Below are 60,085 nucleotides of genomic sequence, written 5' to 3'. Positions count from 1 at the left end.
GGTCTGGAGCACAAGGCTGGTGAGGAGCAGCTGAGGGAGCTGGGGTTGTTTAGCCTGGAGAAAAGGAGGCTGAAGGGAGACCGTATTGCTCTCTACAACTACCTGAAAGGAGGTTGTAGCGAGGTGGGCATCGGTCTCTTCTGCCAAGTAACAAGTGATAGGACAAGAGGAAATGGCCTCAGGTTGCACCAGGGGAGGTTTAGGTTGGATATTAGGAAAAAATTCTTCACTGAAAGGGTAATCAAGCACTGGCACAGGCTGCCCAGGGAAGTGGTGGAGTCCCCATCCCTGGAGGTATTTAAAAGATGTGTAGATGTGGTGCTTAGGGACATGGTTTAGTGGTGGACTTGGCAGTGATAGGTTAACTGTTGGACTTGATGATCTTAAAGGTCTTTTCCAACATAAATGATTCTATGATTCTATTCTGTGATTCAAAACCTGTATGCAAGGTGGTCATGCTTACCTGTCTCTGGTTGGATGAACTCCTTGGGAACAGAGGTCTGGGCTGTCCTTACTGCAGCGTCAAGAAGTGTAATACAGCCTGAAGAATTTCTTCTTTTCACAGGGACCCTGAGTTTGTTTTCTATGATCAGCTGAAACAGGTGATGAATGCATACAGGTATGGAATTCCCTTGGGCATGCTGGGTTATTGTCTCACACTGTGGCAGTACCTGCTATAGCAATTTCATGTGTTCATTCTTTATTGCAGGGTCAAGCCAGCGATCTTTGACCTGCTTCTGGCTGTCTGTATCGCAGCCTACCTTGGTGTTGCCTATGTTGCAGTGCAGGTAAGAGAAGAGAAGCAGGAGACAGATGTAGTATTTTCCTCATAAATCATGTTAGCTACAGTAACTGGTGCTCACACAGTCCCAGCGCCAAAGTTGGAACAATAATGCAACCTCACTCTAAAAGTAGTAATCCAAAATGGCTGTCTGTGTTGATGTGTATGTTTTTGAGTATCTCAGTTGGCTGCGCTGAAGGCAATCTCTTGCCATTCTAGTGCAAAACTGTTTTATAGAGCTCCTTCTCTTGGTCAAGGACATGCACAACTCACTTGTTAAGCTGTTTTGGCTATGTAACAGCTTCAGACTGAAACTTCTCAAGGTAACTAAAATCTGCTGTAATGTTAAAGGTTTGCAGCGTGTAGTAAATTAGGAGTGTTAGGAGGTCCTTCCAGTATCTGAACTTGGGATGCAGCTTAGAAATGCATCTTCAGAGTTTTGTTTTGTGTTTTCTTTTTCAATGAAACCATAAATACATCCTGTGTCCATACTCCTGGAAATGTGATATTCCATGCCTTGGCCAGCCAGCTTAAATTTATTGGTTTGTTTAAGTGTTAACAAAGTCACTGTGAGCTAGGCTTCTGATCCTGGCTGGGTTCTCTGAAGAACATGAATGAAAGGGAAGCATTTTAGTTCAATCTAAATTTTGATCTCTTCATGTTATTTATGTTTATTATTTGTTTGGGGAAACAACAAGCATTTAAAAATCTGATGTAACAACCTAAGCAGGAGGGAAAACATATACTTTGATTTCTGTCAGCTATCTTCATTACATTTGTTATTACAAATTATTTGAAGCCTGGATCTTGTTATATCTGTCAAAGTAGCTGTTATCGAATCAAAATGCAATTAATCAAAGCAGAATCAATAGAGGAATTAAGTGAATTTCTAAGTCACTGGCTAAATGGTGAAAGAGAAGATCCAGTTAAAGGATTGTGAACTCCTGGGAATCCCTGTGTTTGCCTGGTTCATTTTTACATTCCTGAAACTGCTAGCAGCAGTGTTTCTGTAGTGACTGGGATCATGCATGTATTGAAATCTGAAGCTTTCTCTTCCCCTTCAGAAGGAACAGAATTACATCAAACAATGTAAAATCTTTAACAAGTGTTTGCATCTTCACAATGGGGGTGATACAGGCCTGCACAAACACTTCTGTAAGCTGTCACTTTCTGTACAACTTGAAGTAACTGGTTTAATTGTAATAATTCCTCCTAATTCACCAAATCCCACTATGTCCTCAGGATGAGAGTGCTAGTGGATGATCCAAACAAGGTATTGCATTTGCAGATTAGTATTGTTTTAAGCCTTCTAGTAAGTTTTCTCTCTGTGTAGAACACAGTCATTTTATTAAAATTTATAAGGACTCATGGTTACTTATTTTCCTTCTGTTTCCAGCATTTTGGTCTCCTTTACAAGATGATACAGAGATTATCCCTTAAAACGAAGCAGCAGTGAAGTAACAAGTCATCACCCATACAGCAGCACTGAGCCATCGGTGAGCCCATCAGGAACCTTCTGCCTTCCATTGAATCCTGCTGTTTCTCTTCCTCTGGCTCCTCTTTGCTACTCTGTAGAGGGGAGGAAGGCAGAAAGCAAATGAAATGTTAACTCTTGTGCACCTTTAAAGTGCTTTTCTTCACCTTCTTCCCCTGACTTGCACCATGTCTGTTTTCCTTTGCTTTTTGGTGAGGGAGAGGCTCAGAGACTTCAGTAGTTCCTGCAGGTTGTTTAAACACTGAACAGCTGGTTCTGAGCAGCTTCTGTGAGTGTAAAACCAAGTCCAGCACCTTCATGGACACATGTGCCATACAGCCAACTTAGAAACTGAAACTGCAGAGTGGAGTGACATGTTATCTCTGCCCAGCAAACAAGGACTCCGAGCAGTTATTTAAAAGAAAAAAAGTGCACATGCAAATTAAAGAGCATACTATTAGCATGTTTTCTTATGGCACCTCTTCCTTAAGTTCACTGCCTGGCTTTAGGAAGGTGTGCTGAGCAAGCAGTGTCTGCAGCAAGCATCTTCTTGCATTTTGTTTAGACTGTGCAATAACTCATTCCCTTTTAGGAGGTGCACTGTAAACAATCTTGACTGTTACTGACAGAATGAGGAAAGATTGTTAAAACGGGTTCCTTGCATTAGGGTTCTTACCAGGACAGGTTCTCTCCTGTCTCTATTGGAGGATGCATTTTGCCGTGTACTTGATTTTTCTTAAAGTTTATGGTCCTTGAACAGTTCACAGCTGCCACCACTCTGTGCTAAACTCTTGCTTGGTTTATAAGCGGTGTTCTACAGTCCCAACTGCTGCAGGATTGTGTTCTGTGCTGTTCCATGTATTTAAATGAGCTGGTTATATTAATAGCAAGAGCAGCCCAGCTGCTGCTGACCTCTGGTCTGTAATCCCTTCAGTCTTCATTCCTCAGTTTTCACTTCTGGATGGGTTCTGGATTTTGGGGTGTTTTCCCATGTTCACCTGCATCTCAGGGTCTCATTTCACATTTTTCAGCTCCATTATTTCTGGAAACACTGTTCCTGGCCTGCATGTATGAGCGAGTTCCCAAAGTGCTTGTTGCTGTCCTTTGATGTGCTGCCCCCACTATGAAGGGAGGCAGGTCACTTAGCCATTAAAAAGCAAAACAAAACAAAAAATGAAGTTTTATGAATGTCATTTTAAACATGGCTGTTTCTAGAACTGTACCTAAGAGAGTGTATCTTGGAACACACACTCTCTGTTACTTTTATCCTTGAGCAAGCCTTATTTTTAGTTTGCTGATGCCTCTGGATGGAGAGAGCTGTGTAGTTGCCCAAAATAGTTGCCAGTGCTGTGCAAAGATCAGGAGGGCCAGGTAACCAGTTGCTCAAATGTTGTCATCATCTTAAGTTTAAGTCTTTCCTGAATTCCACCATCCAAGGTTAGCAGGATACTTGTCACCACTTTCTGGTGAGAGCTGAATGCCCTTTCTGGGCAGTGTTGCACTTTGTTTACCCTCAAGTTCTTCTGGAAAATATATCAAGATACTGACTACAAGTCCTAGGCTAGTTGTAGTTTCGGAAGATGTCCTGATTGAATACTACTGTCCTGCCACTCAACAATGTTTGAGTCCTCTCTGTAATTTGTTCTATGCACATGAGGTCTCTTCACAGGCCACAGTGACTACTTTTTTTTGTTTGTTTGTTTTTTAAAAAAAAAAAAAACAAAAAACAAACTACTTGTATTTGAAATAGCATCTTTACAGAGGCTGAAAAGCTCTTGTGGGTTTGAATAAAGGTGTACCCTTCTTTTGTATGCAAGGAAAATTCAAGCTGTGCATCCTTGTCTGCACCACAGCTGCTGTGCACGCACTTGTTAGAAAGGGGATGGTTGTGGCCAGTCACTGTCCTTGTCCTTTGGATGGAGACCAAAGCACTGATTTCCATCCATCTTTGTGTGTTTCACTGTAGTCTCCTTCTTGGAGCACCCTTACCCCATGATGTGTGCTTTCTGCTACTTTAAATGTGTAGCAGCTTGTTCTTTAAAGGGTCTTTTCTTTTCCAGGAGAGCATACTGATGTCAGTGGCTCACTGTAATAGCAGCAGGTGGCATGGTACCAAGCACTCCTGAAATATCAGCCCTACAGGGAAACTTGCCTTTTTCTGATCTTTTGAGTACTTATTTAAAATACATCTCTGCATGCATGAAGTGTTTGTGACACTCCTCTGCCAAATGAATTTATAATTACTTCAGAAATTGCTGGAGTGGCTGGAAGACGAGCCTTGATTGTTTTCCACTGGTTTTTATGCTCTGCCCTTAGAGACTACATATGTTGTGCTATGGTGCATGCTCTGGACTGTGTAGGTTCAGAACATGCATGGTATAGTAGCTATCTGAAGAACTTCTCTGTAGGTTCTGAATATCTGAAAGTAGTTTCAGAGGCCTCCAGCTGCATCATACATTTCTAGCGTGTTACACTTGGAGAGAGTGTGTTCCCTCCAATCCAGCAGATTACTTAACCAGGCTTAATGAAACTCCATTACTTCACGGAGAAAAACAGAAAAACAAAATTATTAGCAATCCTGCTGCAGCTTGACTTGATGCATCTAAAATTTGCAAGTAGTGGGTAAGAGAGAACAGAACAGGCCTGGAGCATTCTTCCTTGCAGCAGAGACTGTCAACCTTCAGTCTTCCAGATGAGACGCTCAAAAGTTCAGAGTCAAAAACTTCCACCAAGTCAACCCACTGTGGTTTCAGCTATGTCCCTGTCAAGGTTGTAGCATTAAAGCAAACACTTTAGCTCCTTGTGGTTTCAACAATAAACTGCTAAGACTCCTGATTCAGTGCTAGAAGCCAGTGGCAGCTATCTAAAGGAAAGGTGGATAGAGGTAAATGAGGAGAGTTCATAAACCTGAAGGGCAGTTGGGATAATACATTGCTCTCTCCAACATGAGGGTAATTTGTCCTATAATCTGATTGGATGCATTTTGTGTACCTCTAGCTGGCTGCCATAGAAAGTAGTTTTTACTACAGATAAGGGTTTATGCTTTTGATCAAAGCGCATGTGCACTGAAACATAATATACTCAAATCTGAGGTAGTCAAATTCCAACTTTCTCATAGCTGGAACAGAGTCCCCATCCTGGGAGTGAACTTAGTTCCCACATTGCTGTTTCCTTGGGGAAGGAAAGTTGACAGAAAAGTTTGTAAATATACCCTGCTGTTCTGCTAGGTTTTGAAAGAACAAGAAAAATGGTGTTGATCCATACTGCAGCATATCTGATGAATTCTGTCACCAACATGACACGCAAAGGCAGAAATCCGACAGGTGTTCTGGTAAAATAAAAGTTCTCCACAACATTGCAGAAGAGTTCTCTGTAGCTGATTCTTGTTGCCCCTATGTTTACCTATCCTTTTTATCAGGAGTTTGCCTGGCCTGGAAGGAAGAAGTATGGAAAGCATATGTCCACATATACACAAATGGCTAGCAGTTGATGCTTCTAGCCATAAACCAATTTTCTTTGCTGTCTGATTTTACCTGTTGTCCTGGTGCTGTCAAAGTCTGCAGCTCACAAAAATCTGGTTTTCCAATAGGATTTAAGCACTGAAGCTGTTCATTCCTTCTGTCCACTCCACCCACACAGGCACTAATGGGCATTGTATGTGAGTAATTTGGACTATTGTAGTTGATCTCCCAAATAAGAGAGGTTGGTTCGTTGTTATGAAATAAGTACTACTGTGCAATATGAACTCCACCCTTGTACTCAGTGCTAAGAGGAAAGACCGTGAAGCCAAAATGGAAGTAGGTACCCCACTATCTGTGGCTGGAGGAGTCACTACAATCTATTTAGATGTTTAAAACCACAGATACCCAAAATTGTTGGGGGAGGCAGGTGTTGATTTGTTTGAAGTCATGTGCTCTGATGTTGTGCATAGCACAAGCCAAAATACTGAGCTTCTCCTGCACCTTGTGGCCAAGCTGAACCCATATTTAAGAGCCATTCAGTCTTGACTTACCAACCTGAAATGATGGGAGTGCTACTATATGTCTCAGTAAATTGGGCCTCTGGGTACTCAAGTGTGGGCTCCTGCTTGCTCACTTTGATCTGTTTAGTTTCCATTTGTAGTTATTGGGTAGCAACTTCAAGGTTATAATCTGGAATATTTGCAGCTCAGGAAAAAGAGTTGATTTATCTAGCAATGTTAACTCAATTATCTCTTGTGCATCCTAAAGAACAAATGTATATTGAGGTGAATATTTAAAAGCTAATAGAAAATTCAATGCAGTTGATTTACATATTTTTTCTGACTATAAATGTAATAATATTTAAGTATTTTAACTTTTTTCGTTTCCTTATTTGTTTGTCCCTTTTCCCTTGGAAAAATAAACCAAGTGAGTAGGTTTGATGAACAGATTCGTTGGAGAACTATTTGCTGCTGGAAGCTCAAAAAACTGGAATCTCCTTGCATTATTTGAAGGAATAGACGCCCTGCAAAAAGGGAGAAAAATGCATGTGTTTAAGAGCTTACATCATCCCTTCTGTATAGTTAAAAGTAAAATAGTGTGACAGAAAACATTTACAGACCCTGAGCAAGATTCCAGCACCTTGATGTGAGCCAGTTCCCATTTCTTCAAAGGGTTCATGCTGATTTGAAGCAATTAAAGTTTCTATGCACGACAGCTTCAATACTGTGGAAAACTGTCTTCCTGAGAAGCCAACACAGTGTATGCTAGTGCCTGTGTGATTACTAAATGACTTTTTGAACACTTATAAGCTATTTATTCAAGTTATAAACATTGCAAGAGATCTGTTCCCTGAGCATGAGTCAGTCCAAGTCCTACAAGCCAGTGGTCATAGTTGTAGAGTGGGAAACTGACCTCAACACAACAGAAGAGGAAAGGCGGAGGTTGTATTTTCATTCTGCCTCCTCACAATGGCCGGGTTCTTGGTAAGACCGACCTTTCAAGCATCAGCTGCCCCACCTTCCCGCATGTGTTGTAAGGATGTACAAAGTCAAGTCTCAGTGCGTGCCTTGCCCAGCTGAGATCTTTGGCTCCCACGCAGGCTGGCTGGAGGAGGCCAGGCCGCCTGCTGCAGGGGCCCTGGAGCCACTGGGTGAATCTGCCGAGTCCCGGGAATGTCTTTCTCTGCTGTGTCCCCGGTGTTCCCTGACGGCGGTTCGGGGCAGGGCGGGGGGGCCCAGCCCGCTGCCGGGCTGGTTCCGAGGCAGCTGGAGCAAGTGCTGGTGCCCGCCAGCAGTAGAGGCACGGCCGGGCCGGGCCGGGCCGGGCCGGGCCGGCGCCTGCTCGCTGTGGCTCAGCCCGGCGGCAGCTGCCTGCCCTCCGGGGCCGCGCGGGCCTCCAGGCTCCCTGCCCGGTTCAGCGCGGGGGCACAGAGAGAACAGCGCTCCGGTAACCCCAAAGCGAGCCGGGGCCGCCAGCCCTGCCGCGCCCTGCGGGGCTCGGCGCGGTCCGCGCGGCCCTGGCGGACGATGCGGGGCAGGCGGGCAGCGCCGCAGCGATTGGCCGGATGGCGGGGGCGCTGGCACCGGGGGAAGCGCAGGGGGCCGCGGGATTGGGGGAGCGCGGTGGGGGGCGGGGCTTGGCTCTTCGAGAGGGCCGCGGGCCGGCTGCCTGCCGCAGGCGCCGTGCTCTGTCAGGTGGGGGCAGCGCCGGTGAGGGCCGGCCCCGGCCCCGGCCCCGGCCCCGGCCCCGGCCCCGGCCCCGGCCCCGGCCCCGGCCCCGGCCCCGGCCCCGGCCCCGGCGGCTCCTGAGCTGACCGGCAATGACGCGCGACTCTTCCCGTAGGATGCCGAAGCCCAAGGAGTTGTCGGGGACGAGCAGCTCGGAGAGCGGCCCGGATGAGGAGGAGGGGAAGGTACTGCCGCCCCGGGGAGAAGGCAGAGCTGCCAGCAGAGTTTCCCGGTCGGGCCTCGGTCCCGAGGGCAGGTGACACGCCTTTCCCGCCCGCACCGGGGGGCAGGCAGGGTAGGGGCCCGGCGGCGCCCCCCCTTCTCCCCCCTACCGGCAGCAGAGGCACCTGGCAGTTGCAGGGCGCCCAATAGCATGTGTGCCTCGTTCGTGGACCGTGAAACTGGTGTGCTGTGGAGGCTCAGGTACAGCCCAGGAGAAGGGCTGTGGCTCCTCAGACTGGGCTGTTCAAACGGGTGATCTCTCTTTCTAGAAAAGAAAGAAAGAAATGTCTTCTAAGTCAGAGAAAAGGCTGAAAACAGAGGCCAAGCCTTCAAATGTGACAGAAAAACCTCCAGGACGAGGCAGTGAAGAGGAGGGCATGTTCCAGGTATGGAGGGCAGAGATCTGCTCTAGGAACACATCTTCCTCCTTCTCTTTATAAAGGTCTCCCATCTACCTCCTCTACTTGTAGCAGAGCATTTTTGCAGCTGAGCTGAATGCCTGGGGTGCCTGCTGTTCCTTCACTAGTCCTCTGGCACGTTGAGTGACCTGACAGGCCCTATGGCCTGAGGAGCAGCTTGTTGCAGGGCTGGGTTTAACACAGGCTCTGTGTCACCACAGATTGGGAAGATGCGTTATGTCAGAGTGTCCTGCTTCAAGGGGAAGGTCCTCGTGGACATCAGGGAGTTCTACGCTGACAAGGAGGGCGGCATGAAACCAGGGAGGAAAGGTACAACCGCGTTTGCTAGGAGGCAGCTGGGGGCCACACCAGCCTCTCTGCCTTGGCTGCCAGCTCTCCAGCTCCAGTTTAGCCTGTCTCCCTCAGTGGTAGGGAGACCTGTGCATGCCACACTGAGGGACTGGGGAGCTGAGCGAACCACATGGAAGGGTTTAGCACTTTCTCAGCCTGGGTGGCAACAAGTGAAGAAAAGCATGAAGAAAGAGCGTGAGCCTCCAGTGAGATCTGGAGCTTGGCAGGAACACTCTGAGAAGCAGTGCAGGAAGCTGCTGTGCAGGACTCTGGTTCCACCTCTGATCACCAGTCCTTTCTCTGGCTGTTGACAGGCGCAGAGCTGCAAGGTGGAGGCGGGGAGGCTCAAAACACTGGTTCTGATGTTGCTTCCTTGTGTCCTACTGCTAGCTGACAAACTTGTGTTTTGGTACTGGTGATGCCTAGGGCAAAAAGGTGGCATTTTGTGCGTTTGCCTCTAATCTGTAATGGTGGAGATGTGCTTGGCAGGGAGAGCCTCGAAAGAAATCCATCCTTGCCTATGTAGGTGGGGACAGGAAGGTTAAGACCCTTCTGGATCCCTACCAAGACACTCCAATGCTGCTGTGTTAGGTGTTCCTTATTCTTTTGGCAAGGTGTCTGATGATATAATATAGTGGCACAACTTGGGTGGCCCATCACAGCAGCACTACCTGAGTAGGTGATGCAATCAGAGGCAGCTGGAGAAGGGAAGACACTTTTTTTTTCCCCCCAGAGCTCTTCAACTGATGAGTCAACACTCAACTTAGGCCTTTTGCTTTGGGACTTTGACAGTGACTTGCCAGCTTGCCTCATAGTTCACAGGCCCTGGACTCTCTTCACCTATCCTGTGTGTTGTGCCTAGCAAAGATTCAGTTAATGTGGGGTTTCTTGAGGAACCTTTTGGTCCTTGCTATAGATTTTTGTGTCAGGGCAGACAAATTTATTCCAGCTTGGTTTGCTTCATAACCACTAAGCATGGTTTTCCTTCCAGAAATTAATTTCCCTCAGAGAAAATTTATACAAATAGAAATTACTCACTTAGAGGGAACTGTGTATCCTGTAATGAAAATGGGAAGCAAAGCCTTCAAGCTTTTTTGCCCCATTGGGGGCAGAGAGGGAAAGGAGCATTGTGGACTCCTTCCAGGCTGGAAGAAGCACACCCATGATGTAAGACAGAAGATCTGCCAGTTAAAACAGAGATCATGAAGAAATGGTTTTTCATTTAAATACTGCCTCTGCTGTTTTTCTCAAGAGTTCTTGGCCCCGATCTTTATCTAGAGAATTTAATAAAGCTTGGGCCCTAGTTCTTTAATGTGATTCTTAACAAAGCCAAAAGGAACAAGCTGACAACATCTGGCTGGAACCCACACAGCAATTCTACTACCGTGTTTGTTTTGTAAGGGAGAGGGACAGGACATCAAGACCTTATCGCTGCTGGATCTAAAACGCAGCCAGTTCTTCTCTAGTGTTTAAGCCACACTAGTGATTTCTTGTTAGCAGCAGTTTTTTTTAAATAGAGCTAGAGTTGGCATTATTTCCTTTGGGCAGTTGAAAGGATGGTGTCTTAACTGCTGTGTGGAGTAAGGTTCTCCTAAAATTTCTTCCCAGATCATGTGGGTGGAAATTTGTATTAGGGAATAGGCTATAAGGGGCTGTGGGACTCTTGAAAGGCAATTTGAGTTTATATTCTCATATGGTGCTTCCGTGATAGCACTAAGAACTTCTTGATATGGATGCTGAAGTGCTGGCACAACTGCCATGCTTAGAAGGCTGCTTCTGTTTCTGGTCTGTGCCTCTGCCTCAGATTCCAACTTTCCCTTCTGTAGCTAGTCCTAAGGAGCCAATCTGGTGTGCTACTTGATGCTTACCCCTTGTCTCCTCTGAAACCTCTCCTTCTGCTGTTTCTAGGGATTGCCCTGTCTGCAGAACAGTGGAACCAGCTGAAGGAGATCATTCCTGAGATCGATGCTGCAGTCAAGAAATTATAAGACTAAGAATCTTGGACACCTTCAATCTGTTTCCTTTCCCTTAAGTGCACTGACAACTATAAAGCCAAGGATTCTCATCTGGAGGCTTCCCCTCACCTTGCTGGGGTTTCCTCACTGAGGTGGTGGTCATGCTGAAAAGACCAGAGACTCTTCTATTTTCAAGAAGTAGCTTGCAGTGAGCACCTGGAACTAGAGCCGGTGCTGTGAAGAGCACCTCTGGTCTCAAGCAGACTTGAGGTCTATGCTGGTGACAGACATGACCCCAGCCTGGCTTTCCAGGGGTGGATGGCTTCAGTCTACCTTGTGGAGTGCTTTAACTGTTCTTCATCTGTTACTGTCTTCTACTTGGTTGACTGTTGAGTAAGATGGTTTGTATACCTCACGTTGGCATGCTCTGTGTTTCCTCCACATGTCATTCTGGCTATTTTAAGTGCTTTCTGTGTTGGTGAGGGTTGTTTGGTGTTTCCTGGGGGTTTTTTTTGGTGTTTTTTGAGTGAAGAAAGGGATTATACTTCAGCAACTGGTTTGTCTACAGAGGGTGAATATGCACAATAAATGTGTTTGCATTATAAAAAGGAGAAGCATAGTGTTTCACAGGCTGGCACCTCAACTCTTTGTTTCAGGCACCCTTCTTGGTAGGTTGCTGTTGGATTTCCCTTTCAGAAGGAGAGTGCTCCGTAGTGTTTATTCTCATGATCTGTTCCCAATAATCCTGCTATACAGAAGCAGTCAGACAGCGGTCTACTCCAGGTTATGGGAAGGGCAAGCTAGAATATGAATCATTCAAAGGAACTGGTAATTAGGAGGCCTATTAAGTAGAGGGGAAATTAAAGGTCTAAGGAGGAAAAAGAATATTTCTTTCCCTGTGGCAGCGGGGAAAATGACAAGCTATGGAAAGAGTGGAGAGAGGATATTTTATACTTGAGCTCTAAATGGATCCCACTCTGGGATCAGCTGCAGCAAGCACAGCCTTCCTCAGCAAGACTTTTCCAGACTTTTCAACAGCTTGTGTCTTCTGTCTATTTTTGGTTTTTCTCTTGCCCTGGTTTCCATAGTATCTGAATGCTTCATGCTCTTAAATATATCTGACACTTGCAACACCGTGGTGAAGTAGGAGGTACTAAGGCCCTTGTTCTATAGAGGTGCTGGGGCTGTAATAGCTCAGGGTTGTGTGGAAGATGTGGGGTGGAGCAGTGAATTGAAACTAGGCTTTCCTAAATGCTGAATTTGTAACAACTGCTGGATTAACCTTTCACTAGGGTAGCAGGAGAAAAAAAAAAAAATTCTTCATAAAACTGTCTCTTAAAGAAATTTTGAAGGGCTCAGTGCTGTAGCTGCTTGGACCAGGGGTGGAGATGGGTAGACTTGATGAATGAGGCATTCTCCTCTTATCCTGTGTTCAGCTATTCTCTATTCGTCACATTTTTTTCTCTCAAGAGAGAGAGAGAGCACGAGGATACTAGACTGTCCTGAAGGCAGGTTGCTCATGCTGTAAGCTTATTCCCTGTGGAATATTTATAACGTAATGTCTTAATACAGTGTCCAGAGACTAAAGGTAATGGGAAGATAAACTTACAAAAAAGAAAGAGATGAAAGAGAAGCAGATGGTGTACGTATGAACCCAAGATGCTAGGGATGCTGAGTCCTTTTATTTTGTCCCAGCCCTGGGGTACCCAGACTAAAGCATGTGACAGGAACAACTATCTCTGTGCATGATGTATGTTTCAGGAGTGTTTGGGGGGCAGAGGGAGAAGCCAGATCAAATCAGCAGAGCTTAATATCTTTGATTAAAAGCTGTTTTTAAAATCTTAATATCTTTGAAAAAAACAGTTCTAGAGCTGATGAGTGGCCTCCCCTTAATTGGGAAAGGAGGGCCACATTCCATTGTTTTCTGACTAGCTTTCTTTCAAGTGTTGGAAGGAAATTTGCAAACAGCCCAAACTTTTTGTGTAACAGGCAACAAGGCCTTTTTTTTTTTTTTTTTTTTTTTTTTTAATCCTGAAAGAACAGCTGCTCTTGATCGGAAAGATATCTGGAATCTTTGATGTTCATTTCCAATCTACCCGCTGTTATAGACAACTTCCGGTCATAAAATCTACAAGCCTTAAAACTTAGTTAATTTCTGGTTTGTTGCAACATTCAAATATTAAAAAACCCTAAATATTAAAAAACCCTAGTCTTAAATTGGGTGGGATAACAGATATCCAATGAAAGGTCTTGGTAAACAAAAGAGGATGAAAGCTTGTAGCAAGTTATACTCTTTTTACACAGGGTGTTTTTCCCTTAAACTGCTAATCTGATTGTTTTGGAGCAGTTTTCTCTGCAGAACGTTTTGCTCCAGACCAGAAAGAATCACATTACAGAAATGAACTTTCATCTTCTTGAGATACTATATTGTTGCTTGGGTATTTTCTGCCATGACTGTCTTAACTAGTCCTTTGGCTCTTCTGCCCGGGGAGCAAATAGGTAAGCAAAGGCAGATTGTTTTGAAGGATCCTTGAAAGATTCCCCCCCCCCCCGCCCCCCCTTTTCTGGGCCGTTGTGAGGATTTCCTGCCTCAAGTGCTGTCTCCTAGGTGATGTGGAAATTCAGAGCTCCAGCTTGTATTTTCTCCATTCCTCAGTGTCTTTAGGAGCTGGAAGGAAAGGGTAGGCACTCCTAATGCAAAGTGTATCTTGCTATTCCTGCATCCTTTGTTTGAGCCCTTCTTAAATTTGGGCCACTGGACTGGACCTCTTCACCTTTTATCTTAAGCTGCCCCTGTCTAAATCCAAACACTCATATGCCACAAGAAGCCAGGAAAGTATAGATGTATTGAAAGAAAACACCTTGGGTTTTTTCACTAGCAAATATCTCTCTGCAGAAGAGAAACCGCTTGGGCACACAACGTGGTTTTCTTTTAACAGTTCTTTTTTTGAAGCAGTGTCTCAGGTTTGGTCAGAATCTGTTCCTTCATCCTCTGGGAATCATGCATCTGAGCTCTGCTGTGCCCCTTCTAGCTCTCCCTTGCAGCCTCCTCAGTGACAGATGCAACATGTTTCTTCTTCATCTGCAAAGGTGACCTATCATTTCCCCTTTTCACTCTCTCTTGGTGCTATGACTATCTTTTATCTACCCCTTAATCCTGTTACTGTGGTATATAATTCTCTGTCTGGCTCTGTAAACTCTTTCCAGGTGCTGATTGACAGCTGTTCTATTTTTCATTTACCAGCAGTATTTTCATGTCTGTTTTTCTCTGCTGCAGTCAGAGTGATTATAATATATCCATTCATGGACTCCAAAAGATACTGGATATATCTTTCCTTCTAAATAGACATTTTCTACCTGAGGCACTGGGTCCTGCAAGCTGTAACATAAGCCTAGAGCAGCTTGTGCTGCAGCAGCTGACGAGAAAAAGCAGGCTAGGCATGGAATGGTGATTGAAAACATTACTTGCTTAGCCATGATTCATCCAAGGTGAGGTTTGCTGCTGTTGTCATAAAGGTCTCTTGTTTTTAAGATTGCCTTATCTGTTTGCAGCTGTTAAAAATGAGAACAGCTTGAGTTGTCATAGGCTTCCTAGCTGATGCATCTATGGCTTCCGAATAGATGGCAGAACCCTGGCAGTGTCTGCAAGAGATGTAAACAGAAAGTTTGACCAGTGTGGGGATTTCTGGATTTTTTTTTAGGGTGAATTTCAGGAGTGGTACCACTCCTAAAAGCTGAGGCTCTTTATGCGTCCATTTCAGTGAAAAGCCTGGATGGAAATTCCAGGCTCTTGCACCTGCTGGCCCTGAAAAAGTGTTCTGGCAGCTCCACATACAGGGGGGGACAATAGCCAGGGCTGGAGAAAGAAGGGTACACAACTGTAGTTTGGAGAATGGCTGAGATCCTCTGCTGAGCACAAGAGAGAAGAGGAATGAATCCACAGTGCTTTCCTACTGAGGGGCAGCATGTGCCCCTGGTTCTGCAGGGACATCTGTCATTCTTGCCATGACTTTAGCCTGGGAGCCAGGTGGGTGCTCATACATGAACAGTGAACAGTACTCTCTGTTCATCGCTCTGCTTCCTAGGATTAGGACCCCTCTTCTTCCCCTGATAACCCACCCCCTTTTTCCTAACCTTTCCTGCACAGATATCAGCATTGAAACCTGCTGAAAGTATCCCCTGTTGTAGGGGCCTGGAGTCAGCCCTTTACCTTTCTAGGTAAAATCAAGTATAACAGATCTGAGTAGTATTTGAGCCAGTGCTCTGGGAGGTGAGCTGTGTGAGCTAGTATGTGGGGCACTGTGGGGAGAGGGCAGGAAGGAGAAGGGGACTTGGGGAGCAGGCGAGAGGGCAGTCCGCTGAATTGAGCTGCTGTGTGGGAGCTGTTGTTGCACTGGGTATGTGTGTTGGATAGCAGGATCCCCTCCTCCACTCGCTGCCTCCCTCTGTCTGCAGGATCCAGGGCAAGAGCAGTGGGAGATGGCAGAAAGCTCCTAGCGGAGAGACTAAGCAAGGGGAAGAGAGGCTGGGTTGTGCCTGCACCGCAGTCCTTTGTAAAGCCTCAGGCCTGGCACGCTCAGCAGAGCTGAACACCTGGCTCTGCCAAAGCTCTCTCTGCAAACAATCCAGCAAACACACCCCCTCCCTCCTCCCAGCACGGGGGCGCAGAAGTTCATTCATCTTCAGGGACACTGGGGCAGGATGACAGGCTAAAATGTATGGCGTGACGACAAGAGCTGTGCATGCTGCAGAGGAAATGCCCTGTGGGATATGCAGGGCCGTGGGCGGCAGAGCTGGGTTGGGCTGTGTCCCTGCAGCTGCGCTGCTGAGGGCAGATGCTCCTTGTGGAGCACGAACTTTGGTTGTGCTGCGCCTCAGCATCACCCTGGTGTAACACAGGGGAGCAGAGAGATGAGAGAGCCTGGGCCACCTGGACTGTGCTGCTCGGAGCACTGACATCCCCTGCTGCCTCACGTCATCTGTCGGAACTGGAGAACCTGGTGGGAGAGCAATCCGTATCCTCGCATGAGGAGTCAGATCTGACTCTGGTAGCAATAATGGCTGCTTCAACGTGGACATGCGACCAGCTTCTGACCACCTGGCACAGTCTGAATGGGACCTAGCTGGAAACGCCTGTTAGGAGGGAGTTGAGCTGCTCAAAAGAAAGGGGGCTTTGCCCTCAAGGGCCTAGGGCAGAGAGACCTGGCCAGGGTTGTAGACCCAGGGCCACGTATCGCTTCCCATTGCAGCTAAGCCCCTTCCAGGACCAGTGTGGCTGTGCTCACTGCCCTGTTGCGATTTCTTCACTTTGGGGGAGGGCTGTGTTTGTTAGAAAATTTTCTGCTTTAAATAATTTCTTTTCATCCAGACCCTGGTGCTGAGGCACTGAGAAAAAGGGGCCAAACACTGATTTCTGATACGGATGTGGAAGGGCACTCTGCCTTGTCTTTTGTTAGCAGTACAAGAGCAAGCTCTTATTTCAGAAGCTCTAATGGTTAATCTCCTGACAGCTGATGACAATTTGTCCTTCTGATATAAGTACTAGGTCCTACAAATAATACCTCCCACCCCTGTTGGCTACACGGGGCCTATTCGTGGGTGCTTAGAGCTCTCCCCCTTGCTCCCAGGGCCTCAGAGTTTCGGGAACGTAGGCCCTAAAAATATGCCTCTTCTCTTGCCTGAGAAAGACAGGCCTTGTGTCTCCTTTTCGGCCCTCAGGATGCAGTCAAAGCTGCCTTGCTTCCTCGTCCGTGGCTGCAAGCGCTCTCGTGGCTCTCCTCGCCAAGGGGGCCCTCTCTCGGGGGTCCCTCCCGTGTCCCCCCGCGCCCCTCTCTTGGGGCACCCCGCCCCTCCCCGGGCTCCCGCGCCCCGCCTTGGCCCCGCGCAGCCGCCCGCAGGGGGCGCTGCGGAGCGGCTCTTTGTGGCGCCGCGGCGGCGGCGCTGGCGGCGGGGACGTTCGCAGCCGCGCTGCCTCCCCCGTCCGCCCGCCCGCAGCCGCGCCGGGCGCGGGGCATGGCCAGACTCACCGAGGGCGAGGCGAGGAGGCAGCCGCCGCCGCTCCCGCCAGCGCCGCAGCCGCCGCGCCCGCCGCGCCGAGCCTCCCCCATGAGCAGCAGCGGCGGCGCGGAGCCCCCCGCGCAGCCCGACAGCATGAAGGACCTGGATGCCATCAAGCTCTTCGTGGGGCAGATCCCGCGCAACCTGGAGGAGAAGGACCTCAAGCCGCTCTTCGAGCAGTTCGGCAAGATCTACGAGCTCACCGTGCTCAAGGACCGCTACACCGGCATGCACAAGGGTGAGCCTAGCCCCGCACCGCACGGCACGGCCCGCTCCCCGGGGCGCGCACAAAGGGCGGCGGGTCCCACCATCCCCCGCCCGCCGTCGGGTCGGTCCACGCGTGACCCACCGCGACGTGCTGCCTCTGCCCCCTCCGGCGGGGGCTTGCGCCCCCTGATCCGCTGCCCGGGAAAGGGTCTGCATCCCCTGGTGCCGACGGGCGGGGGTCGGCATCGTGGCCCGGGTAGGGTTCGGCGTCCCCGCGCCGGAGCCCCGCGGAGCCCTCCTGCCCCGGTCCCGGCACCCCGCCGGTAGCCCGGGGCCTGGCGCCGGTCGCGCCGGTGCGTGGGGTGCTGTGACAAAGGCGCCAATGTGCAGAGTGGGGCAGACTGAGGCTGCTGCGGGTCGCGGCAGCTAGGGCTGAAACGGGAGTCCTCGGTGAGCGGCCAGCCATCCTCCCTGCGGTCTCAGACCTCCTCCCAGGCAGGAATACGGCGCTACAGTTTTAAAATCCGCGTAACAAAGAATATCGGCCGCAAATCTGCTGTTGCCAGTGGCGTTTGGGGTGGATGAGGGGCCTTCTTGATGATAGATTGGGATAGATGAGGGGTCTTTCTTCGCTGAAAGACCTTTAGTGGATGCTAAAAAGTTTGAGGAGGCTTGTTTAGCTGCACTTTTGTTGTATTTGAAAGCTGTATTTTGAAAAGCTGTCGCGTTCAGGATGTCAGCTCCGTTCTATGGAGCAGTTCTAGCCCACCCTCAGCAGGTGTTTGGGATCTTGTGATCACCACAGCTCCAGCCATGAATGGGAATTCACGGAGCCGGTTTGCTGTGAGATCTGAGAGAGTGATCGCAGCACCACTCCCTGGTACATGTAGAGCAAGCCTGCAAGGAACCTACAGTAAGTACCTTGAAAGCTGTCAGTGATCAGTCTGGGCTTCTGTGCCCTAAAATAATTCACGATGGGGTCATGTGTTGGTGCACGCTGGAGGGAGTATGAGTTACATTCAGTCCTGATGCCTCTGGTTTCAGATTTAGGAGGAAAGGTAAGAAAAACTGCGAGTGCCGTGGCAACTCGAACTGTTCTAGACTGAACAGAGAGGGAAAGGGACAACAGAAAAATAAGTTTATTTTCAAACAAAAGGCCAAATCTAACCCCAACACAAAAGGAAAACACTTCCTCGTTGAAGCCTGTGGGAGCTGGGCTGGCTTGAATTTAGCTGAAGAAGTATGTCTGATTGGGACTTCAGAACCAAAATGCCATGTGCTTGTGTGTCTATGTGTGCAAGGGACTGAGTCCAGACCTGCTGCCGTCTGACAGTGAGCTGCCAGGTTTCAAACCCAGTGAGGAGGAGAAAGGCCCCGAGGCAAGAGGCAATTGCAAATTTCATTTCAGTTGACTTATTAAATATAGACTGTGTGGTCTGAGGTCAGGTTCCAGGCAGGAGACAGATTCTAGGGATCTGCCACTTGGATATGGAAATTAGAGGGAGCAGCGCTGGTATTAGCCAGATCTGTGTGACATGAACTTGCTGCTAAATGCAGGATTCCTGCAGCAAAATAAATATATCCCTTTGATTTTGACATTTTTGAGCAGATGCAGGTATTGGTCAAGGGTTGTTTGTGCTCTGTTCTGTCCAGAAAAGGCCGTTGAGATGTGTAGGTTCTTTTGGTGGCTATTGTACAGTCATTTCCAGACATACTCAGTTTCCTCTGCTCCCTCCCCTCCCCCCGCCCTGTTTTGTACAAAGTGAAAGGTTGGGATTCCTTTCCTGATGGCATGGGTTTACATGTAGACGCACAAACTGGTTTGGGAATATGCAATATACCTCTCCAAAGAAGTCGTTCCTCCACAAGGATGTGGGGGGGGTTTAGCATGCAGCGAAGAAATTAGACCCACAGTCCAGCCAACCCTGACCCCAGCCTTCCCCTCCCATCTTATCAGATCTGGCTGCATTGGCTTATGCTGCATGCAAGAAGGCTAACCTGGTGAGGAGCTACTGCTCCCGTTAGCATCAGCAGGCCTGGAGGATGCCAGACCTGACCCAGAAGCAGCAGCGGCCTGGTGCACTGTCACAGGAGCTGGTCAGGGCTTTACCACCCCTGATCAGGGGAAGGCATTGGCAAATCTGTATAACTATGCACTCATTCCTGCGCCATACAGAAGCCATAATCTTTCTGGGGCAGTTGTAACAGCAGATTCAGTTTTCTCTCCCCATGTTCCCTTATCTGCAGAGAGATCCAGTTGACAGCTCACATGCGGCTTCCATCTGCTTTTTCCCTTTCTTTCCCTAAATGGGGAGAAGCAGTTGTGTGAGAAGCCAGCACTGCGGGTAAAGCCCAGCAGCTCCTCTTGCAATCCCTTGCAGCTTGACACGGAGCTGAGCAGCTGCCTCTGCCCCCAGGGAGGAAGGAAGGGTGGAAAAGGCCTGCCAGGGGCAGGAACGTGTGCATTGGGCTGCAGAGTCCAAGAGCCCAAGAGGACTGCCCTGTACGGGCGCTGAGAACTGATGAATTCACTGGAGGCAGAGGAGGATCTTACAAGCCTGCTAGAAACATGAGCACTGTTATGAAATGGTTTTGTTAGTGCCTGACTATTCATGTCTCAGCAACCTGACTACTGGTAGTTGATACTGTTCCAGCCTCCTAGTATTATTCATGAGGCAGTTTTTCTATTTATATTAATCACAGATACATTTGCATGTTAATGGCAGTGTTTGTCTTAAAGCTAATATTTTCATGGGAAGGGCAGGGAGGCATTTGAACAGGCTTTTGGAATGGGTCAGAGGAGACCGAGCAGGGAGAATCAAGTGGAAATTTTTGGTCTTGTGTTCCAGGATTGGGCAGAAGGCAGTTCCTTCGTGAGTGTCAACTATGCTCTCCTGGATGGGTTTCCTAGCAGTGCCCGTAGTAGGGGAAGTGGAGAGATTCTGGAGTGTGAGATACTAAACTGAACTGCAGGGGAACGGCAGGGACAGGATCAGCCCTCTCGCAGGACGTGTGGCGAAGCGTACAGTGTGTGGACAGATGGATGGCTTTTCCAAAGGACAAGAGGAGGCAATAACAGCCTCAGCCTAACTTGCTTCACTGGCAGCCGAGTTTTGACTCAGCTTCTGCAGGCTTGTAGATAAGCTCCCCACTGATTCCATGCTTCCCCTGCTGAAGTATTTGATGTGATTTTTAATGCTAAGCTGAATCTAGAGACCCCTCTGTTCTGCAAACTGACAGCCTTTTCTTGCTCAAGGCTTTAGACTGCTGATGTCTGGAGTAATGTTTAGGATCTGAAAGAACTGTAAATCCCAGAGCCAATGTGTTACTTGTAGGGAGGATCAGGCATGGAATATCTTTTTTTTTTTTTTTCTGCAGTTTCTTGCAAGTGGAACTAGGCTGGGTTCTGCTTAGAGGGAGCTGGGAGCCCTCCTGGAGACAGTGGTAGTAGGGTGTTGTCATCTGACACTAAGGGGACATACAGGTTCTTTTAGGGATCCTTGGCAGAATGATGGCGGCACTGTCATAGTTACACTTAAAGCTTTATTTTCTTAACAGAATTTTATGATTAGAATGGCACAGGATTTCTACAAGCAGAACCACTATTGTACAATCTACAAGTAGAATAATACAGAATTTATAATACAACTTAACTTATGATTTCTAATCACCTGGACCCCCTGCAGATCAGGTCAGATTTTACTACATGGTTTGCTCTATCAATATAACAATCATAATCTAGACTTGAAAGTCATATAAAAGAAGATGAGTCACTCAGTCCTCAGAGGAAGCAGATGATGGTGGAGGTGTCCCTGGCCACCGGGGGTCACAGCTCTCACTGTCCAGCAGCAGCTCTCGTCCAAGTTCCCCCATTTAGGACTTGTAATGGTTTGCTTTTTATAGACAGTGCTCTGGGTGCTGTTACGCTTCCTTGTTCTGTGACTGGATCATCAACACCACCTGGTTGGCTGGGTGCCTGGGACCTTCAAGGCCAGCACTTTTTAAACACCATGTCCCATGTCTCAGCTGAGTTGGTGTTAGAAGTCCCCAAAGGGGTATAAGCCTGTTGACCTGAGTTTGCTGTTAACTAAAGCAGGAAATGTGGAAGTGAGAACACCTAGTGAGATGTCCACTTTGTGGACATCTCCTCACTGTTGAGCAGATCGCTGGGTGACTCTGTCAGGCTCAAAGTTTTAAGAGCCTGAAGAACCTATGAAAGACATGGTAAGCAGGGTCCTGTAACAGCATGGAAATCCTTCCTAGCAGGGAAAACATGACTTTCCTTGAGCCTCTGGTACTTCTGTAAGCTTCAGGCACCTGGGTGAAGCAGGGGACAAGGGGAGGCTGTGGAAAATGCCTGGTGCTTCACTTACTTGCTGCATCCTAAGGAGTAGCTGAAGAGTTAGTTTGCAAGAGATAATGTCTCTTCAGGAAGGAAGATTCTTTTTCCCAAATATTTGTTTACATGATTAGGCTTAGAATGTTGTGTTTCTGCAAAACCCCTTTCTGTGTTTCTGACCAGGACTTTGCAAAGACAATAGAATTGACTCCTGCATCCTATCTCCAAAACATCTGGCTGTGGAGGACAGTAATGTCTTCCAAAGGATGTAGCTGACCTCTTGAGCTACCTCCTTTCTACAGCCAGTACAGCCTCTCAGATTCCTGCCGTTTGGGAAGCAGGAACGAGATTAAATGAATGAGCTAAATGTCCTGAAAGCTTAAGAGACATGGAAGAGCTCAGGGACGGAGCAGTGGACAGGGCTGTCCTGTGCACATAGGCTTGATTGTCCCAGTCCATCCCAGACACAGCCTGTTGTTAGAGGCTGCCCAAGTGCTGTTTCATGCTTGAGTGAAGGGAGGGAGTATAAGCTGGCTCCTGTTGAGCAAATATCCACATCTTTGAAAAGCAGAGCAGCAGCAAGAATTGCCCTGGGAGTGAAGCAGGAGATTTGAGTGAGGCATCTTCAGGCTCCAAAGCTGCAGGATGCTTCTGTCTCCAGAGGCTGCTACCTCTTGGTACAGATATCTGAGCACCTAAAAGATGAACAGAATTTTGGGCTGCCTTTGCTGTAGGAAAGAGAAGGACTGGGAGGGGATTCGTGGCATTTTTTTGGATTGGTGCTGGTGGATGTCAGTGTTGCTGGGTTTTACAAATCCCTGATCTGGCATGATGACAGTACCTTGAAAAATAACTCTCTATCCCCGTGTGGGGAGTGTCTCTCCTTTATCCCCACTAAATGATGTACCTTTGTCCAATTGTCATTTTATCCTTTTCCTCCCACGGGCTGAGGTTTTTGAGCCTGTGTCATAGTTTAACCCGAGCCGGCAACTAAGCACCACACAGTTGCTCGCTTGCTCGCTCCCCCCGGTGGGATGGGGGAGAGAATCGGAAGAGTAAACGTGAGAAAACTCGTGGGTTGAGATAAAGACAGTTTAATAAGTAAAGCAAAAGCTGTGCACGCAAGCAAAGCAAAACAAGGAATTCATTCACTACTTCCCATTGGCAGGCAAGTGTTCAGCCATCTCCAGGAAAGCAGGGCTCCATCACCTGTAACAGTTACTTGGGAAGACAAACGCCATGACTCCAAATGTCTCACTCTTCCTTCTTCTTCCCCCAGCTTTATATGCTAAGGATGATGTCATATGGTATGGAATATCCCTTTGGGCAGTTGGGGTCAGCTGTCCCAGCTGTGTCCCCTCCCAACCTCTTGTGCGCCCCCAGCCCACTCACTGGTGGGGTGGTGTGAGAAGCAGAAAAAGCCTTGACTCTGTGGAAGCACTGCTTAGCAATAACTAAAACATCCCTTTATTATCAACACTGTTTTCAGCACAAATCCAAAACATAGCCCCATACTAGCTACTAAAGGAACTCTATCCCAGCCAAAACCAGCACAGTGGTGCAGTGTGCGTTACCTCAGTTTTGATGTTCCTGAGCACTGGAATTGGGACTTGGGGACTAGGTTTGAGTGCTTAACTCAGCAGGTAGCTTCAGGTAGACTTACTCCTCTCCTATCCTTAGTTTTTTTAGGTTTGATGGCTAATTCTCCTGAGGCAAGGATGGTGTCTTGATTGCACGTGGACATGGTACCAGTGCATTGAAGTTCTCAGTGGAATAAATTGCTTATTCCTAACTCCTGACTTTAGAGTTTTGTGTGCTAAACCTGACCCCGATCATTGTAGAATGGATGTTGTGTGACTTGCAAAGTAGCAGACTGGAGCAGTAGGTGGAATCAGGCAAGCATCTGCATCTGCGACTTTGGTGACCAGGCCTCCAAATCTGTTAGAAATAGGGTTTGGGCTCTCTGGTGCTTTTGAGGCTTTTCCTGATGCTTGACATCACAGTAGGCTGTGAGAGAAGAGCGAAAGCAAAGGGGTGCTTCCATCCCACAGCAGAGCTAGCTGCCTTTGTCATGAGAAGTGAAGGTTACCTGCATGCTTCCTTGCCTCGCTGCGTTTGTTAAATTATCCAGTGATCGCACGTCTAGCCTTGGTACAGCATTCTCTGTTCAAAACCTGGGCAATAAGGAGCTTTAATTACCTGTTAGACATATCTAATACTTTTGTGCTGTTTGTGGAGGTTTTTTTTTTTCCCTAGCAAGAGCTGTGAGAACAAATGTGATTTGCTTAGCTGCAGCAGCTTATTGGAGTTGGGATGGAAAAACAGCATAATCTTGTTGCTACGGGTTGGGATTGCCCTGACCAGCTGGCTTCCACATGGCTTAAAAGTGTTGTGCACCATGGAGTCACTCTGGGACGGAGGGGAGAGATCCAGACAGCCCCTGTCCTGCATCCACGTTTGAATCCATGGAGAGCTGAAGCGGCTTTGGAGTACCCCAAGCCAGGCACAAGAACGTGGGGACAAAAGAATGGGCCTCTCTATTTGGGCCATAACAATGCATCTGCAGCCCCAGCACAATATAGACGTGGACATTTAGCAACAAACTGAAGGGACATGTCCTGACTTTGCTTAGGATGTGAAAAGCTGCTGCGAATAGGAGAGGGGTGAGTGAGGGGATCAGATGTATTCTAGCGTTTGAGTCTATTCTCCAGTGCTTTGCCCATCTTCATCTGAAACAACTCAAGTGATGGAGCTCCACAGTCTAATAAATCTCTCTCTGCTAGGAAATGTTTCTTGATAACCAGCCAAATTTTTCCTTTGCTTAGTTTCATTTGATTATTCTTAGCATTAGAGCACCCAAAGATGATCCGTCTTCTTCCTGGAGGGGCTACAATTCTTCCCCTCCTCCCTTGGCTCTGGTGTGAGGCTAAGATGTTGAGTCAAATCTTGACTAAGAATGTCAGGATCTGGCCTTTTCCGTGTGCTTTCCATCCTGCTTCTTAAGTTAGCCCTTGCAGAATGCATTATGCTTTGCTGTTCTCTGTATTTTTCTTGTCATGCATATGCATATTTGCATGTGTTTGTGCATGTTGTATGGGTGTATGTATGGCACAGAAAGCCAGGCCTCTCCTTCTGTAGCTTTCCATGATTCTGTGAATCTGGATCATGGAGATTTCATATGAGCCTAAAATCTAGACGCTTTTCCTCTTTCCTGGCTTTTTTTTTTTTTTAATCGATCACCATACTGGTCCTTGCATCTCCTCTGATCCTTGTGGTTTGGGCTGTTTCTCCCACGGGCAATGTTAGCTTGCGTTTTGCTCTCCTGTTGTTTCTCACCTTGTTCAACACCTGTTTCAAACCTACTTGATTCACTGGGACCCTTTTCCATTACTTCAGCAGACCTTTGATAGGGCCTGCAAGTCCTTTAATGTTGCTGCTTTGTCTTTTTCCCAAGAGTCTTTGACACATCCAAATTACGTGACATTTGCACCTTTAATTAGCAAGCCTCCCCTTCTGCCCTCTCCCCCTCCCCCCCGTATAAAAGGCAGGTCTCGTACAAGGGCTGTCCTAGGCACTTCCTCTGTACCTGAGCCGAAACGTTGGATCAGAGGTCTGCTGGAATAGGGCAGCATCTGTAGTTCTTGTACTTCAGTCACCTGCTGTTACCAAAGAGGAACGTTGTGTCGATGTGTCTAACTTGACATCGTTGTGTCTAACTTGACACTTGCTTTATCCACTGCAGGTTGTGCGTTCCTCACATACTGTGCCAGAGACTCTGCCATCAAAGCCCAGACAGCACTGCATGAACAGAAGACTTTGCCAGGGGTAAGTCCCAGTGAATTGTGCCTGGAGCTCATGCCATGGGCAGGTGAATGGGGGATTGTCAGGTGAGGGAGTGAGGGCGAGAAGTGGCTTAGATTAATTTTCCTGCTTGTGAAAAGAGTGTGGTTTGGGGGTTAGAACAGGGACGTGGGAGCCAAAGCACAGTGCTGCTTGTCACAGAGCTGGCTCTCTTTTCCTCACCTTGCCAAGGCTGCCCCACGTAACTCCACCCAAGCCTATTTCTGTGTTGCTCTTTGGTCTCTGTGGTGTGATGTGACATCTTCAGCTATCTGTCGCTGTCACTAGGAAGCTGTGGGCTTTGGGGTGAATTGTGTGGGCCCAGCCTGCACAGTGGGCACGCTGGAAAGGTGACAGGAGACAAGACAAGGTACCAGACCCTTTTCCTCTAGGTGTGCAGAACTTTCTGGTGCATCCATCGCCCTGCAGGGTGCCTGGACAATTTGTTGGGTGGCTCTGTGCAGGACCCAAAATGATTTCTAGTGCAGTGGCTGAGTTGGATCAGCTTCTCGGAACAAAAAAATACACCTGCCACATCCCATTGTTTGGAAGAGAAGTGGGTTATGTAGGTGAGACTGGCTGTGGTCTGTTCCTGGGTCCTGCTCGCTCTGCAGCTGGTGTTGGGAGCAAGGTGCAGTAGGGATCACAGGAGACCAGGCACTGTGGAACAGGCTCTTCCTCGCAGGGAAGTCCTCTGCCTCCCTGGGACCTGCTGGTGAGCTGAAAGGAGTTCTGAATTGTTGCCATTCCCATTTTGGTATGATGTGAGAGCTTTGACTGGGCAGTTCCCTTGCTGTGCTGAAGGGGTTGATCAAGCACATTGGAAGGATTCATTTGGAGGTGAGTAGGCGGAGGAGTTGGGTACTTATAGACAGAAGCTCATAGGAGGCCCTGAGTGCTCAAGGCAACAGAATAATTAATGTAAACCAGGGGTCTCTGGAGAGGGGTTAGGAATTCTTAACTGTAACGTTTCCTCTTTAACCCACACAGGCCCAAATAGCTTTCCTCACCTCTCCCAGCTCCCCTGAAGACTTCCAGGTGCACACATCCTTTTCCGTATTTATTTACCTGTGCTCCCTTTTTGCATGGGCCTGTGTTGGCATTTGAGGGCTGGAAAATGCATGTAACAATTACCACTTAATAGGATCTTTACTGTTTCAGGTTATCTCAGAGCAGCAAGGGAGAAGAGTGCAGATAACCAGGTGCTCAAATACTGTTTGAGTTAATTTTGTGGGAGGGGGAAAAGGTCAGCCTTTCAGGCTAAAGCAATGTAATCTTTTGTGTGTGCTGGTCCAGGGCAGAATTAACAGAGTCTATAAGAACAAGTCAAAGGATGGAGGAGCAGTCGTGATGAGTCATGGTACAGTGCTTTAACACAGTGTAGAAGACAGACATGTCTCTACCTAGTACCTGTAGAGGGACTCTGAAAGGTTATTGATGTGAGGCTTGGTGGATTCAAGGCAATCTCAGTTTTGCTGCAGTTCTACGTCAGGAATTTGTTGCATGTTTCACTATGTTCTCTACTGTTTGTGCTCTCGGTGGTTATAGAGTGCTGCATGGAATAGTATTTAAAACAGCAATTTATCTGTGATGTGGTGAGCTAAAGGCTTTTTATGTTAAGGGAGGTGTAAGAAACTGTATGAGAACAGTAAGAAGTCTGTGCTAGCTGACTACTTTCAAACATGTTTGTCTGGAGACAGTTAATGAGCAATGTGGTGTAATTAAACTTCAGGATTAAGATGAAGATGAGCTGTGCTGCATTTGGAGCTGTCTGTTTTCAGGCTGGCAATACACCACTTCATCACATTTAGTTTCTCTTTTGGAAAGTCCCTCAATGACTAAGAAGGCAGGATTCTATCTCTCTCTTTGGTCATTTTAGTGGCATTTGGAGATGGTTACTACCAGAATGGAACAGACCTCCATTCTGATGTGCATAGAGTTGGTCTTGGCATGGACATGGGCTGGGTGACCTGAGGTAGCTTTCAGCCCTGTTTTCTGAGCCTGGTTTGCTTGTGTCTGTATAGTATCACTCATCCCTCTGATCCAACTGATCACAGAGAATACTCTGGAAATGAGTCACAGGCAGGAGTGCTAGGTAACTGATTGTTTCCCTATTTTGGGAACAACGCTGTGAAATTTCGTCTCTGTACATTCACATCTAGATGATGATCTGATGAGCTCTGTGGCAAAGCCTCTCACCAGAAATACAGTGAGGGCCCTAGCACAGGACAGAGAACAGAATGTACTGGACCACATCGCTGTGACTTCACTAAATGGGCTGTAGTCTGGTAAACAAGCAATTTCTTGTTCATTTTACCCATTTACTATCTCTTTATTGCATATAGCAATAGCAGGAAGAAAGTTTTAAGAGTGTGTGACATCAGTGTAAGGTGACACAAACTGTCATCTGAATGCAAGACCAAGCATCAGCATGTTTAGAGACAGCAAGGAATCAAACGGGCATAAAAAGGATCTTGTTGGTAATCCTACACTTGCCATTGTATTGCAAAGCAACCATAGATGCCACAAGTACCCAAGTACCTTCCTTTGTTGTCTCACTGCAGAGACCAGTGGTTGATCTCAACAGTTCATGAACCTGAATAGAGACAAATGGGTTTGTTAGTCTAGACTGGGGATTTGGTAAGGACAGACTTATGGAAATGCTTTGATATGGTTTCTGATAGGTCCTTAGGCTGTGATCAGGCAGCTGGAACAGGACTTCTGGGTTCTCTTCCAAGTCTGTCACTGGGTGGGCCTGTGCCCACAGAGTTATTGCTTAGGCCCTCCAGATCTGATGCTAGTGATGTCAGCCCATCTAAGAATGCTGCCACATTGTTACTACAGGGCCATACCTGCAGTGTAGCTTTCCTGAGAATTTATATTTATATTGTAGGTTTTCCACATAAGTCAGTAGGAATCACCATGGCCTCTGTTTGCTTTTATGGCATTTCTGGCAAGTTCTCCTTTTGGGAGATCAAAATTCTTTATTTTTAAATTGAGGACTGTTGGATGTATGGTAGCTAAATAGAATTTAAACTCAAAAAAGGTTATTTTTTTGACAGTAAGGCTTAGCATCTTTTTCCGAAGGTAGATATATTTTTGGCTTTCACCCCTTCTTGTAAGGGCTAATGTGCTCAGGGTGTAAAGCAAGATGACTGTCAGCTGTATATTGTATTATCTAAAACACCTTGTTGCCTTCAGAGCTGGTGAATTGCTGTCAGTGCAGTCTCGAAGTAACAAATACATGAATCTTCCTTTGGGGAAGGAAGGATGGAACTTCCTAGAACAGAGAGGCAAAGTGCATCCTCGGTGAATTAGCAGAAGTGCCTGATCACCCAGACTTGCTAAGGAGCTTAAAAGGATGCCAAATATCTATGCCCTTGCTGTCAGCTGGGGTAGGCAGGAAGAATGCCCTGCCTTGTGGCCATGTGGGCACGGAGCTTGTTTCCACACACTGTGGTGTGGGCCCCGAGATGTGAACAGCAACCTGTGAACCTCGGCACAGCCAAAGGGCTGGCACGCAACAAGACAAGTTTGCCTGTCAGCCTGGTTGGTAAATGTGACAAGCGGGAAGCACATCACACCTTGCTCACAGCGACTCGTGCTGTGCAGCATATAGACAGTGCCAGCATTGTGGCCAGTTCTCTGCCCGGGACCACCTTGTAGCTAGCCTGACACACTCCTACTCCCCACCTTTCACAGTACTTTCTGCGTCCTGCATATGCAAAGATCCTGTTTCATGTTCCCCAGTTTTGCTCCCTGAGGACAGGCTGGGGAACTGCACAATTAAGTCTGACTCAGTCCCAACAAAGCAGTTTGATGGACTCCGAAGACTCAACAGAGATGGAGACAGAGCTGCCTGAGGAACAAGATAGAAACCAGCTCCCTTTGTGGCCCGAGTCCACAGGGCTTGGGGGAAATACAACCCATGGAGGCTGAACAGAGGCAAAATCTTTGGATCTGAAAAGCAGAGGGGAAATCAAGCCCTTACGCTTCTTCCTAAATCTAGTGTCCTCTTCAGCTGCCAGCCAGCCTAGCAGTGCAGTGTTTCACCTTCTCCCCACTCCCTGGCACACTCCTCCCTGGCTCGGTGGAACGATACTATATCTCAATAACCCATGCCTTTGATTTGTGATTGTGCCTTCACTTTGCCGAGTTCTGAAGGGAATTGGAGAGGTTATTAATGACATGCAGTGATCACCCAACAAGTTAAAGCCTCTTGCTAAGTGAAATTTGAGGGAAAAGCAGCCAGCTTTTCAATATTTCGCAGAAACGCTTTGTGTCTCTCTTCATTTGCAGCCAGACAGTTGCAAATTACATAAAATTGCTCCTGAAGAAGAAGGGGAAGAAGAATAGAGGGAGGAAGCGGAGGGGGGGAGGTTTAAAAGAGTAATTCTTCTGGCAAGGTACAGTTACAGTTTTATTTCTATGCAGAACAAAGAAGGGCTTGCTGAAAGGTAGGCAAGTAAGTGGCAGAAATTGGTATTGATCCAAGCTGGGAATATGGTCAGTTTAAGAGCAGTGATGGGGGTACTGAAATGTGGCTACATCAGGGGGAGAACTCATGGATGCAGTGATGGCTTGGGGACGCAGGGACACAGGAATGGAAAATTACAGAGAGCAGCAGCATTAGAGCAGAGAGAGGATATGGGAATGCACCAGGGGTTGAGATGCTGCAGCACGAACTCAGATGGTTGGGCACAAGGATTAATGCAGAGACCCAACAGAGCTTGAGCAGAGAGCATCCCTGTGGGCAGGCTGTCTCCTGTGCTGCCAGGAGCAAGGGCTCACCGTGGGCCATCTGTCAGGATCTGCAGCCTGTGATGATATAAGGGAACACAGGTGACTGGAGGGGTTTTGGTAGAGAGGTCAAAGCATCTCATTCTCCCCTCTTTTGTACAAGTGCTGGTGTGAAGCCAGCCTGTACCAGTATTTCTGAAAGTTTCTTCATGTGAACACTACAGGATATTGCAGCTGGCAAAGCTCGGAGACATGCTGAGGAGCGGAGTAGGGGGCCTGAATGTGTTGGTTGGGAGCTGAAGCTGGTCTCCAGTTGTCAGTCTTTGAGGTGGCCTGTACAGTTTGAGCCTTTGGGCAGGGCGGGGTGGAGAAGTTTTTCCCGCGTCCATCCTGCAGGTTTGATAGACAATATCAGCAAATTCATGAGAGCCATGCAACAGTATCAGTAGAAGGTAGCAATACAGAGAGCCTGTTAAGGCTGTCTCATTGAAATGGCAGCACCAGGACATGAAGGTACTGGGCTAAAGCAGCCCCTGGGCAAGGGGCAACAGAAGTGCCTGTTCACTGCAGAGAGAATTGCAAATGCCTATGCTGGTGGGGGTTTGGCTTAAGGGTCTGGGAACTAGCAGTAAGGCAAGGCAGCAGCCCTACGAAGTACATACCCTGAAGAGGCAGGGGGAGAGCAAGCTGCCAAGGCAAACATTGGTTCCTGCTGCCTATGGAATTGGAAGGATAATGAAATTAAAGATCAGCACCCATTCCCATGCTGACCAAATCCACACATGCAGGCTCTGTCCTGTGCACAAGGGGCCTCCCTTTCTCCCTAGAAATTGTTGCCCTTTGCACAACCGGGCACTGACATGTCCTTGTAGCACAGAGTTTAGACTTTTGTCTCCCAGAGCTGGCATGTTTCCTGGTGAGCTCACCTGTGGTTGTGAACACACAAACACACACGCACCTGTGCACCAACCCAAACAGACCTTCATCTTTGCAAAGACACCCACACTCCTGAGCATGACTCTGCATTCCCATCTCCCCAGGGTCATTTAGTATGTGTGCATGCACGCAAGTATTTGTGAATATGGATATAGAATCACAGAATAATTTACATTGGAAGAGACCTCTGGGGCCTCTGGTCAAACCCCACTCAAAGCAGGGCTAACTACCTCAGATCACTGAGGACCTTCTCCAACTGAATTTTGAATATCTTCAAGGAGGTCCCGCAGTCACTTTGGGCCTTTCTTCTGGTCTGTGAGCATCCCCAAAGTGAAAGAGTTTATCAGCCATAACTTTTGTTGTTCAGCCCAGAGAAGAGATGGCTCAGGGGGTTCTTACGGTGGCAGTAGGCCTTGGGCCTATTTTCAGTGGATTTTCCCATGGGCATGTTATTGCAGGAGGTTTTGCACCACTCGGAGCCATTAACGGTTGCCATGGGAACTGGTGCACTTGGCCTGTGTGCAGCAGCCTGGGCGGAGGGTCCCTGCTGCTGTCTGCTTGGCCCCATCCGCAGCTGCCAAAGTGTGTGAAATTAGCAGAGACCTCTTTCCCCAGCTGCTGTAATTAACCTGCCATGGCAGAAGAAGAGGTGGGGGTATGGCGACATTGAGGAACTGCCAGTACGCCCGACTGTCAGGCCCAGACCGACTACAGCATGTTAACCTTCCAGCACATCCATGAGAGGCCTGTGCAAGCTCTCTGCAGACCTAGCTGTGTCTGTCAGCTCAGGGTTCCTGTGCCCCTCGCTCTGCCCTTTGCCAGCTTGCTGAGGTCCTTGGAGGTTCCCACTTGTGCATGGAGAAGCACCTGAGCATGTTCACTGTCCAGTGCGGCAGGGTCAGTGGTGCACCACTGAGCACAGGGAAAGATGGGTGTTGAATGTCTTCTCCAAACAGACTGACAGAAAGATCAAAGCCAGGTGAGTGTGGCAGTGCTCCCAGCTTTCCCTTCTGCAGCTTTCTTGCACTTGCTCAGAGTAACTTGGTGACCCATCTCATAGCATCTTATTCCTGCTTTTTGTAGGCCTGCTAAGCACTTTCCACCTTACTTTGAGCTGGGAGTGGCTCCTGTGATTACGGCCTCCTTGGGCAAGCTGAGGATGGCAAGACCCTGTCTCTGTTGAAGCAAGATCCTGCAGCTGATGCAGGGCTGTGGGCCTGAGCACCAAGCTGTGCCTGGGTCCTCAGGCGCGTGGCTTTCTGGTGGCCAGAATGATTTCTTGTGGTCTTGACAAACTTGCTAGAGGAGCTTTTGGGGTTTCCAGTTCCTTCGGCCCTGTCTTGCAAGAGTGGGGAGGAGCACGAGGAAGTTTGGGGCCAAATACTACTACTCTTTGCACTGCTGAAAAGCCCCCTTGAAACCAGAAAGATACTCACCTGAATTTGGCCCAGGATTTTTCTTCCTGTTGCCTCTGGGGGAAACTTGTTGTTCTAGCACCTGTAGAAAAGGATTTGAGAAAGTTGGCACTTTCCTTTTCTCACCTAAAAGCTCCTTTGACCTTCAGTGGCACTAATCACAAGTGACAAGCAGAGATCAGGGCAACAGGGAAGATCATCTAATGTCCTCCTTGATGCGGTGCCCTGCGGTGCACTGAAACATCAAGGAAGGAGCCCCATGAGGGCACACTGACCATGGAGTCCTGAGAGACCACACTTAAATGTGTCGGCCAAACAGTCACGTACATGATAGGGGCTGTAATTGCTGTGTTGGGCTGGCCTCCCTGCTGGTTGTCTGATGTTAATGCACAGTAATGGTGCTGTCACTTCCATAGAGATACCAGGGAGATCCAAAGGCTTTCTGAGTCATGGTGATAAGTTGCTTGCCTTCCTCCCAGAGCAGCACTAGCTACAGTGGGGACAAGGATGTCTGACTGTGTTAAGGGAGAAGGAACACAGAGGAGCAGAGAATCCAAGAGGCAAAGCAACCAGTCCATGTGTGTTGTGGCCCACATGCTGCTCAGATGTCTGCTTGCTGATTCCTGCATGCACTCAGCTTTGGTGGGAAATGGTAGATAACTTCCCTGCTCTGCCTGATTTGCCCTCTGTGCTGGGGGTAGGGAAAATACCTCCCAAAGAAACTTGTGAGAGGAGTTTGAGTCCTCCTCTTGGTGACACAAAGCATTTGGGTGAAGTCCTCTGACAATCTCCCTTGCTCATGCAAAAAGAGATGGCCTTAGCTGTGCAAGGCAGGAGCTATGCGGTTTGGACTCTGCACTTCGCATCCTGCTTCTGCTACAGACTTCCTGCATGACCTTCATCGTCACGTGCCTTGATTCCCCCACTTGGAACACAGTACTCATAATTATCCTTGCCTCCTTCATAATGGATGAGGCGAATTGATAAGCAGCCTTTAGAGCTGTGCTGGAATGGTGCTCGGTGCTAATGTTGCTCATATTTCTGTGCGAGACAACTCCCCTTTCTCAGGGAAGGCTGATTCTTCTGCATGGGACCAAGGTATGCTGAAACGTCAGTGGAAATATGCAAGCAGGAGACTCGAGCACTGAGACTGGCACCAATCCATCACTGCTTGCATTCCTGACCAGAAACAGAATCCAAATGAGCAAATCAGCATTTAGATTTATGTACTCTGCACAGCTAGAAGTGGTTGTGATCATTCAGGCAAGGCATTTTTAACTGTCCAGAAAAGGACCAGCCCACAAATTGCAAAGCCTAAGAGCCCAGGACCTAATTCTGCCAATGGCCTTGGATGCCTTTTGGTTCCTGACGTCCCAGAGGAGCCAGCCTGCATTGTGTGTTTCATGCTCTCTGCCTCTGACCCACTTAACACTATGAGGTTCCCCTGCATTGCACCTGAGGGGCTATTTTATATCACTTACTCCTAATTAATAGAGAGGCTTGCCTTGTTGTCCCAGGGGGCTTTCTCTCTCTACCCAACTTTTGCAGTTTGAAAGCTGAGGAAGCGAGAGCTGGGGATCACTGCTCCTCCTTGGAGAACATGGCTACCAGACTGCTGAGATGACAGCTCATGCTGGGCATCGGTGTAAATGTGGGGAGCTAGTTCACCTCCAGAAGGTTTTTTTTGGTGTGTGGTGAGAGAAATGGTGCATTTTGGCCTTGGTGAAACCAATAGCAAAGCTTCCTCTGACTTTAGCAGGGCCAGCAATTTTCCTTAGATCCTTGATCCCAAGAATGCTACAAGGGTGGGGGAGCATTTCCTTGAAAGCAGGGAGGAAGCCCAAACAGAGCACAGTTCCCTGTTTCTCTAAGCTGACCAGATGCTGGGGATGGGGTGCGATGTGATCTAGACACTTGCCAGCAAGGCCTGTCACCCTTGGCTCTTCCCTAGAAACCTCTAGGCTCTCTGCTCCCTGAGGGCTACGCAGGAAATGTAGCTGCTGTGCTTTGTACCATGTAACGCTCTGGTGGTCAGTATAGCTCCATGTCCTCATCAGGCTGGCCAGTTGCTTCCCACCAGTAACCTCAAAAAAAGCAAGCTAATGAAGGCTGCGTCCTTGTTAGGAGGAGAGCCATGCAGACAGAGAAACATCGTATGTGAGAGCTGTGGGCTGTGGAGGGTAAGCATGGCTGTGTTTGGAAAGGGAAGGTGTGCATCCAGCCAGGAGGGCAAATGTGAGAGAGAAGCTGAAGGGGGGCAGTGGGAGCTTTGCCCCCTCCCATGTTCTGCCTCTCTGGTGTCCATTGCTGCATGTGGCTCCAGAAGGTTTCTTGAGTCCAGTGGGTCATGGAGCTGACAGCTCTTAGTCTGTCGTTAGCAGCGGGTAGGAAGTGCGGGGGTGAGGGACTCCGGGTGGGGGACATTTGGCCCATGGTGGCCTGACAGCATGTGATAAATGTTAATGTGATATTCTTCAGAAATGAAGAATAATAACGCTCAGCTGAGTAATTTAATGAGGAAAATAAAGCTCAGCTAGTGAGGCAGGCACAGGCTCATAAATCATTTGCTCAAGTTCTGTATGCCACATGTGTGTTCACATATGTTTGTGTTCTTGTGTGGTAAAGGCATGCATGTCTGTGCATGTGCATCTGCTTGGCACTTGGAATTTAAGACGGGCACATCCTGACTGTTGGATTCTGGGCCCAGCTGCGCATGTACAAATATGGCTTTCTTAGGGTCAGGTGTGTTCTCTGATTACCGTGCAGCTTGAGATGATGGCTGGAGGCCAGAAGATTTGTACTTCCAGGGTTTGCTGTGCAAGCCAGAAGCTTGTCCTCCCTGCTGTCCTGTTACTCTCTTTCTCCCTCAGATGAAAGGGTGAAGCTTGACCATCCTTTCTGTGTGTTGAGTTCCTGTAGGGGACAGAGCTCTTTGTCTGAGCGCTGTATACAGAGTTTAGGACTCCACAGGGACACTTCTCAAGGCCTTGCAACCTATGTTGTTGAGTTAAAGCAACTGGGGACTCTTTGCATTTGTAGTCTCACACCTGTGCTTGAGAGGCCTCTGACATTTTGTTCATCTTTAATGGCAACATGGGACTTAGTAGGATTAAAGTGTTGTTATCCTGTTTGTGGAAGCCTCTGGGTGTCCAGTTCTCTGCAAGGAGGACCATGTCTGCCTCTGCCTCAGTTGGGGGACCTCCCATTTCAGGAAGCAGCAGGCAGAGAATCCTGCTGCTCTTCTTCAAGCCTCAGCATCTGGACAAATTTCTTGTATCTTGTTTTCTCCTCTTTACTCACATCTTCCAGAACAGATGAAGACCAGCCCAAAGACGAGAACTCAGTTCGGTGGGTGGCTCTCAAAGTCACTGGAGCTGGCAAGGTCTCTGGAAATGGGTAGCTCTTGACTGAGGACTTGGTCTGACATTGGCAGAGAGTGAGTCTTCCTGTGCCCTGCCAAGGTGCTGTGTCAGGTAGGCAAGAGAGAAGCTGTGGCCACAGCTGTGGGCTGCAGAGCAGGCCACATGCTTGATCTCACCCTAGACAGCCCCGCTTCCTCTTGTCGCTGCAGCCAGACACTCCTTCCAGACTTGCACCAGTGCTAACCCACATCACTGTGCTGGCATCGGCGCTGGCACCTCTACTACCGGTGCTGTCTTGCAGGCATTTTGCCATGGTCCTGCTGTGGGCATGTTGCCCTGGTATGGGTGTGTGACTCTGCGGGGTACACTCCCCCATGGTGGGCAGGTTCAGTAGGGCCAGCCATGGCTCACCATCCCAGGGGCAGGCCCTGCAGTGCACCCTTGGCTGCGTAGCAGTCCCTGGGATGGGGGGAAAGAAAGGGGTGGACAGATGGGTAGAGGGGGGCCCCCTCCCCAGAGATCATATCAAAATATCTCTTTTGTGCAAAGCAGAGGGAATGCCCCCAAGAGCTGGTTTCCATGGCAACTACAAATGTCAGGTTCCATGTGGTGAATAACTGTTTCCATGACAACACCTCCTTTACCCTAGGTACTGGAAGCTGGAGTGAAAGCCCTGTTGGGGGAGGGGACAGGGAGATGTCCTCAGGTACTTAACCCCCTCCCTCACCTCTCCCCATCATTTCCTACTCCTTGCCCCAAGCCCTCAGCCCCAGCATCCCTGGGTGGGTCTGTGCTCATGTGGGGGTGTGATGCTCTTGGCTTCCACGGCATCCCTTCCTCCCTCCCCCCAAATGGATTTGCTCCTCACAGAAACTGAGATCTGAGTCTGGCCCTCTATCTCCCTCCCCATCTGTTTAGCTTAATTCTGGTTTTGCATCCTGGGTAGAAATAAAGCTATTTCTCATTGCTGTGGGAGCAGTGGGGAGTGCGGTGGCCAGCTGCCCCTCTTGGCTCTGCACTGAGTCCTCTCTATCGAGCACACATCTGGGCTGCCTGCCCTCTCCCACCCAGCCTGCTGCTGAAACACCCCCAGCCTCGGCGTGCACAGGTATATTGCCAGAGGCTGGGAGCAGCCATAGGAGCCACTGCCTCTCAGGGAGAAAATCTGAGGCTTTCTGGAACAATGTGTGACTTCATCCTTCTGAACCCCTGCCCCCCCATCCCACCCCATTCATGGGCTGAAAGAGATGCCTGGTCCTTGGCAGTTCTTGGGGGAAACAGCAACCCAGAGGCTGGTGAGTGCCAGTCTTGTACATGCTGGGGTCATGTGGCAGCACAGCGGGATGTTAGGAGCTCTGCAAATCCATGCAGCCGATTGAGAGTGGGAAAGGGACCCTGCGCCTTTTCCTCTCCCCCAAATGACACAACAAGTCCTGGGAGATGGAGTTGGAGTTGGCACTGCTGCTTACCGAGGTGCAGCATGGCAGCAGCTTGGCCTTTCTTTGAGGAGCTGCCAGCCAGTCTCTGGCTCTGTCAAGCAGCCCCATATCGCTCCTTGAGGCAGGGATGGTATCACTTGGGACTGGTCCCAGCTTCTGCTCATCCTGCCTGAGATCCACCAGTCAGTGGAAGCCAGCTCACAGCCCCCAGCTGCCACAAGTGCTCTCCCATGCCCAGCAGTCAGGCTTCAGCAGCGGTGTGCCATGCCACGGCAGCCTGTCACCTTCTGGTTGGCATCTCTGTCCTGTGAACTGCAAAGTTACTTCATGGGTTTCCTCCAGCTGTTGTGAATGTGGGCTCTTCCTCTGGTTTCTGGCCAGTCTGGCTCAGCCACTGCTTGGAGACTGACAGCAGTCCACATTTTGCATGCTGGCTTGTAAACACATTTCAGTTGGTGACTTTTATGGCTTGATTTCATTTCTGTTTTGTTGTGGTTGCTGTTTTTCCTGAAGAGAGGGGGCAGACTATGCCTGGACCTGCAACTTGCGTGCAGGTCTTTCTTACCTGAGATATTCTGATTGTTTTTTTATTATGAATGTCACTGATTCAAGTCACTGTCAGCCTCTGTGAATGATGCTGAGAGACATGGAGTGAGATGTGCTGTGAATGTGGAAATCTGCCTTGTACACCATTCCTCGGAGGAGATTCTGGCTCAGCTGGCTCCTGCTAGCCTGGGAAGGAGGCTACAGCTTGTCCGTTGCCTTTCTGGGCAGCACAGGACGCACATACTTTCCAGCAGACAAGAGTTTAGCCCTGCTTTGCAAATCAGACAGTTAAAGCTGTGGGTTACTTAATGCGTGGAAGTGTTCTGTCTTACCTGGAGAGACCCCGTATCACGTGAGCTAAGCTACCCCTCAGGCTTGTTGCTTGTGGTTGGATTATTGCTGATGACACTAACGGGTTCAAGAGAGATAAACAGCTCTGCTCCACAACCAAGCGAGACAAGTTTTGTTGCTTTCAACCTGAGCGTTCCCCGTGTGGACAGGAGATGTTGCTGGAGAGCAGCACTGCCCTTCTTCAGAGCCACTCTGGTGTACAGAGCTCTGACTGCATGGGGGCTGGGGAAGGGAAAACATAACGTGCCTGCTTGCTGTACTGCTTCTAGCCAAGTCCAGAGGCAGTCTTTCCTCCCTCCTGCAAGGAAAGTAAGTGGCTCAGTTAGGTGAGGTGACCATGCCTGCATCGAGTCAGGGTGGGCATAGAAAGAGCTTCCAGGCATAGTCTCACCTTAGGCCACCCTGACCACTGTTCAGGCTCCAGTCTCATGGTGATGAGCTGCTTCCTTGGAGTCCTTTCTTTGCCACTTGCTGTCTCTGAGGAGGTGGAGATTTATGCATGGTGGGCATTTCCAGGAGAGCTGTTCCCTGCAGGCAAGCAGCTGAGCAGGGGAAAGCACCAGGTTTCCTTTTGAGAAGTCTGAAATCCATGTGGTCCCTTCTCCAAGGGTTCTGGTTGCCATCATGATGTCTTGGTTCCCTTCTGCCACTCTCCTACTCTGCACAGCAGGCAGAAAGGGGCACCCTGGTGCCACTGCCGGCAGTACCGTGTGCCAGGCAGATGGGCCAAGCTCTAACCCTCTGCATTTCTCTTTCATTGCAGATGGCGCGCCCGATTCAAGTGAAACCTGCAGACAGCGAGAGCCGTGGAGGTAGTTGTCATCTCTCCTTGTTTCTCCTTTGGTGGCTTTGTGCTTGTGAGGGGGACCAAGTAAAGATGCAGAGTCCTGACCTGGCCTTCCTCTGTCCGCCATCTGTATGCAGGGATGTTTGTATGTGGCAGGGAATTTGGGGGGGCAGGAGGAGAGTCTAGGGATAGGCTTTGATGGGGAGCCTTCAGCTTGGCACAGCAGGCAGCTGAGAGCACCCCAAGTCCTAAGGGTAGTAATGTGGCTGCCTGCTCCACTCTCTTTCTCAGCCCTTTGAGGGTACTATTAGCCTGACAGTGTCTGCCTCAGGAGGTTACTGAAGCAGGCATGCACTTTGGTGCATGGCACGAGGGCTCCTGGAAGGTGTAAGCAGCTGGGAAGAGGTTTCTTCATTCTTCTACCTGATCAGCCCAATAAAAGCCAGATCCCTGCAGCAGCACTGGCTTTTTAACCTGTTCAGCTCACTGCTCCACAGCTGATTCTCCTGTCTGCAGCTCACTCCTCTGCCTCCTCCATTGCTGTTGGACTGTCTCAGCCCCTTCATTCTCAGGCCTGCAGCAGCCCCCATCACCCTCTCAGGGCCCAAGTGCTGTTGCAGAAAATAGCATGTGATGGGGAAATAGTGTCTGAAGGGAAGGGATCCTGAATTTAGGCCTGAGATGGAGGTGCTGTCAGCCTGCAGGGGACCAGCTTGATTAGAGCAGCATATACGGAGTAGTTCAGAGTTGCAAGACTGGGAACAGAAGAATCTCTGTTAATTTAGTGGGGAGCTCACAACAGCTCAGATGCCTCCTCCAGGTGGAAAAGGTTTGCAACTCCAGCCCTTTCCAAATTTATGAACTTGTTTTGCTGCTTTTCCTTGTCTTACCGATACATTTCTTTTCTCTCCATTCCTTGTGCTGTTGGTGCTGCCTCTGAAAGCAGTTTAGTAGTGGGGAGTGGAGAATGTGTGTGAGACTGTCCTGTAGGGCAGCATATCCTGCATGCTGTGTTTAGATTTGGAAGGCTTTTGTTTTAAATTTTAAGGGGTCACTTCCAAGCAGTTTGTAGTGACTTTCAATTATTGCACTGGCAGGAACATGAGATATATTTTATAATATTTTATATGAATGTGTGTATTTATGGTTGTGTGATCCTCCTTTTTAGAAAAAAAAAAAGTTTATCTGCTTAAGTCAGATCATTTTTCCAAACAGAATCTGTGACTTTTCATTATTTACTTGAGGGATAAGACACCTGACTTTTACTGAAGTCTGGGCATTTTTATTCCCTTGGGCTATACGGAGAATCCCAGACACGCCACCTATAGACGTACTTCTTTTGAAAAGAACTGTGGCTTAAGCCTCCAAAGAAACTAGCATGCCTAAAACACATAGGACTGGATTCATCTCACCTTACTTCAGCCCCCAGGTTCAGGGTTCAGGTTAAGGTCCTTGTCCATGCTATGGACAGTAAAAAGAGAACAGTGCCTTCAGGGTGATTCACTCTCTCACTCTTGACACCAATATTAGGAATGGATGAGCTATCCTTTAGAGTGCCTGCAGTGCGGATAGAGGAAGACAGCTGCTCACCAACACCTCATATTGCCTCTAAATACAACCATTAGGTGGTCAATCCTTCACCCACCACATTGATTTTAAAAAATTGCACCTCAGATTTCTAATTAATTCAGAAATTGTGTAGTTGTGTCTGAGGTTATTCCTAATGAGTCTTTTAAAAAAAAAAAAAAAAAAAAAGCATAGGAGACTGGGAAAGCCTTTGCCAGCCGTACCAATAATTCCACATCGCAAAACCATTACATGTACACACTGGCAGATCCCATGCACTCTCAGGCTGTAAGACATGGCTGCATAGCAACCCTCACAGCCAACACAGAGACACAGGCAGATGTACCTACAGACAGATGTCCCATGTGTGCACTGCTTTGCAAATACATACATGTGCCCACTTGACACACACATTCATAGGCAAATGCACGCATTTACCTTCACCAGTACCACCCATGCACAGCTGACCCCCTGCATTCAGCTCTCACACAACCGCAGTAAAAACAGACCAAACAGACACTTCAGGCTGTGAACAGACTGACCACTGCAGGTTTGTTTTCTTAACAGTTTGTCCCTTAGATGAGTGCAACTCTGGAATCTCTGGTGTCTAATACTAGGCTGAGGTAATTTCTGCAGTCTTTCTTTTGCTGGTGGGGCACTACTAGGGACTCTCTTCTATACACAGCCACCTAGTATCACAAAATGTGTTGGGACTTAACATCTCTGATGCCTCAGCTCCTCTGTCAAATTAAGCTGAAATAGGCTGACAGGTTCAAAAACAGGATGTTGATTTGGAGGCAAGCTTTTGGTCAAGGTACTGGACTCTGAAATCTCTAAGCTTATGAAAAGTGCCACAATCTCTAATGACTGCAAACATCAGGGCATCAGCTCTGCTTCCCATGGAGAAGGTCATAGAAAAAAGCAGCCTTTGGAGTCTGAACACCTGCAACCGTCCAGCCCATGTGCCTAGCTTCCTTCCAGCTTCATTGCAGAGCTCAGAAACAAGTAGCTCCTGCAGGATCCATGACAAACTGGAATTTTTCCTGAGACAGAAGCAGCGTCAAGACAGCACCCTATATTTGTCTGAATCAGGTTGCTCTTTCCAAAGGTTTCTGTTGTGATGCTCCACTTGTCAGCGAAGTGGATGAGCAGGTTTGCAGATATGGGAAGAGCCATTCCCTATAGCAATAGCCCCACACTGGTAGGAGGTAAAAGAAAGATTTGGGGCAGGGCAGAACTGCTTGAACTAGGAATTTGTCAAGGGAACAGCTGCATGCATCAGTGAGGCTCTGCTCTGCATTATCCTCTCCAGGGACTGATGTCACAAATTAAGCACCCTGAATTAAGTACATGAAGTTAGAGCACCAGAATTTGTCTCCTGGTCTGAGATATGCTAATTTTGTGCCAAAGAGGCAGATTTGGCCAAGCCCTGCAGGGGCTGTATGGGGATATCTGGATGCTCAGTGTTACTGCACCCTGCAGAAGGAATTCACTAGTAAAACAATGCTGCCTGCATTAGTTCAGAGGGGGACCTGTGATTCTGGCACAGGCTTTGTCAGCTCTTTCCTCCTTTCCCTCACGCCTCTGATGTGAGCCTGGGAGTGCCAGGAGGAGACGGAGTGAGGGGGCAGAGGAGCTTGTCTGTGCTTCTTGCAAGACCTGGAGCACTCTGTTGCACTGATGTGATACGACAGCTAGCCCAAGCCCATTAGCACTGCCTTAGAGACAAGGAAGCTCTCTGCATACCCAAGGAGATTTGCTGTGTCCCATCCACAGCCAACTGCTTGAGCAGGCTTCCTCCCTCTCCCTGATCCTTGCTGCTGACAGCTGCTGGCGAGATGACCTAAATGCACTGGGTTTAAAGAGGAGCAGTGTCCAGTGCTTGTGTGCTCTCCTCTCTCTCTCATGGCCAAAGCATTCAGCCTTAACTCCTCGCTTGTTCCTGTGGTATCTTCATCAGCGACATGCTCTGCACTGGCCCTCCTCCTGCTGCCTGGGTGACTGACTGTGCCCAGAGCATGTTTCCATGGGAACTCAACAGTCAGAGATCAGAGACAATTTTCCTGGTTGCTGGACAGCATAGGAAATTGCCAATCAGAGGGTGAAAAACAAGAGCCGGAGAGGAAGTGAAGGAAAAATGGTAGGAGGAGGGTGTGCTGTTACAAGTGGGGGAGAGAAGATCTTCCAGCACTGCAGGAGTCCCTGCTGGGGAGCCGAAGGAGCCAGTGACCCACAGCAGTGGCTTGAGGATGCCAGCTGATTTGGGATCGACCGCTTTAAGAGTGGTGACAGCAGACATCAGGTAAAAGGGCTTGCAGGGTTTCAGCCCACTTGTGGAGAGATGAGGCAGCTTGGTTATTGGTAGGGGAATGCCCCTATTTGGAAGCTGCCCGAAGCAAGAGGGCACTAGATCATGGGCTGGGCTCCAACACATGGAGAGGGAGAGAGGTCAGCAGCAGAGGAGCCCTTTCATAGGTCCCCAGTTGCTGCAAAGAGGCATCCTAGGGGAACAAGCCTGGATCCTTTTCCTACATGCAATCTTGGGAACTGGGCTGTATGAAATGAAAACAGTTGTGAAAAAAATCTTTCTCTTATGTTGTCAGCGACTTCACCCCCTCCTAATATTGCCATTCTGGGCATTCAGAAAAGATTCAAAACCAATAGGTGTGTTTCTTTATATTTGCCTTTACAGCTCGAGTCTCTAAGGTATCACAGTTTTAACCTGTTCTGCATAGCCAGGAAGGCTGGCATTTTTTTCTTCCAAATTCAAAAAAGAAAAGCTGAAATTTCCACATAAACACAGGACTTCCAAAACATTCCATTAGTGAGCCCTGTCAGACAACAGAAGACCTGCAGTAAAACTGCAAGAGTAGAGACTAGCATCCACTGTTTCAATGGACCTTTCGCAAAGTGCAGGGTAAAGAAAAATGCTTTTTATCCAACAGAATGAGAATGAAACCACAAGAATTATCCAGGAAATTTCAAGGCCCTCTGAAGGAGAAAACAACTAGTAACTCACAGTTTAATGTTGATTTGATTGCAAGTTGACGAGGTTCCTTTTGTTTGGTGCCTCCATTGTAAAGTTGTGGCCTCTTTCATCCATTAGACTGTTGCTTGGCAGAGACTTAAGCTTTGGGTGGCTGTGGTAGCCATCAGGTCTTTGCACTGAATTAGTCATCAACCAAAACTGGAACCACTTGTCTGACTCTCCATGGGTTACCCACTGTTCTTCCACAAAAACCTCACTTCACACAAAATCAGATCCAGAAGCAAAAGGCCAATGTTACAAAAGTAGCATTATGTCCATGTAGCTGTATGTTCCCCCCACCTAGAGTTCCAGCTTTTAAAATTTCTAATATAACTGACTTTCCCAGTTGTCTTGGCACCTCCCTGCCACCCCGACCCAAACAGCCAGACAGCCTGCTGGCGTCCCTAAAGAGCAAGGCAAGACCATCAAGTGCATTTCTGGCTGTTAAAGTCTTAGTCCACAATTATTTGCTTGTTAGTTCAAAGAGCAGGGGATTATTTTACAGCATCTAAAGACAGTACAAATAATTCCCAGTGTGTTTCTCCCCTTTGTTGATGTGTTTTTTGAGGAACTCCTGCTGTGTTTGCAATCCAAAGGCCGCAGCATGGTGCACATATCTGAAATAAGGCCTGGCTGCAGCTGCAATATAGATTCAGGGTAGAGGAAGGGGGAACACTGCAGAGCTCAAGTATCCCCTCCCATAGCCAAACTGGGATCACATATGGCACCAGGTGATGTTAATGGGAGCACAGAGATACTGTTCCTTTAGTTTCCGTTCTCCTCTCCACCTCCTGGTAAATATGTTTCTGACCAGTCCCATTTTCCACTCCACTTCCAGTCAGTTTTTTCACCTTCTCTATGTGCTATATTTTGGCTGGTTTGCCCACCTGCATTTCTGAGCTGGCCCTTGGGTGGGGGCAGATGCTGTCTTACTGCTGAGAAGGCAGCTGTACAGCACCTGGTTTATTAGTTCCTGTGCCTTGGCTGGGGATTATTGGGCATTGCCAGAGCACTAAATTTTGGATGGACTCAATCAGCTGAAATAGTGTCTCCAAAATGCAACTGTTGTCATGCAGGTGCAGGGAGAAATGTAGAAAGAATCACAAGGAAAATGGAAGGGGATGAAATTTCCACAGTTTTAGTTATCCAGGGAATCAAGAAAATGGGGAAGCCAGGAAATTTGGCCTTGAAAAAATACACAAGGCCATATATTTGAGCCACTTCCAATGATACAAATCAGGAGCCTGGGTAAGAGCCTTAGATGCAGCACTTTTAACCCTTTATCTGTGGTGGATCAAAGTGGCATCTGTGTTGCATGTACATCTAGTGCCTAGTGGAGAGCTGTGCCTGCATGAGCTTGTGCTTGGGCTCTGTGGGGTGGTGCAGCCATACAAAGTGGCTCCCTGTGGTGTCTGCATGGTGGAAGAGTGCATCTGTCTGCACATCCCTCTTGCTCACTGAGGAAGTTTGTTTCTGAAGGCACCTGCTGGGGCTGGGTCAATGTGCAAGCATGTTCCCGTGCATGCATGAGACTGTGTGCTTGTCCATTCATGTTGTGTGTGTGTGCATCTGCTTTTCTGCAAGGGACCAATGGCACGTGTAGATACTTCCTGCATGTGTTCCCAGGTGTGTCTGTATGTGGCAGAGCAGTTGTGGGGAGGCAGCTTGCTTACTTACCTGGGTGGGAACCATCCTCTGAGCCAAGGGGAGCAAGGAAGCGGCTGTGGTGGGGCTTTGCCGGCAGTGTGAATGTGTAATGTGTCATCCGTTCCTGCCATACATACACACCACCACCCCTGCAGCCTGCTCTGCTTCTGTAGCTCCAAGACCTGTTGTTTTTCAGGTCACTGCACTCTCAAACAGATAGCAGCTTCCTTGCTATTTTCCCTGACGTGCGTCACATTACATTGGTTTTGTTTGAAGCCAGCCTCTCTGATCCTGTCGCTAACAATAAGGAATCCTCTCTCGCTTCTCTTCCCAAGCCATATCCTGACACATTCACTCCTATGGGTTGTGTCTCCCTATGCATGTTTGGGGCAGTGGGGCAGGGTTAACTCTGTAGTTGGCACAACTGTCTCCTTGCAAAAATGGAGATCAGGCTGGCATTTAGGCTGGGATTTTAATGTTGTGCTATTTTAATAGCTGTTCACAGCAATCTGTGGAGGATGTTGCCCCAGCCACTGCTGTGTTTGTGCTCAACTGGATGGCATCAGGCTGTGATGGGCCCCTGTGTGTACTGATAGGGGTAGAGAGGGGAAGAAAGCACTGTGCACCTTTCTTCCCACCTCCACACTTGGCCATCCCAACAAAACCATAATCCTCAATTCATTCTGATGGAGGAACCCTGGAGGAGCCCAGAATGACCCTGAGCTCAAAGTCCTGGATGTGTTGGCCAGCCTTCCAGCCCCCCACCAGTGTGACATGGGTACAGAATGCCCTTGGAGAGGGGGGAGTGGGGACCATGGAGCTATTTGTTGGCCCTCACCCAACTGTCTTGCATTTGGCTGATCCTATGGTGAAGCAAATTGGGACCCAGGATGCCAGGGTTTATTCCAGGCCTTAGAGGACAGCACGGTAGACATACTGGTTAGACTGGGGAGGGAAGGGCAAATTGAAGCTAAGATGCTTGGTTACATAGCAGCTGTGGAAACAGTGATCTTGGAGAGAAGGAAAAGGAAACAGAAGCCAAAGGTCCTGGAATTTATTCACCCTGCCTGGGTTGGTCTGCTGTATTTCCTAAGGTACCTCTTGGACTTCACATATTGTTCAATAAGGGTATAATTGCCCAGGCAGTTTTTCTTATTACCATTTGTGTTGGATCATTCAAAGGAAAGGGCTGATGAACAGAAGGAAATTATTAATCTTTTGTTTTCCTTTGGGGAGGGTAGGACAGGGGAAGCCACAGAAACCTTTGCAGGTGTGGAGAGCTTGGGAGGACCCTGCATACTCACCCCTGGAAGCATTTCAGCCAACAGCAAATCATTTCCATGCCAGGCATGTTTTCCACACTAGGCTGTTTTGTGCTTAAGTGTCCCTATCCTCCTGCTTTGGACTGTAAGCCTCATAGAAGGTTGATGTTTCTGTGTTTGCCCCTAGGGGACAGGAAGCTCTTTGTGGGCATGTTAAATAAGCAGCAGTCTGAGGATGATGTGCTCCGGCTCTTTGAACCATTTGGGGTCATTGATGAATGTACGGTGCTCCGTGGACCTGATGGTAACAGCAAAGGTGTGAACCCCTCTGTGTGTCATGCCCTTTCTCCTTGCTCTTCAGGTAGCGCTCACCTGCCTCACCACCTGTGCCTCCTTTCCACTGGGGCACTTATTCCCCCACCCCATGTTTATGGGAACCCATATCACAGCCAGGCATAGGGAGCAGGGCAGGAAGAGTTGTCTGCTGCAAGGAAAGATTGGGGAGGATGGGTAGAGACCAAGGTGAAAGGAGGGGAAGCAGAGCACGATGAGTAGCTGAGTTATCAGGATCACTAGTGAGCCTGTTGGCTCAGTCTGGGTCTGCAGTTTGAAATGTTTGTACCCACAATTAGGAGTGCATAGCGAATCTGGGGAAGAGGTAATCAGGGGCAAGGGTGGAGATGGTGACATCGTCTATAGAGTATATCGTTGAAGTAACAATTTGAGACCCTTCCTGTTTTTTCCAGGATAGACGACTTGGGATGAGTCATCCTTTTTGTTCCCTGCTTTCTTGGGGTGGCTTTCCTTTTCCCTGCCTGAGATCCGGATACTGTCTCTTGCGTGATGATGCAGGGGGCACTTTCACAGCAGTCCTGTCACTGCAAATCTCCTATGCTCTTTCTGTCCCTTTCCAGGCTGTGCTTTTGTAAAGTTCTCATCTCACACAGAGGCTCAGGCAGCAATCCACGCACTCCATGGCAGCCAGACAATGCCCGTGAGTATAAGGCCAGGGTACCTACCCTCTTCCTAATCCTCTTCCCAATCCTCTTCCTGTCACCCTGTTGCAGGGACCTCCCCTCACTGTCCAAAACGATGACAGGTTCAACTGCAGTTTCCAGCTTGTGTGGTTGTGGGGTGTGGGGGGTGTGTGTGTGCACATCTGTGCTCTTGTCTTTGGGAACCATCTTGTCTCCTGGGCTGGTGTGTATATCTATGTTTGTCCAGACTGGTAGTGACAGCACTTAAATAGCTATAAAGGCTAAATAAAAGAGAGCCAAGAACGAGGCCATGAATTTGTCTTGGAGACAGCTACCTGGAGTAGTTCAAAACTGAGCAGGGTGCAAGCTAACAGTTCAGCAATGTGAGCAGTGTCTGAGCACACTGCCCGCCTTCTGGGGCAGGCTGGATGTGGATGGGAACTCTTTGTGCGTGGTGTGGGGTTGTGTAGCCGCAGCTGTGCCTTCTTGTGCAAGTGGCGCTGCAGTTGTGATCTCCTCTCTCACAATCTCTCACCTGGATTGGGGCACCTTGTGGGCAGGACAGTGCATTGCTGCAGCAGAGGTATTTCCAGCTGCCAGGAACTGCTTTGCCTATCCAGCCAAGCTCATGGTGGTGGAAAGATGGTGCTTGTGGCTGAGAGTGTCCGGGTGTTCCTGGCTGCACCACCACCTGGTGAATGCAGCCAGGGATGTGTGCACCCACTTGTGCAGCTGTGCAAAGCCCAGGGTGTGAGGGGAAGGGTGGGAGAGGGAAGGGTTGGATGGACGGATGGATGGGGAAGGGCACAGCCCAGGTTCCAGGCAGCCTCCCGAGCGCTTTCACACCAATATTTGCTGTTCTGCTCCTCTTCCCACTCCTCTCTGCTGCCTGTTCTGCCCCATCCCACCTTGCCTGACTGCTGACTCTCTGGCTGTCCCACGGCCTTTTCTCCCCCTGCTTCCTCTCTCTGTCTCCTCTCTCTGTGCCTAGGGCGCCTCCTCCAGTCTAGTGGTGAAGTTTGCTGACACAGATAAGGAGAGGACCCTCCGTCGTATGCAGCAAATGGTGGGGCAGCTGGGGATATTCACTCCATCTCTCACCTTGCCGTTCAGCCCATACAGCGCCTATGCGCAGGCTGTGAGTATCACGCGTGTGTGTGTGGGGAAAGGCTGCCCTCTTGGCTATGGGGCAACACCATACCTGGGCTGGGAGACCATGAACAGGTCTCTGTAACAAATGCGTGAAAGCTTCCCAGCACCTGGGAGTTGTTCCTGGCTTCAGTTTCTCTGGTCAGCAGCCTAGTCTTTGTGCATTTCTCTCCTGGAAGGGGTGACAGGAGAGAGCTGGGACCTTCTCAAAGTGAGTCTGGATTTCTCTGATGTGGTGTAGGCTGGCGGAGGTGTCTGGGAACAGGTCAAGTATGACCTGGTGTCTTTCTGTCTTGTTTTGAGGACAGCTCAGAGCCATGATTCCTGAGTGATGTCTGCCAGACATGGCAGACTGCCAACTTGTGAACTCTTCCTCTTGGTCTATGGCACAAATGTATGTCTCTGTTTCTGGAGCACCATGAGAGCCCTGGACCCAGCCTCATGTGTTTATTTCTCTGCTGAGATTCTCAGGAGGGAGATTCTCTAATCCCCCCCAGTGCTGTCCTTGGCTCCCAGGGTTTTCTCTCTTGGCTAGTGTGACTAGGGAGTTTGCAGGATGCTAGGGAGGGAGCAGTGGGTAGCAGAGGGTCAGAGGTGTTTCAGCAGTCTGGCCTCCTCTGGCAAGACTGGCTGTGCTTTGGAGCTTAGCGAGAGAACGTCATTGCCTTGGAGCAATGGTGGTGACTGCCATTGATGTTTGAGGTAGGTCACAAACTCCAGAAGTCCCTGGTCAGCTGTGGTGGAGCATCTTTTGGGTCTTCTTGGTGACTGTCGCTTTCAGGTCTCTGCTGCCAAGTATAAAGCCCATGGAAGGAGGCTCAGAAATTGCTCAAGGCATGAGAGATGCTTGTGTCAAAGAAAGAACTCAAAAGTAGATAACTGTTACTGAAAGTAATTTTCCCAGGGGGGTGGTGGGGGTGGTGCAAATAAACCTGTTCTTCTCATATATGTGGACACCTCTTTTACCTCTGGCTTCAGTGGCTACTTGGTGTGTCTCCTTCCCATCTACAGGACAGAGAAGGAACTGTTTCTCAATTGTTGGCCATTTTCCTCTCAAAGAATCCCCAGAAACTGCCAAATGCCATTTAAGTGTGTGGCAGGAGCATGGAGTAGCAAAAGAAAAGAGGCAATACATATGAGGCTCCATACTGTTGGGGAATTTTGGGAACCAAATGTAGAATTTGTCCAACACAGATTATTTGATTCTTCTTGTGTAATGAGGCTGAGAACAGCTATACCATTCCAAGCACAAAGGCTTCCAGCAGAAGATTGGTTTAGAGGGGAGAACCCTTTCTGACCAGACACCAGGTCCTCTTGCCAGGACCAGTCTTTTCTATCCAGACCTGTAATCCGCAAGTCAGCTATACCTGAGGTCTAAGGTTGTAGCTTAGCTCAGCTGTGGGTCAGCTATGAGATGATCCTTCTGGTCTATCTTCTGCTGTCATGGAGATGGCACTAACTGGGGCATGGTATGATGGTGAAGGAGGCAGGAATGGGCCACACAGTGAGGTTATGATGGCACAAAATCAGCTTATGGTCCAGGATGTGTAAGGAAGGAGAGCAGCGAGACCTTCTAGACTTGGTCTTTAAGTGCCCTCCAATCTTTAGAAACTCCTGCTGATGACAAGAAGCCAGTCAGGCCTAGGCTGTGCTCATTGCTTATCTGCATCTTCTTTCTCCTGAGTTGTATCTGTAAATGAGTTGCTTTGTCTCTGATTCTTCACTGGCCTTTCATTATTTTAGACTTTATTTTGGCTTTCCCCTTGACTCAAGACTCAGCCTGTCTCCCACTCTTCCAGTTTTTTTCCTCCTTTTCCTTTCCACTGGTTTTGGTTCTCTCTCTGCTTCTTCTTTCTGAGGCACTGACCTCACACCTGACTGTATCTGCTCTTGTGTCATCCTGGTCTTTGGTCTCCCTTCTCCCAGAGGAGAGATCCTAGCCAGTTCTCATATGCATACAGCATCCCCATCAGAGGGAGAGGGTATCAACCCTTTGAAATGCCATCTAATGTCTCTGGAAGTGGATACAGAAGGCAGGGATTTCCTTGCTGAATCTCCTTACAGAACCTCCAAATGTCCTGCCATGGGCAGCTCTTGGGAGCTGGGACCTCTGGTAAGCCAGGGCTCAAGGGAACTCCAACATAGAATCATAGAATCGTTACGGTTGGAAAAGACCCTTAAGATCACTGAGTCCAACCGTTAACCTATCACTGCCAAGTCCACCACTAAACCATGTCCTCAAGCACCACATCTACCCGTCTTTTAAATACCTCCAGGGATGGAGACTCAACCACTTTCCTGGGCAGCCTGTTCCAATGCCTGACTGCCCTTTTGGTGAAGAAGTTTTTCCTAATATCCAACCTAAACTTCCCCTGGCACAGCTTGAGGCCGTTTCCTCTCGTCCTATCGCTTGTTACTTGGGAGAAGAGACCGACCCCCACCTGGCTACAACCTCCTTTCAGGTAGCTGTAGAGAGCAATAAGGTCTCCCCTCAGCCTCCTCTTCTCCAGACTAAACAACCCCAGCTCCCTCAGCCGCTCCTCGTAAGACCTGTTCTCTAGACCCTTCACCAGCTTCGTTGCCCTTCTCTGGACACGCTCCAGCACCTCCATGTCCTTCTTGTAGTGAGGGGCCCAAAACCGAACACAGCACTCGAGGCGCGGCCTCACCAGTGCCGAGTACAGGGGCACTATCACCTCCCTGGTCCTGCTGGCCACACTATTCCTGATACAAGCCAGGATGCCATTGGCCCTCTTGGCCACCTGAGCACACTGCTGGCTCGTGTTCAGGCGGCTGTCAAGCAACACCCCCAGGTCCTTTTCAGCCAGGCAGCTCTCCAGCCACTCCTCCCCAAGCCTGTAGTGTTGCACGGGGTTGTTGTGACCGAAGTGCAGGACCCGGCACTGAGCCTTGTTGAATCTCATACATTTGGCCCCGGCCCAATGATCCAGCCTGTCCAGGCCCCTCTGTAGGGCCTTCCTGCCCTCCAGCAGATCGACACTTCCACCCAACTTGGTGTCATCTGCAAACTTACTGAGGGTGCACTCAATCCCCTCATCCAGATCATCAATGAAGATATTGAACAGGACCAGCCCCAGTACTGAGCCCTGGGGGACACCACTTGTGACCAGCCACCAACTGGATTTAACTCCATTCACCACCACTCTCTGGGCTCGGCCGTCCAACCAGTTTTTAACCCAGCGCAGAGTGCACCCATCCAAGCCGTGAGCAGCCAGCTTCTCCAGGAGAATGCTGTGGGAGACAGTGTCAAAGGCCTTACTAAAGTCCCAGTACACAACATCCACAGCCTTCCCCTCATCCACTAAGCGGGTCACCTTGTCATAGAAGGAGACCAGGTTCGTGAAGCAGGACCTCCCTTTCATAAACCCATGCTGGCTGAGCCTGATCCCCTGGTTGTCCCGCACGTGCCGCGTAATGGCACTGAAGATGACCTGCTCCATGTCCTTTCCTGGCACTGAGGTCAGGCTGACAGGCCTGTAGTTCCCTGGATCCTCCTTCCGACCCTTCTTGTAGATGGGCGTCACATTTGCTAACTTCCGGTCATCTGGGACTTCCCCGCTTGACCAGGACTGCATGAACATAGTTCATGCTTGCATGGTGCAGGGCTTGGAGTAGTAGATGCTGCATCCAAGGTTACTCACAGGCCCAGGAGATGCAGCTAACAATTATGTATGTGGTTGAATCAGACTGAGAGGAGTGAGTGCTGCTGGGGTCAACTGGTGCATCATAGGCATTGGTTCTTACATCCACAGTTTAATATGCCAACAACTTTCTCTCTCTGCCCCCATGGGATTTGCTGCCTCGCCAAGCCAAAGAGGTCCCTAGCGTCCCCAGCCTAGGAAGAAGTTGTTTGGAGCCTGGGTTGTTTGGGTTTTGTTTGTTTGTTTTTTTCAGTTGGATGTTTTAAATTTATATTAATTGCATTTTCCTTTAAAAACTATCTCAAATTAAAGATGAAATAATCACAAACTATGTTAGGTCTAAAGTTATTTGGATATGTTCAAATATACAAAGTAAGGTATTAAAATAGTCAAACAGTACATGTTAGCTGATACAGTTTGTAAGAAAAATTCTCATATTTATTTGGGAAATATGACTGGCTAAGCATCTGGAAGCAGTTTATTTCAGTGCTTAAACCAGGTTTTGATCCAAGGTGCCTCTTCTGCAAGTGAAAAGTGAGTTCCTTCATTTCAGTTTATTCAACAAGTTGAATTCAGTGATTAGTTCAGATGGAATCAGGGAACTGATTTGGAGCTGAAAAAATAATCTATCAATACAAAAGAGGATTGAAGTCTTAAAAAAGCAGCCAGTGCAATTTACTGTTTATAATGCTTGAATATTTCTTGTATTTCATAAATCAGTTGGTTCTAAACACAAAACATAGTTTGTTCACACACACCCCATTTCTTTCTGCTCTTATGGTTCATTATGGTAATTTTATTTAAGTAATGAAAACAATTTCAGAATGCTAGTTTGGTGCACGTGCAGTCGGATGCAGGTCTTGTTCCAGCCAGAGCCTGGCACAGAACAGGCATTAATGAGAAAAAAGAAAATCAATATTCATCTAGTAAATAAGAAATGCATTGGTTCCTGCATCCTTAAATGGGGACAGTGTGAAGACAGGACTGGGAATATGTGCAGACTGCTTGCCATCAGGACACCTTCCTTAGAGTTTTGTGCTCTCAGGAAGGCCACATTTTGCTGTAATCCTGGCTCAGGGTGAGGGGTTCCCAGTAATGTGAGTAAGGCTTGCTTCAGGGGAATCACTCCAAAGACAATGTGGCGGCGAACAGATGAGATGATTTCAGGGTGCTTGCTTTCTGGAGTCAAGTGGTAGCGAACCCCTTTGCTGTCAGTCAGTTCTGCCTGCCTGCAGAGACCCTGCTCTGGGGCGTGCCTCGGAGTGTCCCACCTCTGCCCCAGAAAGGGCTCTCTCCTATCCCAGCACTGCCCTGAAGACCCACTTCCACCCCAGCTGCTTTGCTTGTGCCAGCTTACAGAGACAGCAATGCCATGAAATTGGGGAATTCCTCTTCTTTTTATGCAACAACAATAATCAGCTTTTGTGTGGAGGAAACTAAGAGAAGGTTTAGCTAGCCATGAACTTTTCAGAGTTACCAGATTCTCCAGCTGAGACCTGGGCCAAACTGGCTTACTGACTCAGCCATTTGTGGATGAGGCACGTTACTTGAGTGGTGTGTATTTATGTTGCAGAGCAGACAGTGGGATACGGTTGCAGTGAATGTAAGGAGGATTTGTTTTTCTTGGGTTTTGCCATGCGCCACCCCCCAGCTCCTCCTGTGGAATTGTACAGTTTCCAGAAAGCTGTGCCTGTTTCCCCCCCCGCTCTTCTTGCTTGATGGTGAAGACAAGGCTGGATAATTTTGCATTCAGAACTAAATCTTTGTTGCTGCTGTGCTCTGAGTGCAGTCGGATTTAATCTCATGCTCCAGAGCACCAACTGATGGTCAAACAGGACCAGAAGGATTTTTTTTCTTCTTTCTCCTAACTCTCCTCCCAACCTCATGTCCCACCCTCCCCACACTTTCTTTTTGCATTGTGCATCTCTGCCTAGTCAGGTGTATTACAGGCCCACAAGGAGCTGCCATCTCCCAACCCCAGGGTGCAGGCCACTGCCCGAGGAAAGACTGAGCTCAGTGGATCATCAGACAGCAAAGCATGCCATAAGAGCTGGGCCTGGACAGACACCTGGTTGTATGGCAGGGTGCATGTACCAGGATGAGCTCCGCATGTCTCCCAGCAGCATGGTCTCCTTGTTGAGGCTGGGCAAAAGGAGAGGGATTTGGACCCTGTTCCTCAAGGCAAAGCTGTGTTAATACCTGGCACTGTCCCAGGAGAAGTGGCAGTGGTCAGAGAAGGGGCTGTAGCTGGGAGGAAATGTCGTTGCTGTGCCTGACAGAGCAGTAGGGCCTGTGGTGAGAGGGTGCTGCTGGGTGCCAGGAGCACACCCCTTTCTCTGCCCAATAACCCACTGCAGGAGCTCTGAGCAGGAAGGACCCATCCCAATGGCCCGGCGCACAGCTGAGTGAGCAAAAACCCCTCAAGGCAGCTGGCCTGCAGAGAGGGCGAGGGTGGGTGGAGGGCTGCCCGGCTATGGCCCTGGCTTTGCAGAGGAGGCCCGCCTAGCCGTGTCTCCCGGCTGCAGAGCAGGAAGCTGTGCCCAGCTCTCGGGGGCTTCCACGCAGGCCGCCGACCCGCCGCTTGAGTACGTGGCCGCAGGGAGCTCCAGGCCCACCTCGGGGGCCCCCGGGCGCGGGGACGGTCAGCCGGGCGGGGCGCGGTGCTTCACAGGACGGCGCCGCCGCCGCCCGCCTGCCTCAGCAAGTCCCGCCGAGTCGCTGGAAGCTCCGGGGAGGCGGCGGAAGCCCGGCGACGCCCAGTGGTGGCTGGGGGAGATGGCGGGGCCGCAGCTCCGGCCCGGCCCCGGCCGCAGGCAGCGGCGGGGGAAAGCGGAAGTTGAGCTGGGCTGCGCAGCCTCCCCGAGCTCCTCCCGCGGCTGCGGTGCGGCCTTGATGGCGGGAGGCCCCCCGCCGCGCGAGGCCCCGGGCGAGCGGAGCCGGCCACTGAGCCGTGTGTGGCTCTGAGCGGAGTGAGGCCCCTGGGCAGCGCGAGGCCCCCAGTGGCGCAAAGCCCTGGGCAGCATGGGGCCCTGATTGCATGGTCCTGCCTTGCAGCTGATGCAGCAGCAGACAACGGTTCTCTCCACCTCCCACGGCAGCTACCTGAGCCCAGGCGTCGCCTTTTCCCCTTGCCACATCCAACAGATCGGTGCCGTCAGTCTCAACGGGCTGCCAGCCACTCCTATTGCACCAACATCAGGTGAGGGCCTGGTGCGGGCCAGGATGCAGCAAGTCCTTCACTACCAATGAACCTTCTGCCCCAGCACTAAGCACGGTGCTCGTACAGGTAAAACAGTTCCCACCTCTCACCATCTGGATTAGGCCACTCTTTTCTAGCAGTGCAGCCTCTGAGGGCAGCAGTCCCTAGTCCTGTGCAAATTTCTGCAACGTCCCTGACACCCTTGTGTTCAATGCACATTCTCTTGCCCTATTGCTGTTATTCTCTGCTGCAGTTTTTCCCTTTGATATAGTAAAGAAGGACCAGGTTCCCAGGATTGTACCTGACTCTGAGCACAGCAGTGCTATTATTCATTATCATCATCCCACAGTTAAAATATCAGCAATAATGCATATTGGGTTTGAACACCTGTCAAGAACAGGGCTGTATCATGATAGGTGCTGTACAAACCTGGATTAAAAATGTTCCATCCCAAAGCTCTGACAGCAGCCAGGACTAGCAATGCTGCATACACTCTTCTCACTAGTGCTGCCTCTAATTTTGTGAAGGCTCCAGCACTAGTCTGTCACCTGCATTTGCCAGCTAGAAGAGATGATAGCTTTATACATAGCAGTCTTATAACGGCTAATAGATAATAGCTTTATACACACAAGCAGATGGAAGAAGGGAGCACAGGCTTTGCAGGACCTCGACTCTCATGGGATGTCCTCTCTTCTTGCTCTACAGGGCTACATTCACCGCCTCTCCTGGGAACAGCAGCCATGCCAGGACTGGTGGCACCCATTTCAAATGGGTTCACTGGAGTGGTACCATTCCCAAATGGGCATCCAACCTTGGAAACAGTTTACACCAATGGCCTTGTGCCATACTCAGGTACGGAGAGCAGGAAAAAAAAACCACATCCAGAGACCTCAGGACCTCTTTTCTGGATTCTCCACACAAAACACTAGCTCTGTACTGGCCAGGCACTGAGACTCACTTGGCAGGGGGGTTGGGAGTGGGGGAGAGACAGAGAGAACACATGAGTGATTCCCTTTGCTGTGCTTCTGATTATGTTTTTCTCTGCAGCCCAGAGCCCTTCAGTAGCAGAGAGTTTGCACCCAGCCTTCACAGGAGTTCAGCAGTATGCAGGTACCAGCTTCCCTTGTCTCCCTCAGGCCCTTGTGTGGCTGACCAGATCCTCAGGTAAACAGTTTGTTCTGTCTCCTTGGAATACAGCTGTGTATCCAACCACTGCCATTGCTCAGAGCATCCCTCAGCCACCTCCCATCCTGCAGCAGCAGCAACGAGAAGGTGAGGATCAGGGTGGGAATGTGTGTGTCTGGCGGGGGGGCGGGAGGAGCAGGATTTGTGTAGCTTGTCTTCTGCACCACAGAACAATGGAGAGGAGACAGCACTAAACTTTGTCTACTCTAATCTTTAATATTGGAGCTGGGTTACGGAACCAACAATGTCTCTGCAGTAAGTGGACTGGAAGGGTTCAGAGGATGCTTGTCATGTAAACTTTCTGAGCTCATCCCTGGCCAGATGCTGCCAAGTACAAAGGGGACAGCAAGCACTAGAACACCAAGCTTTGATACCAAAGGGTATAGAGTGAGCACCTTCCCTACGCAGGCAGAGGAAAAGAGCACTTCCTCCCCATCTTTATTGATGCCAGAACCACACTGGTACCAGTCAAACCAGCCTCTCCAACATACTGTCCTCTCTCTTCAGCCTTCCTAACTTCACGAGTTTGTTTTTCAGCTTATTTTGAAACTGGCCTGGACAGAATTTGGAGGCAAAGGCATTCTCTGTCTGCTCCTGCTTCGTACAGCAGGTGTCAGCGAGGAAACAGCTCCTTGTGCTCATCAGGCTCACAGGGAGCAAGTGAAGGAGTGGGCAGGACCAGGTCATCCCATAAATCGGATGTATGGCAATCCAGATTTCCAGTTGGGGCTGCGGCTTATGGGCTGAAGGCAACCACTGCATAGCTGTGGGCAGGGAATGCTAGAGCAGCAGCTTTCACATAGTAGCGTCTGCTGCCCCCCTAGGACTGGGAGAACTATGAATAAGGAGCTAATTTCCTTCCAGCGAAACAGCACCCAGACACAGTTGTTGTGTCCAGCACCCCATGTGGGAGCTGGGCAAGCTGTGAATCTGCTTTCCAGAAACTCTAGTTCTGCATATTGCCTCCCAGCTGCTCTTAAGAGAGCCCTCAGAACCCTTCATGGACCAGTGGCTGAGAGAGAAAAGCAAGGGGAGGGCGAGACAGAAGGAGGCAGTGCTGGGGTTCTCCTCCAGTGCTGTGCTCTGAGTTGAGCCCATTTCTCTTTCCCTTCCCTTTGGGGGCTCTCTGTTTTGTCCCTCCCTATTGCCCCCATGCCTGCAGGTCCTGAAGGCTGCAATCTCTTCATCTACCATCTCCCTCAGGAGTTTGGAGACAATGAGTTGATGCAGATGTTCCTGCCCTTTGGCAATATAATTTCTTCCAAGGTATTCATGGATCGTGCCACCAACCAGAGCAAGTGTTTTGGTGAGTGCTGATGCCAGCGGGCAAGGGAAGCATGATGGATAATGAGGACACTCATGCATTGGGCATGGCACCAACAGTGCTGTTATTATCTATGCCTGTGTCCTGTCCTTCAGGTTTTGTAAGCTTTGACAACCCATCCAGTGCACAGACTGCTATCCAGGCCATGAATGGCTTCCAGATTGGCATGAAACGTTTGAAGGTCCAGTTGAAACGACCCAAGGATGCTAACCATCCCTACTGACAGCAGCGAGCAAGCAGGAGTCACTTCTGCAGCACAGGTAAAGCTGGCACCATCACAGCACAGTTCCTGCACAGTGCTGGCCAGTGTCAGGGGGCAGCAAAGTCTGGCTGCTCCCTATATGGGGTGGGAAGCCAGGAGCTGAATGCAGTAACACAGCTAGCAGGGCAGAGGCCTTGCCTGGCAGGGCCCAGCCCCTGCACCTGAGCAAGGCAACCAAGGCAGGCCTGGAGGTGATGGTCAGGTTCAACCAAGAGTCTAGATCATCAGGCAAGTTTGTGGTAATGTGGCAGGCCTAAGGCCAAGTCAGAGAGTCAATCTGCAGGTCAAGATCAGGATCAGGTCTGTTGAAGGTAAACAGGGTCAGACATAGTCCAGTCATTGCCCAGCAGGTCTATAATAAGAATAATAAACAGATCCAACATCAAGATGGGAAGACAATCCAAGGGTTGGAGTCCAGGTAATAAGATCCCTGGACAGGACAGGTCCATGGACAGGTAGAGACTGGTACTTCTGCGATGTAGATCTAGACTGAAGGACTGAAGGCACTGGCCTGAGCTGTAATGAGACTCCTGGGCCCATGGGCAGAGAATGTAGACAGAAGCCACAGGTGAGGCTGGTCAAGGCCATTAAGGCCTGTTAGTGCACTCAGGGCCCTGACAGGCCGATGGGTTCAAATTACCTGCCTGTTGTCTAAGCAAGGTTTCAGTCCACTTTCTGACTGCTCCCAAAAAGTGTTCACCTTCCTAAAAAGGTTTTAAAACCCAGTAGTTTTGTTTACAATTGTTACATGTGCCCTGAAATTAGTCTGCAGAGAATGCTTTCCAGGGTAAGAAGGGAAATCCTGTGATTCACAAGGATCACAGAAAAGCAGAGAAAAGGTGAGATGAAGGGCCACAGAAGAGTTGCCTGACATGAGAGCTGGCTGTCAAAGAGCTAGCTCCTATCAGCCAACAGACTGGGAGCAAGGGAGGGCTGACCTTGGTCCCTTCTAATTGGGGTCATCTTCCTCCATGTTTAAGCAACAGCAACTCAAAGCCTGAGGTTTGCATAGATGTCCTCCTAATCTCCCAATTCCCTCCCTCCTCCCTTTCTATTCAGGTGAAGGGAAAGTCCAGAGGAAGAATTTCTGCTTCAGGTTGATTTCAGAGAGGCCAGTAAATTTATCAACTCTTTTGGCACCACCCCTTTCCTTCCTCTGCTCCCCACCTACCCACCCCATCCTCCTTCGGCCCTCCTCCCCAAAACATGCAATTAAAGAGACGGCTCAATATCTGCCCAGCAGGAAGATTCTTGCCACGACGGACATGTTTGCTGCTAATGCGGTGCATAGCAAAGGGACCAGAAAACCAGCAGCCCCTGGGGACCCAAAGCTCCTTCTCTCGGGGTATGCCTGGAGTACATGGACCAAGAAAACCCACTGGTGTGTCTCTAGGTTACTGCAGTGATGTATGGAAACTTAGTTCTGTCCCTCCCTCCCTCCTGCCCTGTTTCCTGGCCTTTCATAGATAAATACAAATATATATATATATATATATATATATATATACAGTCTCTATTTTTTTTTAAAGTGGCTCACAGGACCAAACTTTTCCATTCAGAGACTGACTCCTTGAAAGAGGAATTGGAAGTTAAGGGTTATCTTTGCAACAGTGTCTTCTCAGCAAGCACTGCAAATAGGCCTGAACATTTTGAGAGGATGCTTGGATGGACAGAGAGCAAGAGAGAGCAAGCGCATCTCTCTGCTCAACATTAGCAAGAAGTAAGGAGAAAGAGAACTACATACCTCCAGGATTAGGGCACAGCCAGCTGCTCAGCTCAAGTCGCTCATCCACCGGACCTTAGCACCAGCCTGGTTAAGGATCTCAAGAGCTCTGAGTCTTATCTTTCCAAGGGCTTCTGCAGACAAAGCTCCTGGAATTTTGTGCCAAAGCCTATCCTGAGCACTCCTCGATTAGGCTGAAAGCACAGGAAACT

General features: G+C 49.1%; 2 protein-coding genes across 5 annotated transcripts; both read left to right on the top strand.

Annotated features, from left to right (window-relative positions):
* Nucleotides 1-545: 545 nt before the first annotated feature.
* LOC309599728 (activated RNA polymerase II transcriptional coactivator p15-like) lies at nt 546-11,393 on the top strand. 4 transcript variants are annotated; one of them, XM_082331456.1, is made up of 8 exons: nt 546-619; nt 710-788; nt 2,178-2,277; nt 6,645-7,200; nt 8,060-8,129; nt 8,436-8,552; nt 8,786-8,894; nt 10,824-11,393. In XM_082331456.1, exons 4-8 carry the CDS (start codon nt 7,073-7,075, stop codon nt 10,901-10,903), a joined length of 504 nt encoding a protein of 167 aa, XP_082187582.1. In that variant the 5' UTR covers nt 546-619; nt 710-788; nt 2,178-2,277; nt 6,645-7,072; the 3' UTR covers nt 10,904-11,393. The 4 variants fall into 4 exon arrangements, 1 of the variants encoding a protein (XP_082187582.1); XR_014230323.1 differs by lacking the exons at nt 6,645-7,200; nt 8,060-8,129; nt 8,436-8,552; nt 8,786-8,894; nt 10,824-11,393 and adding an exon at nt 5,483-6,617; XR_014230324.1 differs by lacking the exons at nt 6,645-7,200; nt 8,060-8,129; nt 8,436-8,552; nt 8,786-8,894; nt 10,824-11,393 and adding an exon at nt 4,316-6,617.
* Nucleotides 11,394-16,882: 5,489 nt separating this feature from the next.
* CELF5 (CUGBP Elav-like family member 5) lies at nt 16,883-59,268 on the top strand (the record flags this gene model as incomplete). Its single annotated transcript, XM_082331455.1, has 13 exons — nt 16,883-17,165; nt 25,216-25,298; nt 38,866-38,917; nt 46,580-46,708; nt 47,307-47,386; nt 48,361-48,507; nt 55,235-55,379; nt 56,085-56,231; nt 56,427-56,489; nt 56,577-56,651; nt 57,727-57,870; nt 57,984-58,148; nt 59,210-59,268. 12 exons carry the CDS (start codon nt 16,883-16,885, stop codon nt 58,109-58,111), a joined length of 1,476 nt encoding a protein of 491 aa, XP_082187581.1. The 3' UTR covers nt 58,112-58,148; nt 59,210-59,268.
* Nucleotides 59,269-60,085: the final 817 nt, after the last annotated feature.

The sequence above is a fragment of the Platalea leucorodia genome, assembly GCF_965183815.1.
Source record: "Platalea leucorodia genome assembly, chromosome: 21".
NCBI lineage: Eukaryota > Metazoa > Chordata > Aves > Pelecaniformes > Threskiornithidae > Platalea > Platalea leucorodia.
This window is presented reverse-complemented; position numbering and strand designations above follow the sequence as displayed.

Excerpts from the sequence above, each read along its gene's own strand:
- LOC309599728 (XM_082331456.1), top strand. The coding sequence starts at position 7,073 with ATGAGTCAGTCCAAGTCCTACAAGCCAGTGGTCATAGTTGTAGAGTGG. Across the intron at positions 7,201-8,059 it reads TCACAATGGCCGGGTTCTTG|GATGCCGAAGCCCAAGGAGT; the intron begins GTAAGACCGACC and ends CTCTTCCCGTAG. Across the intron at positions 8,553-8,785 it reads AAGAGGAGGGCATGTTCCAG|ATTGGGAAGATGCGTTATGT; the intron begins GTATGGAGGGCA and ends GTGTCACCACAG.